Genomic DNA, 72,089 nt, shown 5'->3' with positions numbered 1-72,089 from the left:
AAACTTAGTTTAATATTTTGATCTCTATTCTCATTTCAGAAGGCTAGTTTTCACAGCAGCTGCATCCTGTACAATTGATTCAGCGTTAGCCCAGCTCAGATCCAACCTGCCAGAACACTTCAGCTGGGTGGTTTCCACCTCTGCTGCCACATCTCATGGAGGCCCTTCAGCTGTGAGTAAGGAAAGGTTTCCAACAGGAAYAGGTTAGCCTGCTTATGGATCCCTCTTCCCTGAGCCCAGTTACTGTCCCCTTGCATGGTCAGACATGTGTCCACTATAGCTGGCATCTACAGTACTCTATTGTGAGATAAAGACACTTCCAGTCACACAGACTGGGAACACCTCACTGTTCATCATTTAATAGGGAACACATGGAACATTTTTGTTCACATTTAGTGAGCCACAAGAGCCTGTATTTGTTTAGTAGTGTACAGTTCCCAAATGCCTCCATATGGAAGGCCTGGCCATCATGAGTCCTGACACCAGGCTCACAGGGTAAAGGCCTGCAAGAGTTCTCATGAAACCATCTGGATGGTTTTAGCTGGAGTGCAGCTACCAGGTCAAAGGTGTGGAAGAGATTATTCCCTTCCATCAGGAAATTTTCAGTTTTTCTCCCCCAAGAAGGAGTACAACAAGATGGTGGTGGAGTGCCAGGCATACAAGGAAAAGTTGAAGGAGTTAGGCTTGGTGAGCCTACAGAAAACAAGGATAAATAGAGATATTATTGCTGTCTACAGCAACTTAATGGGAATATGAGAAGAGAGAGGCAGGTTCTCCTTGGAAGCACAAGAGAGGCACAAGTTTTTATAAAACATGGAAAGAAAGCTACTGCTAAGTTTCACCAGTAATCTTTAAGGACCCATGACTACAATTCTGTGTATAATAGTAACAAGGTGTTCATGTAAACTAGATGGGATTAAAATCAGCCTGAGTGAACAATCAGATTCCCCTTTCATTAGCAGACTTCGTGAGAGACCAATATTGCTGTTTGTGCTGTGTGAACAGTATTATAATTCTTTGCACCACTTAAAAACATTTCACCGACCCTGAAAGCAGAGTCAACTTTTTAGAAGCAGTCACAATGAGGTGACATCATTAAAAAGTTTAATCTTCACTCAAGAATAAAAGCACACCTTTGGAGACATATGGTGTTGACATCTTACATCAATTTCCTGTTTATTAAAATCAATGAAAGAGAGGTAAAACCAATACATTTCTGGCCCAGCAGAGTCTGAGCCTGTTCCACTCTTCTGGCAGTGAGAGGGACATGCTTTGCTCCCAGTGTGTTCCCAGGAGTCCTGCAGTTCATCCAGGACAGAAAACTTTATTCCCGGTTTTGCTGCAGACTTTGCCTCCTTATTGAACAGAGCTCTAAGGTAACGTTCATGGAGAGCTTAGGCACCAGAGTGGCAGTCAGTGCTCACACTCCAATGTGCTGGGCACTGACATTTTCCCTGGGAAGAGAGTGTCTGGCATGGCCCCTACCTGGGCAGGGCTAAGCAGCTCAGCAGCTGGGCAGCCCTGGCTCTGCAATGCCAAAAACTCCTCACTGCTCAATCTGCCCAATCTGTTCAAAATACACCAAGCATGGTGTGAGATGTGACAGCCTAACAAAGCTTCAGTTCTCCTCTGTTGCATTCCTAAGGTTTCTGTGGGCTGGACTGACTGAGCTTGGGCAGTGCTGGTGCATGTCTGTCCAAAACACACCTTCCAGATAAACTCACAACAGCTCAGAATCACATGTTGCAATGTCCTTGGTGAATCTAAACCACTCTCTGCTGCCCAGTCCTCAATCTGCAAAACTGGGAATGTAGCACATCCCTATTTCACTCAGACATCACAGGGGTGAGTACATTCAAGGCTAAGCAGGAGAGGAGCATGCAAAATCCTCAAGAAAAACTGTCTGCCATTTATCAGMTATTTAATGATATAAAAAAGCCCCGTGAAACAAAAGACAATGCAAAAAGTGTTAAAAAGATGAAAAACATGATCTATGTGACACATTCTTGTTCCTACAATTTTTTCCTTTGAAACTTCATAGCTGGAAAGGCTTTGTGTCTCATTCCACAACCTTCTCTTGATRCTGTACTGTACCCCATGGTAGTGACTTTCTATAATGCTTTATAGATGGTAAAAAAAAAAATTAAAATCGCCAGATGACTTTTAACTATGATTCATGTTTTTGTTATTGCTCATTATTATCATTTGTCATATRAGACAATGCCTGGCTGTGCAATTTTCCTCTTTGAAAGAGAAATCTGGCTCAGCTCTGAAGGCTCCAAATTCTGTTTATTATACTAGCTGAAACATGTTTATTACGCTGTCATGTTTTTATATCCCTCCTGCTACCCTGTGCAAAACATACTTTTACGCTGAGCAAATTGTGAAAATTCTGCAAGGCTTTGCCCTCTCTCATCAAGCCATTGATCCACCGAGTTTAGCAGCCTCATGTGGTGGTAGCCTGTATCTGACCCGGASTGTCCTCCCTCTCTCAGTACCACGCCTAATCCGGAGAGGCCTTCCATGGGGAAGTGCCTTCATGAATTCCAGTCCTGAGATTTCCTGAGTTTTAAGCTCTATTCATTCCTAAAAAATGTGAATTGGAAAGAGTAATGTACTACCTGCCTGTATGATTGTTATTATAATGGTGTTTGATTGAGAGGAAAAGCCACAGGAGAGCTATATGTAATAGCTAAATAATCAGTGATAAAGCAACAGCAATGACAACCCTATTTTCGTATTGGAGCTGCAGTGAGTTTCTGCATACCTGTGACTAAGACTCTTCCAAGGCATTTTGGTCAAAGCCTTTCAGACCCCTGAGCTATGCTGACTCCACAACTTGATGGCAGGAAGTCTTTCAARTGACATTCTGAACACACAAAAAAACAAACCAACACAAGTCATCTTATGAGAACGGTGTTGCTACCTCCTTGATTGTGCACCTTTTCTGAAAGACTAACAAACTCTTCCTTTTGTCATCTAGAAATGTAATTTTTTCCTCCCGAATTCTACAGTTAGATCTAACAAGTTACATTACCTTCCCCTAAAAAACTTACGTCACAGGTTTGTCTGCGACTCGATGACCAGTGGGATATTGCTAGAAACACACTGAAGGTTCATGGTTGCGTGAAAGCCTCCCAAACAGTTTGCTTGGCTTTCAAATGATGTCAATATTTATTGTCACTGTCACAGACCAGAAAGTTTACACAGACACAGCCAGGACACTGCACTTGCAGTTTGTATAGGGTTACATCCAGCACTGTCTCTCTGGCTTTGAATTTAAGAGATATTGCATCAGAACTGGTGTCAGCGAAACAAACTTTTCATTCAGCCTACTGTTGGGAAAGGAAGGGAACCAGTGGCTGGCGTACCTGGGCTCCTGTTTCTTGCTCCACAGATCCCAGCTGGGTTTGAGCCTCATAGGAGTGATGCTAATTCTGTAGTCCCACGACTYGCTTAAGTCAACATCAGCAAATGCTGATGCTAAAAAGAGGCAGTGCCACCTTCCCACTAACCCAATCACTGTTTTCATTCCCACTGCTTCCCCAGTGTCTGCAAATAGTCATAAATACATATGGGAGGGAAAAAATAAAGGAGGTTTGTTTTACTGCAGAGTGTTGTCCTGTTCCCTCTCACTGTGTGGCTGCATGAACACCTGGCAGATGGGAGAGGGGGATGCAAGTGGCAATAAACAGGCCAAGGACTGGAARGTAAGCCAGGGCTGGTTATTACCATTTAAATTAATGAGTTTGAATTTCTAGAACTAGCAAGGAAATTACAGCACTTGTACAATGTCGCCTCATGGCTAAGCAGGAGTGGAAGGAGGGTGTGCAAAAGCACAAGGCAGGCRTCCCTGGTCCATTATATCTGGATTAGGAGATTAGATGAAACAAACTTTCTGACTCAGAGAAAATACCATCAGAAATGTTTAAGCTAGGCTAAGTAAAGTACCCTTTACTTACAAAATGCTTCACATTATTTATGAYGACATTCAAAACCAAGTACTGGTAATTTGTAATGAAATATAGCCCAGTCAAGATGCTCTTTTAAATCAAAACCATTGTCTAATCTTTTCCTGAAATGAAAATCATTTGCCTCATAAAAAGTTTTTATGTTTCAGAAAATTATATTGAGAATAATGTTTCTTAATAATRGCTCTTATAAGGACATTAGTTAAAACAATTAAATCAATTAGTTCAATAAAATTMTTTAACTGAACTGCAATATTTTGACACTGTGACTGATTGAGTTTACTGCCTTTGCAATTAATGAAAGATTGGCTCCTTTAGCAATTACACTCTGATTAGTCCACAGCAAGAACATTTCCCATTATTCATCCCCTACTGCTATCAAAAGGCCTTTACTTCTGGCTTTTAGTTCTCTCTTTAATCCTAAATTAACAGAGTTTATCAAAGTCCTTGCTCACTAGAACTCTCAGACAAAATTTGATTTTGTATTTTACCTGCGGTAAAACTTAATTGAAATAGAAAATCCAAGAAGTAATGAGACTCTAAGGCACAAGACCCTAAAATTTCTTGGTTTAATTAAAAAAAACTGTAGTGTGTCTGTTCAGGAAGAAGTAAGAGTTATTGTCAAAATCTGTGATGAAAAAATAATTATTTATTATATATTTATTAAAATGGCATAAAGAATCTTTTCATAGCCCAAGTAGTCAAGCTTCTGTCAAAGTGGGAAAATTGTGAATCAAATTTTCAATTCAAATACAGTGGTTAATAATCAGAGACAAGAAGCCAGACAATGGATAGTTTTGTCTTTCTGAGCTTGAAAGCAAATGTATTTACCATGTTGGTTAAAATTGTACTTAATGAGAAAAATTTGTTACTATATTAACTTTTTTTTTTAACAAAACCCTTCAAGTATTAAAGGTGTCTTGGCTTTCAGTGCAAAATTGATATTTCTTTTAATCAAATCCTATTAATAAAAGATTTTTCCTTGCTCAATCAGTTGAATGAAGATGGCAGGGAAGATTGTGAAGACAGTACAATGAGCAGGCACCATTCCTGCAAAAACTCATCCTTCTTTACTCCATTCTTGCCTGCTGAAAGTGATTAGAAATTAAACATACAGGTATTGATGAAACAGAGCTGTATTATATAATTATTTTGTCACCATCAGCTTAATTTTTTTMCCTCTAAAATGCTAAAAATTGTTTACCATGGCATAAGTTTTGTTACTTATTCTGTTTGACTCTGTTAAGTAGAGTTTGAAGTAAAATCTGGAAAACAACAATTCTCACAGGGAATTATTGCTCTGCTTTATGTGCTGCATATTCATACGGCACTATTGCTTATTATACTATTTTGCTCATGTGCACAAATACTGACTAGTAATTTCATAAATCTGAAAACCACACTTCCCAGGTGACGACCATGACCCTAGAAAAAGCCTAAAGAAAACAACCTTGTTACGAGACATACCTTGCAATAGATGTTTGCTTAACTGGAAATCCGCAAGAGCAGCTGCCCAGTGCAACAGTACATATTTGCTTCTGAATCCTTTCTCAAAGACACTATTTAAACATGTTGATGAACCGAGTTGGATTCTTCCCCACCTCCATTCCAGCAAAAGAAAGAGACTCAGAAGATAAAATTCATTTTGTTATTGCAAGTAGTGCTATGTGGTAAGTGAGAAATTTACTTTCTATAGTCCTATGTAATTATGAAGGTGGGAAATGCCCATTTCCCGTACAGATGCAATGTCTGCGTGTATGCTCAGTGATATTTCTATTTGAAAATGAATCTAATTCTATTTCTAGAAGTATTTGTGTATAGAGCTCCCTCTTGTCCATATTTGGCTGGATGTTAAAGATCTGCTACTCTAGCTTCACCACTTTGGTGAAAGGAAACAATCTCTTGTATTGAGACTGTGACTCCAATTCAAGTTGTACGATRTGTTTCAGATCCCGTTCTGATTTATGTTAAGCTGTAAACAACTGAGAACTATAACAAGGGTTTTATGATGTGTGCAGCYGGACTAGCTATCACCAAGTTTCATGCTGCATCCTGAACAGGAACAGTGATAACAGAGATTTTTCAGATGCCCCAGTTCTGTGCTAAGTTTGATGCTTTCACCTAGAGGGGAAAATCTGTGCCTCGTGAGCCAGTCCACACTTTATACTTTCTTCCTGTACTCTGTTTCAGTGTTTCGTCTGCCATTGTCTCAATTCAGAAATTTCTAAAGTGCTCCTTCTCTCTTAGAGCTGTTTCTGCAACCATTATAGCTCAAAAACCAAAGGAATTGGGCATGRCCATGGCTGAGGTGGCATCACTCATCTTTCCTCCACCACTGGCCAATGATGTAAATTGTTAGAAAGGACTTGACACAATACCCCTTATGCTCCTGTGAGCAGCATTTATGCATGTGACAAACTTCACTCTGGCATGGAGGAAGATCTGATCTAAGGGCACACTAAGTGACACAAAAATAAACTTTCTTCAAGTAGGAAAGACATTTTCCACAGTAAAATAGAAAAAAAAACCCAAAAAGGCACAACATGAGTCATGCTTTTAAGATGTGTGAAGTCCTATTTCAAACGAAACTAAAAACGTCCATCAGCCAATTACTCTTTTGTTTGCTCTGTGTTTTCACTTGCTCTGGAGTTTGTAGAAAATAAACCATAAGATAGAAACATGGGCTGAATCCTGAAATATTTATTCAAACTAAAGTTTTATTAATGACAAAGATCTGATAAGTCTGATAAGACTAAAAAATACTAAAAAATCACATTCCTGCAGCATCCAGCAATTTTGCTTCTCTCAGTTYCAAGAATCAGAACATTACCCACTAATCTGGTTTAAAAGAAGAAGGGTAAAATCATATTTCCTAACAAAATTTGTGGTTAGTCTGAGGAACAAACATTTATTCCTTAGGTGCCAGTCTTTGGTTTCACAGTGGAATTTTTTGCTGCTGGCTAACTTACCCCACCTTTTCTCATCCCCTGCAATGACTTTAACACTAATTTCTGAAAAATAACTTCTAAATTTTCTGTTCTAATTTCTAGATAAATTAAAGGGAAAAAAGGGAGAAATGACTGTATTGAGAATCACAGGTACTTTGTAAATTAAGCTAATTTGTAGATTGCTAGGAAAGCAAGATGATGTTATACCTTTTGTTTCAATATTTTGAAATTTTCTGTTTACTTTGAAGAAAACTTTGGCTTGAAGTAAAATGATGGTTCAATAGTGTATAGAGAAACTCCYGATGGTGGCTGTGAAATCCAAACTGAAGCATCAAAACCAGAGGGTAATCTTGACTATTACTAYTACTATTACTTGCAAGACTCACCAGTAGAACTGATGTGTGACACATTTTAAGTCCTAATATTCAGTTCTGATGAGAAGGAAAGTGTGGCAATAATTTTCTCCTTGTTTCACAATGATTTTACGAAAATCAGTTAATGTTTGTAGAATTTTTTGATTGGCTTATACACTGCCTGAGCATTCACCTTTTAATTGGATAGCTGACCTTAATTCAATACTCTTAAACATTCTTTATATGTTTCTTAATTACATAACTCTTATATTTTTTTATTCCTTCCTTTAAACTCTGAGCTCTTTAGCATGATAACACTTAGCATCTGTTATCTGACACCAAACTACTCCTTCCATATGAAAGTGAAACTCAAAATTATGAATTTTTCCTTTTTCTGTACGTTACACATATGAAAATCATCATTAAGTGGTTTTGATTTTTTTGCTTTCKGCTGCTAATAGTTCACAGTAGTAGATTAAAGTCTTTTCAAATTATGCAGCAAGGGTGTCGGTTGCACWACTTTCAAGGTCTGGAATCTATGGTTCACTGGTGCTCAGACTTTTGGTAAAGATGTAATGCACAAGATTGTGTTTCCAACTTTACCTGAAATTTTCTGTCATAAGAATAAAGGAGGTAACATCAAAAAGCCACCAATGATCGTCACTAAGAAGTTCTGGATTTACCACCAAGAAAAAGCAGTGAATATGTATTGATAACTTTARTAAAAAACTAGTGTGTCTTAAGGAAGTGATACGCACAATAAATGGTATCACGCTGGTACAAATTTTTAATCATTGACCAAGACTTTTTCCAATCTCTTCCATGTGTTTTATTCTATAAATTTATCATCTCAAGGTTATACTTTGAATGTATTCTAGAGATAATGCCCACAAGGAAGCCAGAGGTGTTGAGTGTTTCAACTTGTACATGCCAACTGCCTAAGGGATGGAGGCAAGCTGCTCTTAATACCCTGCTCTGGTGAACCATACTGTTTTCTCTTGTTTTATTTTTTTCCGGGGTTTATTTGAAAAACTCATTTGTGTCTTATCATACATGAGATGGGCAGASCTCCCAGGCTTTACCCTGCTGATATTACATGAGTATTCATCTTTGGAGTCTGAAAATTTTCCAAGAAAGATACTTAAAGGTTGAATTGATTCTACTCCTTGCAGTCCTACTCTGCTCCAGTTCTTTTATGCACAGTGAAGGACAGAAGTAGATAAAGAAATAACATGCTGACTTATTGTCTTAGAAAGATTGCTTTTTACATTCATTAATACAATTGAAGATAATTGGCACAGAAAATAATAATACAACACTGTAATAAATGAAAAAAGATTAATTACAAGTCTTTGTAGTGATAATTATTTTGGAAAATGGGTAGATTGGTGCTTTAGTCACGTTCTACCCATAGGCAGACATCACAAGGMAAGTAAAATACATTGTGTTCTACTATTCCTTTGTTTATGTTGTTTTAGACAGCATTTTCCAAATTTTTTTGTGCTGCTGCTTTTGACCCTAACACTGGAATGTCAGAGATTGGCTTGTATTTGGAACAAAGACCTCACAGCAGAAGATTGAAAGGACATTTCTCATCTTGTGCTGCAATATTTGATTTTGTAGAGCTTGCATTCTCCTATGCAGGAACTGAGCAATAAGCTGGCCAGTAGCATTCAAATAATGTAGCACTTAAATCTTGGATCTACTCTCCAAAACATCATTGACATTATTTCAGCAATATCTATGRCTCCATTTAACAAGAAGGGCCCTAATTCTGTGTAACAGACCCAGCTTCTATGGTTTATGCCAGGGCAACATCTGAAATATATCAAACCTCTTTCTGGCGATTGAGGTAAATTCTCAAAAAAATAGCCTTCCCTTCTCATTAACAGCTAATGATGTACATTTATGATCTGTTTGAGTTTCTCCATCCAACCATGTTCTTCCTGACTTATGAGGAAGATGTGTTTGCTCAGCCACACTGTTCATCCACTTCAGTAGTGACCATCCACTCTTACCGGCTGACATGAAGCACAGAAGAAAGCATTCCACTTAAAAGTGCAGCCCTTGCAAGGTCAACATGCAAGCACATGCAAGTCCCAGTATAATAACCAGACTTTAGGGGCAAGTTGGATAAYGTTACTCCTTTTTTTATGGTAAATTTTGACCTTGCCTCCCAGGTCCTTAAAACTCACAGTTTGAGTAAAGATATATGTATTTAGAAATATTTTTGTAGTTTTGCTTCAAAAATATTATTATCTGTTATAAGGGATTTTGTCAAATATAGACATTTCCCACTAAAGTTTTTTAAAAAATGCCCATGAAAGGAAAACATTTAATCAGTCAAACCTACAAATTTATGCAAGAACTCTCCTGGCATACACAGGGTAACTCATACAGAAAAGTGTTTTCAGAAATCTACTCACTCTTTTTTAAAGTAAATTATTAGGATAACAAATAAGTGCAAAAAAGATAAAAGTAGTAGATTACTTCCAACTAAGCACTTCTTTCTTATATGCTTTGTTGGAGAGTGATGCAAATAATTGCTGAAAAAGAATGCACTGGAGTCTACCATTTCTGATGCCATTTAGTTAAATGGAATTATTAAACACAAGAACTAAGGACGGGGTTATCCTTTATACAGAAGTGTCTTTATGTGACTCTGTCAGCACAGAAGGGCTGTAAAAAAAGYGCTGCAATTAGTGCCTGACTGAATGACCACTGGCACTGACTGGAACAGTGAAATTAAAATAAACCCCCAAATTTTCCTAAAGATTTTTCTAAATGAGAAATCCTATAACTGTAATCAAAAATACTAAGTACTAAGGAAGAGAAACAAAAGCATTGATTATTTGATTTTTATGACTCAACACTTCAGAAAGTTATTGATGCTGTGCTAAAAATACACTGGAAGAGTACAAAGGCTTCTGTGGATTTGGTTTAGGAATAGTTTTCTTTGTTTTCTGGCCAAGTCATTACGGGAAAACAAGTATTTTTTCATAGAAATGCTGACATAACTTTACTAATAGCACCTTTAACAGAGGTTGCTACAATGTGTATTTACTCAGGTACAGGATTAAATAAGAGATGTGAACTCACCATAGCAACCCCTGCATCACATTGCAGATATGCTGCTTCTAAGATACGGCAAATGTTTCTGAAGAAATACACATGAATATGAGGTAAACACCTATCGATTCCAAATTGTGTTTCAGAAATACTTTGCMGTACAGTGTAACAAAAAAGCAGCATAATATGGTGCTCTGTAAATTAATATATTACTGGGTGGTATTTTCATTGTGCTATGATTTTTGGCTCAAAATATAAGTTTAGATAACTCCCGAATTCATCATAGTAAAAATAGTGACAAACACGCCATTGAGCTCCTCCTAAGTGTCAGTATGAGTCCTGACATCCCTAGTAACCCAGGAAAGTCACCTGTTCTTTTTGGGCCACCTCCCRCTGTTCTGAGATCTTGCAATAACACTAAGGTATTCAGCAGCATTTTGTGAGTACAGTTAAAGCTGAAAGTAAGTTTTTTYCTAAACAATATATTTTCCCACTTTTAGGTATTTTACTCTTTATTAAGTATTAATATTACTCTTTATTTATGCCTTTTTATAAAGAGGCATATCTCTTCATTATGCCCCTGCACCCTGAACTTTTATCAGCTAATATATGTCACTTCTATGTATCTTTATTCAGGTTGGCTTTTCTTGTTTTGCATAAAAAACCTGTCACTGTATTTACAACGTTACTGCTTTTTTGSTTTTTTTGTTTTTTGTTTTTTTAAACTGAAGTGTTTTCACTTTCAACTTCAGATCACTTATGCAGTGCCTGAGTGAGTTCCTGATGATATCCAGTGGTTGCTGTACTTCCTGAAAGGAAGTTTTTGCTGCTGTGTCTTACTAATACTTTACCCAACAACTCAWGGCAGAATTTACTCCTGCAAAGAGAACTAAGTGGCCACATTGCTTTGGTTTTTTCCTTGATAATAAACCCTATTGTCTCTTCTCTTTTCATTTTACTTGTAGAGGGGGAACACACATTGTCTGACAAGACTGATAAAGAAGGAAACAAGCATTCTGTTTTGCCACCTAAAGTTGTCTACATGCAGTCTCCCATCACTGTTCACCAACTTGCTAGGGAGATTCGTGTCAAAGTCTTTTATCTGCTGGTTCTGTGCTGTAACAAGAGCACTTGGGAACTGTGCACAGCTTGGGGCTACAAAGTCCCTCCTCTCCCTATCCAGTCCRTTGGGACCAGCTGGAAGAGGAAGACATGGAGACAAGGCTGCTAGTTGTACTAAACTGCTAGTATGAGACGGGGCTTCTTTTCTTGCTCTTTCTTCCAAGTCTGCTTTAGCCTACTTGGACTGAGCAAGTATGCAATTCATCAGGGAACTCTAGGATTGAARGTCTCCGCTGTTTTCTGAAGGAAGGGAGAAATGACACTGTGTGTTTGACACACAGACTCACACGGATGCAAACTGACATTTGTGATTGTCTGGCGCTGTGTATGAGCCATAATGCATCTGGATACTCACTGCCTACAGAAAAAAATGAGGCTTTACACCTGCAGATTTCTTGCATAGAATATCATAAGAATCGTAATACTTGATGTCATTATATGATCACCCTAGAACTGGCTGCCTGCAATACCTTGAAGTGCTGTCGAGTCTARTCATCAATAGAAATTATTTTCTACACTTCACAGCAGAAAGCTCAGTACTTTGCAGAAACATGAGCAATACTTCATCTTAKAGCTCAGCAGCACCTCTCTCACAACATCAATTGTCAGGCCAACAGAGAGGTGCTTCCCTTAAGAAGGCTTTGTCACCCTCTTAACCCTGTCTGTTTTTATGAGAAAATAGATATTGAATCTTGGATAGCCCTATTGACCTATGTCCACAACTATGTTAAAATCACGTAATTTTATGTCATTTTTCCTAAATTAATTAAAAACATTAGTTTTAACCTAAGGGAAACTCTTGAGTTTCGCCTACCACTTTAATTTTCATTTTAACAATTTCAAGCTCTTCAGATTCAGCAGAATAAATGGCATGAAGAWGGCAGACACCTGAACAAAACAAAAAAGGAATGAAATTCCATTGTTCTTCAGACAACTAAGAAGAGAAAAGAAGATGCTACTGCAAAATATTCAGGTATCTCAAATATAGAAAATTTCTCTGAAATACTGAAATCCAGTRGAGCAAGAGAAATTATGAGAACCAACAGTTACTGTTCAGATGTATTTTAGATTGCTATCCTTCAATTCAGTATTCCAAATTACATGTTAGAAATATTATACATCAGGTATGAAGGAGTGAGATGTTCTGAACTCTATGAATACAAATTTACATGGTAAAATGTAGCTGAGATTTATGAAAATGCATGTGTTTTTACCAAAAGAAGAATGTGAAATCAAGCAATTATCGTAGTGCTTAGAAACAGTTCCAATGGCACATATCTAAATAAAGAAATATCAGGAAAATTAATGCACTTATTGAAATGCAAAAAAAAAAAATTGTATGTTCCATATTGAATATTAGGATGAATCCTAGTAAGCAACATAACTTACTTTTTCTAATATCTTCAAAATATATAAATGAGATTAAAACAACTCAGGACTTACCTGACAGAGAAGACATGAAAAGATTTTTTTGGAACAGGCTTAAACAAATTATTTTCTAGGGCTTCTGGTTTGTCAGAAGTGAGGTAGGGTGAGTTAGCTGGAACAAGACTGGTTACACTGTCCTCACATCTACTGTCAACAGACACAGATGAGGATTAAAATAGTACCATCATCAAATTGCTGAAATTTCTGTCTTCAGATGTACTTGTCTTTATGTTTAAATAATGCAATTTCTTCTTTGATACACAAAAGGTGTTCTTTCAATCAATCTGAAAACCAACAGACTTACATGAATTTACTAACCTACATGGCTGAATTTGGAGAACAAAAAAAAAAAAAATGCATGATATCAAGAAATACAACTTCAATAACTTCTACATGGCTGAAACTTATTTTCACCTTGCCAAGGGGGGGACGCCAACATACCAAAGCCTGAAACAGAATTCAACACTCCCTTTTTTCTCTCTCTCCAGACTTGTCCCACCTGCTRGCTTGGACAATCCCAAGCACAAATACAGACTGATCAGCGAATGGATTGAGAGCAGCCCTGCTGAGAAGGAGTTGGAGGTGCTGGTGGATGAGAAGTTCAACATGACCCAGCATGGAACAGGTTGCCCAGAGATGTTGTGGATGCCCCATCCCTGGAAGTCTTCAAGAGCAGGCTGGATGGGGCTTTGAGCAGCCTGGTGTAGTGGAAGATGTCTTTGCCCATGGCATGGAGTTTGGAACTTGATGATCTTCAATGTTCCGTCCAATCCAAGCCGTTATGTTTCCATTAATCTGTGATCACATGAATGCATTCAGTGTTGCTCAGCATGTTCATTCACTAAAGATCTAAACTTTCTTAATTAATTATATACTTTAAGGGTCTTCTTAACTGTTCTCTGTATGTGTCATATTGTTAGTGTTTAGAAAAAATAGCAATTTTGCTGCACCAGCTGATTAAAAAATGTGCATATACATTTTGAATATTTTTCAAACCCATGAAATTTCATTTTTAGAATGGCTGTGGGAACTTAAGACATTSGGATTATCAGTTCAAAAGATCTGTTAGTACAGACCAGATCAATATCATGTGCACTATTTCTACATTCATCATTCAGGACTACTGACKTTTTGCACATTTTGTAGCAGAAATAATCTGCAAGCTGAGAATAAAAATAAATGCTGCTTGACCACCCCTGCTACGGTTGAATTCTTTATGTTATACTTTTRTTTTACTTGTATTAAACAACATTGTTTCTTCTAAATGAAATTAATGAGTTTTATTTCTGTTGCTTTACTTGATTTGGTCACAGTTATTACTATCTTACTATACCAACAGTTTTCAACTCTTTTATGTTTACAAATTTCTAATGATTTTTTAATGTGTAAGTATTGTCTCCAGTGAATTTGATTCTACTGACAAAATGCTTGTTTTTCATAAGTACCTCTCACAGGCGCTCAGAAACTGCCAACTGCAGATAAGTTAAAAGGTTAAAATTCCTACTCTATTTTATAAAGTTTCTGCTAGAGTCACCAAATTCTTCCACTTAGCTAATMACCAAGTGACTTATTAACTTGGCATGTTCCCTTCATTGGTCCTGAGAATTCATGCTGTACCAGAATTAGTTGGTTCACCAAGGTCTTGTCTCTGTGGTACAGAAATGTAAAAACCCCAAATATATTTTGAATATTTTTGGTGGCAGGGGCAGAGGTTTAGTTAAAACCTCAAAGCATTTTATAAAGCCCMAAAACCTCATCATCATTCAGTATGTCTATATTTTATCAGAAGGAAATGTTTTTTTGTTCTACAAACGAACAAATTTATCCATTGAAGATGTTAAAAAAATCTGTTTAAAAATCTACTGAAGTAGTGCATCCCCTCATATGCAACTTATTTTGATTACAATACTATTTCMCCGTTGTTTTCCTATATTTTTTCACAGAGAGTTATTTATACTTGGGGTACAGTGGCTGAATGGCTGGTCCATGGTGTTCCTGTGTGCTGGGGACATGCCCTGGCCCCAGATAACCCTGGTTGTGATGGGATTCAAGAACTCACCTTTCCCCTTACTTGGGGTCTGAATGCTGCTTGGTGAAGCCTCTCCCCTGGATCTGTGCTCCCCAGGAGGGGTTCCTTGATCCTGGAGGGAGCTGAGGCCAAGTGCCCCAGGACTTGGGAGAGGTTCAGCCTTGGCTCCCACCAGGACTGGTGTCCTCCTCCCAGAGGACTGAGCAAGGGGCTGTGTTTGTCTGTTTGCATGGCTGATTGATACAAGATACATTCACCACAAGTTTACAAGCTCCAGAAATGAGGAATTTCTGGTTTTGGCCCTCTGATGACTGAACTACTACGACTGCTGCTGCTGYTRCTACTACTACTACYACYACTACTACTGCTACTACCACTACTGCTACTAYTACTGCTACTGCTACCTGCTGCTAAAAGTATTGTTTTGTAGTACTTAATGCTTTMTTTTTCTTAAAACAGAATTTCTTAATTTTTTTAATGGGGTAAAAGTTTGTATCAACTTTGTAAAAATGGAATGTCAGCATTACATGGCTCAGGGAACCACCACAAATCTTTTGCTATTGCCAGCTCAGCTTCCTGAACAGCATGACTTATTTCTTGCTGTATCTGTGGTTTTGCATAGTATTTTCAATAGTAATATTTGAGAAAGAATGTTTCTCTTTTGCAGTGAACATTTCTGATTGACATCATGTAGTAATTCYTCATCAATGGTGCTTGAAATAAGTGAACATTAAGGATTGATATAAAATTGTGTGGCTTACTGCTGAGAATGCACCTTACACCACCCAAAGAAATGGGGCAACCTTAAGTTTTGAACAGATTTAGGAAATAACTTCCTCCCAAACTTATTGTTACAAAGGATTCATTTTTGATACTGAACTCCATAGTCAAACCTGCCAATTCATGTTTCTTCCCTTATTTATTTTTCTTTAAAATTGGCTTGGTTTTTGTGTGGTTTTTTTGTCTGGTTGGTTCTTTGGTTTCTTTATATGTGGGGGGTCATAGGGTTTGTTTCCTTTTGTTTGGTTGGTTTTTTTCAGCTATTTGTTTTAAGGGAACAAAGAGATCAAATAATCCTCAGGTGTCTTGCTTACTGGAAAAAGTCTGTGTCTTTTCCTTGTCACTGCAGTAACATTTCCATAAAATATCTTTACAGATATATTTTACAGTAAAGTATCTTTACAGATATATTTTAAAGTAAAGTAATGGGTAACACAACACAAGCCCATCCATTCTCTTAATTGAATGAACTACAGCTTCTTGGCTGGAACAAACAATAATATTATTTATAACTCCAATTACATTCCACAAACTATGCTCTCATCTATAAATGGCATGGTAGGGCTCCATATTGGCTTTTTTATTTTTTTTTCTCCAATGACTTTCCTGTTGACCCCTCTTTTAATTTACAAATAAAACCTTGACTCTCTTCACTGCCAGCGCTGAAAATCCACCCTGGGATCTGAGATCAAGCTGTGTCCTTTCTGCTTTATGCCAAAACAGACTCCAGTTCACCTCCTCGGCGCGGAGGTGGCTCTGCAGGGCTGGCAGGAATGCAAAGCAACAACAATACTTTTGCCAGTAAAAAGATAAAGTGAACGAATTCTCTCAGAAGTAGGAAGATACCAATTTTCAAGTCAGCTTTATAGAAAACATCTGTTCTTTGAAACAAATGCTGATAGGAGGATTGGGGTGGGACAGCTCATTGCTTGTTGTTCCTGTGCAGCATTTTCCCCTTTGGTCATTCCAGTACAGCCTATAGATCAGCCCAGCTGAGGTGTTTGTGGCTGTGGCTGCACAGCTTTTTTCTGTGTCAGTAGTGCTGGACTCAGGTGTTTCTGTCCTCTTTGAGTTGTTTGTGCCCCTGTGCTTGTGTTGATGCTGAGACTGTTATGTGCCTTGAGTGGAGGGGACTYGTGTGGCAGTCCCAAACTCATCTCTTTGGAGCCAGATCCCAACACAGCCCTGCAAACAGCTGGGCTGTCATGGATATATGCTCACCCTTCTGCTTCTGTATTGCTGGGATATCAGATGGAACCTAGGAAGTCGGTTGCATAATTATTTTATCCGATCCTGGTCAAAGGTGGACATTCAGTCAATYTTTTTGCAATTAGCTATGAAACCTTCCAAAATTTTTTTAAGTCCATCTTCCATGTTATCTGTGGAAATATATATGTGGCAAATATATGTTCTCAGTGGGAGTCTGATGGATATAAAATCCTTTTGGACAGAGCACAAACTTTGGGATGTTCAGCTTCCATTGGGAAATGGGTGTCTCTGTGGAGGTCAGGAACCCACTCGCACTCAAACCCAGGGATCAAGCCCTCTGCTGCCATGGAGCCTGCAATGGGAGAAGGGCTCACTCCCTGCAAGGACAGGAGTTTACACTGGGCAGAGAAATGTGGGCAGAGAGGGCACAAGGCCTGACTGCAGGCAAAAAATGTGCCAGCAGGGACTGCTTTAGGGGTTTTCATAAGCTGCTATCATTCCTGCTGTCAGCCAGGAGTACTGGGACATGTTAGGTGAGAAATACTCTCCTAGGAAAATGATAACAGGTGTGGTCAGGCAAAGACTGGGTTGTATCCAAAAGCACACGTGAAACCTCCTTGCCCGTCTGCAGTGGGTCTTAGCACTCTTGGCAGAGCACAGGTTCAGCTGCTCAATCGTATAATTCAGTGTTTTATTTTTCATTTATTACAGAGTACAGAGAAGGTAATGATGCATAATAGGCTGCTGCCCCTGGAGCTCTTTCAGGCTGTGGACCACAAAATCCCAGATTCCCACTCCRGGAAATAATCAGCTATAGTACTGTTGGTTCTTAGGGACAAGTAAAGTTCATGGTGACCTGCTGACGTCTGGACTGTCAGCCGCCCAGTGCTATTTACCTCTCCCAGTGGCTGTCCCCTGCCACCCCATGCCACCAGCTGTGCTGAGAGCATTGAGCTCATCGTGCAGTGCTGCAGCAGCCCTTCTGGCGGTCTGACAAGCACTGAGAAGCAAAGCTGAAAAATTATCTGTACTTTTGTAACAGGACAGATTTAACCAGAGAAGAAACACTGAGCCATGGGGAGTGTGCACTGGCATTTATAGCTCCTTCTGCAGATATATGCTGTGTGAAATGCGATTATCTTCACTGTCTCCTTGGGTATGATGAAAGAGATATTTAGTGGAACTTTATTTTTCATCTTAAATGTAATTTGGCTCACTAGATATGCACTGACATGTAGACTAAGTGAAAAGGAAGATAATTATGAAAGCAAATTAAAACAACTTCCACACAAACCAGAGATTTATGCAGAATTTCATCCAGAAGAAATTGCTTTGTTCTTGGTTTGGTTGATATGATGCACTTGAAATTTATTTTTAATGTTATTTTTTTGGCTACTTCTGCAAATAGGTAGTTGAGACCTCATTCTAATAATCACAGCAATATGACTACTGACTTTTTTCTGCCCAAGGGTAAAAATCTACTACACATGGCAGAAAATGTATCTGTTAATACTGAGCCTCTGTAAATCTTTCCTAACAGCYACCACAGAAAAAGTAATTCTTTTTCAGGAGTTAATCCAAATTCATGAAACCAAAGGCATTCACAGTTAAGATATTGACTCTTTTTTTTTTCTCTTAGCTCAATACAATTTGTTTATGTATTACAGCATCTGCTGCAGRTTATGTAAGACCTGTTGCAAGAACTTGTGATATCTGATGAATAAAGGACAAAGTCTGAGTTTAGCTTTGAATTTTCAGGCTTTAGTGAGTTCTTCTGTAACCCTGTCTCAGGTCTTGCTGTTCCAAATGATCCAATGACAAATCATCTCTCTCTGATTAACCGAGAAACTCCTGTCATGGGGTGTCTTGAGGTTGTAACCCTGCATGCACAAATGTAATCAAATGACATTCCTTGGGAAAAAGTGCTAAAATTCACATATTAACAGAAAAATCTATTTTTGAACTAGATGAACTGCTAGATTGCGTTATCGGAAGCAAACTGCATTTTGTGGATTGTCAGTCACTTAAATTAGAAGAATGATCCTCTGAATCAAAATTGTATCCTTAGCTCAATTTTTAATATTCAGACCACATGGACATCCGTTTTGACATCAAACAAACTAGTTAGCAAMTAGAAAGCTTAATCTTTTTCATTTCATTCAGATGAGTATTCTYACTGGGGTTAATGAAGTTCTCATAAGAATAAAATGAACATAGTTATTTAATTCTTGCCTAGATAATGTTAAATCATTTGATTAAATCTCTTTTCTCCCCTCAAGGCTGCTGACAAGAAGAATTAACCAAGACTCACAAATATCCAGTTATGATCCAGTACAAACCACATACATTCCCAAGGAGAAAAATTAAAATAAGTTTCTTTAAACACAAGAATGCCTTTAATGTGAGATTGAAGACAGAGTAATACTGCTGGATTATCATAATTAAGTAGGCCAACTTTAAAAAAAAACCCCAAACCCAAATATGCAGACAAATTGCCTTCAGAAATTAATTGGTTTCTGCATAAAAATATTTTGTGTTTTACTTGCAAATGTACATTTTTCCTAAGGACAAATGTGTGTTTGCTCATTTAATTAAATAATGCATGCTATTACATACCTAAGAATATGCAGAACAATGGATTGAAGGGCAAATGGACACCCTGATTATGGCACTTCTTGTCCTCTTAGCTCTAGAACTGGCAACTGGAACGCTATGTCCATCACACTGGTGAAACGCACTTTGGGAATACAGGCAATATACACTCAATTACTGCTCTTTATTTTATGGAAATAAAATTGAGAGGAGATAAGTGTTTTTAATCAGTATGAATGAATATTGCTTACAGAAAACTGCATCAAACAAATGCTGATGTCTCCACACTGAAGAGCGTTTTTAGCAAGGATTGCACCTGAGAGCATAAATGTTTGACAAGCCCTACCAACAGYCACATGGTGAGGATTAGTGGTTAACAAAGACCAGGTAAAGTTCTATAGTACATAATAAAGTCAAAATTTTATACATATTAAAATCAATAAAAGCCTATTGATGCCTAAGTAAGAGACTGGCATGTAAGGACACAAAACGTTGACCTGTCCCATGGATATATCTGGGCTATTGCTCCAGGCAGTGCAATGGGAGGGGAGGAGCTGTTCCATGTGGTTTCTGCTTGAGCTGTGCAGACAGATCAGTAAACATGGGGTAGGGACAGCATCTTTTTTTTCTCYGAATCACCAAGAGCCATATCTAGAAAAATTAATTAAGGTTATGTAACAGTTGGTATTTTCCTCCTCTTGATTTCTTAATTGGGTAAATAGYTATTACACTTTGCTCATTTGATGAAATAGTATTTCCAAGTTTACTTTTGTGGTTATTCCTCTCTTTTAAAATAAAAAAATCAAAGTAAAATAATMAAAAAACAGGAGTTCAAATTAACTTTCAAATTAAATTATTTTGTAAAAGCATGGCTTCATTAAACTGAGTCTACATAGAAGTAATTTACCACTAAAGGAAGGCTTCCACTTTCTTTAGCTCAAACTTTCCAGGGCATTTCACCTCCAGAGCCAAAATGGAGATGTTTTGAAAGAGGAAAAAATCTTATGAGGTTACTGATATGTGGTAATACAGCAAAAATAGATAAGAAACTGTCACAGCATTCTAAGCCAATGTGTTCCAGCAGCTACATCATCATCCCTGCTCTTGGAAAAGCAACATGCCTTTTTTCCAGGAGTCTCTTAGTTCCCTCCTTTCCTTCCCCTGTCCTTCCCTTCAGTCCACTTGTGTTCCATGTAAAAATATATGTTCACCACAGGGCCAGTGAGAGAGTAGCAYGACTTGTCAGGAAAAGTAAGAGAGATGGATATCTAGAACAAAAATTTTAAAAGCGCTGTAAGAAAATGGTGGAACAGACTGTGGAAGACAGGTTGCTGGTAAGTATGGACTGATATTGGGATGAGACTAAAAGAGAGTATTTAATGTGTGCCTGTAGTAATGATCAATATTAATATCACTACATAATGGCTGTTAAAAGCGTAAAACTAAGAGAATAAAAATTGATAGAATTCATACAAACCATTATGATAATTTAAATCCTTATTATCAGTGTTTACTTATGTCTTAGGGTAGAATAATGAACTTTTAATTGCAGGCAAGAACTTTTATGTTGGAATAAATCAGAACTTGGGCACAGTGATAGCATTTATCCAACAATGCCCTTGATTTTGGCACCCATTCAGTATTCAGTATATTAAGTTTTAATGCAAAGCATCTGAAGCACACTGTTAATAAAGCTGTTAGATACAACTCATATAGAATGAAACGTTCCCCCTTCTCTCCCCTTTTTTTACCCTTTCAACCCACACAGGCCTTATTTTTACAGAACAGCTTCACTGTTTTGATCTCCAAACTAAGAGAAAAATGGAGCCAAGCTAAATAAAACACAGATGCAACAAGCACAGTTGATTTCTGAGGCTGGAAGGGTGAAACGCAGAATGACTTCTTGTTCCAGGAATGTTTTGTTAAGAATTGAGGAATACTGCTTTCTAAAGGAGCTGCAGATATAATATGTTCTTGAACAGTATAATATCAAAAGACTAATGACTGTGTTTTAAAAGCAGATCTTAATCTTAGTCTAGACTAGAGTAAGAAGTATCTGTGTTAATTTATTCTAATTTCTGTGTATTAAAAAAGTGTGACCTGTCCTGAGCTTGAGATTGACTGAGAAGTAAAATAAAATGTTATTAAACATGCTAATGGGATAGAAAAAAAMCCCACCCTTGTGTCAACACTCAGACTCCTGATTGTCTCAGGTAATCAGAGTCAAAGGTCCATTGCCAGCAAACTGCCCCTCACACACTACTTGAGGAATAGCTCAAGCACCTAATATGGTCTGGGCTGCAGCCTGAGGTGTTTCTTACCATTTGAAGGCAGATTTTTTTGGCCCTTGCAGTGTGCTGGCATGTTCATGGGAGATGTGCTAGCCAGTGAGCAGGATGCTGCTGGGGGGATCCAGGCATAGGGATCGAGGTTTATTGCAGCTATGTTTAAATCTCTACCATAATTACCAATTTTTGCTTGAGTTAAAAGATGGAAAACCATAAGATAAATAACAAGTTATTTACAAATATGGTGTTGCAAATCCAGGGGGAATTATAGTGACATTCCAAAAAATACCAATCTGAAGAGAATGAAGCAGTTCTTACTTTCTTTATGAACATGGGGAATAAATAAGAGACAACTTATGCAATGCTGTCTAAAAAAATTTCTGATGACCAATATTTTAAAATGTCCAGAACTCCAATCTCAGGCACCAAACCTCAGTCCCAACATCCTAAAATCTATTCAGATTTGGCAAATAAATTAAAAAGGCTCTGGCAAGAATTAAATACCAAAACCAGGCACAAGATGTCTACTTTTCTCATCTGCCTTGCCTACCCATCTTGCCATCTACAATGCCTTATTATATACATACATACATACGTACATATATATAGATACACAAATGTTACTCAAAACATTCAAATGCCAATGGAAGTATCATCATAGTTCATGTTTTAGCTTTTATTAAACTAGCTCAAATTTAAACAGAGTATTGCAAAATCTAAGCATGAACTAAATTTTGATTTGGATATACTAAATATTTCAAGTTAGAAGCATTTATCCATAAAATAAAATGGAGTCTACTCAGGATTTCATAGTTAAAAATTAAATTATATGTCTGGCTTTGCATGTAATTGGGCTAATGAATGACTGAACTCAGCATACTTGTTCTATTTCCTAGGAAAGGACTCAGTGTACCATATTTTACATGAAGTGTATTATCTKCTATATGTTTTATAAATATAAATTCTATGGAAAAGTTTGCAAGATGAAGAGTGAATTTTATTTTACACAACCTGTTTCACCAGTAAGCCTCTCTGAAACGAAGATGTTTAAATGAGCAAAACAATCTTGCTTGTTTTGCTCACATAACGTTCATACAATCTATTTATGGCTGATATATCTTAAGTTTATGTAGTCTTATATTCTTGATTTCTCTTTAAAGATTGTTTTATAACTAAAAGTGAAATCTGCACATCAACATACACACAGAAGTTCTCTAAACAGAATTCTAAGGATGTGAGCTCAAGCACTGAAAGGTTATATTAATGCAAGAATCAAGGCGACCAGAGAATTCTTCGATCATGTCCCTTTTATAAGTATCCATAATATTTAACAATCTTCCTCTCTTTTCTATTGCTGTTACCACTAGCAATTTTTCCAGAAGTTTATGTTTGGCTAGCTATAGGGGGTAGTTCTTCCAGCTCAAGGTGACCACTGCTAAAACCCTAGATTTTATTTCAAAACTTGAAGAGCTGTACCAGGTTGTATTTTTTCCTTAATATTGATCATTCATTAGCAATTGAAGCATGGAAGTTATGCATAGGCAGATAAAGTGTTTGCCTTAGCTTGTTATCTGTATTGAAAAACTCAAATCTGTATTGAAAAACTCAGCCCAAGTGAAACTGGACAAAGTAATAAGCAACTTATGTCACAGGTCAGTAATGTGAAGTGTTGGACAGTCTGATGTTAATGGGGTCTGGGGCTGATTAATTCTGCCTGAGCTGCAATCCATAGGGAATAAAAGAAAATAAAGAGCATGAATTTATTATTAGTTAGGTAGGCTTTTCCATTTTTTTCCCCGTTAGACACAAGTTTCAGTAGCCTGGAAGGTCCATGTTCTTTTTTGTCATGGACAGCTCTGGAAATCCAACACAAAGGAATAAACACTGGAGAAGAAAAGATTGGGTATAGACACCAGAGTGGCATTTTAGCTGTTTTCCCTTTTCTGAAGTGTCATATTGCTCTTAGGAGTTTATAACCCTTTCTGAGCCAACAGACAAATCAATTTAGATCCAGCATGGTCAGAATATGAGATGAACTCAAGTTAATTATATGCTGAGGTCCAGTTTGGCAAACCTTTTGAGTCAAGAAGTACCCCGAAAAGTGCAATTGCTATTTAAAAAATTGCAAAAGAAAAATATKAAAACTTTTTATTTTCAACAGTTATGTGGTTTCAAAATTGACCACAATGTTACAGCAATGTCAAGGAAGTTTTAAATAAACTCATAATGAAATGATAGAACACAAGTCAAACATCTTGTCTGTCTAAATTGCCACAGACAGCACCATGTGAATATGCAGAAAGCACCAGAAAGCTGAARTCTCCATCTACAGTGCAGGGAAAAGAGGGAACTATCTAGTGATAATTTAAAACTGCTCCCAGTTAGGATTTCTCCAAGTTGAGACTAGTACAACACTTCATTTCAATCAATCTGCCTTGGATGGCCAGAGAAAAAAAAAATGCAACCAGATTCAGAAGTTGAATTCAGACCTCATGAACTTGAATACCTGCCCTACCTTGTGGCTGCCATTAACTCATAGTTGTTGACCAGAGGGATCATAAAAGTTTTGTTGCAATTAATGACTGATAGTGAATTCTAAAATCCAGAGACATATCTGCTGAATTAATCAGCAACTGTTACCCTGCCCATGTTTATTCAGGCCTTATTTATTGTGAAATACGAGATGACACATATTACTTGTCATTGTGGAGACACTGATACCTTGAGTGAAAAGAAAATAAAAGACCTAAAACATAGTTAAATTGTAATTATTACTAATTATTGAAATAAAAGAAACCTTTTGGGTTTTGGAGCTGGAAAAGCTGATTCAGACACTGAGTTTGAAAAGAAAAATTAAATATTCAATTTATATTGAATTCAGATTTTAGTTTGCYGCTAAAAAGATCTGTGAAATCATGTGTTTATATGATTAGCACTTTTTTGGATCATGGGCATGGGACAGTACAAATAATATCAACTTGGAAAATACAATAAAGTAGCATTACAAATATACTTTAGAAGTGAAGGAAATTACAAGGTAGGATCAAAGGGACTAAGGATGTTGCAAGGAAGCTGCAATTTCCATYATACTAAAGCATTACATTATAAGCTACATAAGAAAAACGTTTRACCTCTAAAATTTGACTCTATGTGCAAAATTTTACTCAATGCATATTGATTTCTTTGTGGAGCTATTCAAATGCTTTTTTGTTTGCAATGCATTTGATGAAATTAGTTTATTACAGTTTATGAGTTCTCTATAACTTACTATGTTTGCTRTTTAAAAATTATTTTGTCATCATTGGTTTCTGATTTTATCAGTGATGGCTTCAAAAACCACATTTTGATAACATTTAAAATTGCAGAAAAGTAAATAAATTGAAATTCTTCAAAGAGATTTCAACTAGGTATAAGCAGATTTGTAATGCTGATTAAAGCTTTGAAACAAAGTTTCAGATAAAACAATTGATTTCCTTTAATTAAAAAGAAAATWATTTTTTATCCCTTAACATAAAAGGTCTCCAAAAATTTCTGCATATAGTTGTTGCTTTGAATAAATCAGAGAATTTCAGAATCATAGAATCACAGAGTTGTTTGAGTTGGAAAGGACCTTTAGAGGACCTTAAACTTCAGTTGCCTCATCTTGYTGCAGAAGGAAAAAAAAACCAGGGTGGGAAAATGCAAGCTTTTAGATACGGTAGCACAGACAGCATTGCAAGACAATGTTTGTAAGTGCCAGAAGAGTACAAATATGAAGGCCTTATGAAAATCAAACTGGAGAGGTAGCCCAGTTTTTCAGGGAATTAATAGCTGTAATATCTGTTGTAAATTGTTAGTGCTAGTTATAAACCCATTTATTTCAAAATTATATAAAAGAGAAATTAACTTATTTTGGTACCAGAATAATAGATGAATACTTTCAGTTTTCAAAGTGCCAGGTTTTGAGGGTTTGAAACTTTTTCTGCTGAGGAAAAAGCAGAAAACTATACATGTATACATGTATACATGTATACATACTATACATCCATATACATGGATGAGCATCAGGTTTTTTTTTTTTCTTTCATCCTTTAGACAACAATGCCTTGGTGTAAGGTGTGTAGGGATCAGGATGACCAACTGAGGAGGAAGAAGGAGCTTTAGCAAATGGAGACACGTATTGTCGCTGAGGGGTTATGCATTTTCTTGCATTGAARTACTTCAAATTGCTTAACATCTCAGTCCTGCCTTGTAATCAAGTTAGTGTTTAAAAGGCAAATATTATTTTAGTCATCTGTTAATTTAAACTCCATCATTCATCCTTAATTTCTGTTCAATTCAAAGTTAATCTAAGTTTCTTGATGTGTCAAGGAAGGAAACAGGGCTGACTTGTTTCTTAGAAKAATAGAGGAACTTAGAGAGTAAAATAGAAAAGCAAATGCCCAGAAATTCTTTCATTCAAATTCCACTTTCATGAATCAACTCTCTTTCTCTATGTATGTATGTGTGATATGTGTATTAGAGGAGAGAGCAAGTGAAAAAGCCCATTGTTACTTCGATTGCCATCTACTCATTCAATTTGGTAGCACATAGGAGTCACGAAGTAGAAAGTGTAAAATACGGTTTTAAAGATTCAGGTTCCATCTGTTTTTAAATTAAAACAGCTATTTTCAAATTTCTTTTTTTTTATATAAGTTGAAATGAGACTTATGTTTTTGGTGAAGCTGTGTCTCATTCTTTAGCTACTCAAATCTGGGATGGCTCAAACATATTAAACTTGCAGAATTTGCAGTGGAGAAGGTAATAATTCAGAAAATATGTTTAGCTCTCCTTTGTTTATTTAAAGGATAATTTTTACAAATTTCTATGTTATTAAGTCAATAACTCTTTGTTGTCAGAGCAATATATGAGTGGATGTCTGAATTGTCTTTTTCAGGCAGCTGTCCCCTTGCTCAGCTCATGCCATGTGTCCAGCAGGAGCCGTGTGGCCAAAGCTGACTGTCAAGCTTGACCGTGAATTGCACCCACACAGCTTTCATTTTGTTCAAAATATATGAAGAGTAAACTGGGGTCTGCCTCCAGAAGACCTTGTAAATATTGCTGAGGGTATTATCCTATCTCTGTGTTAAGCAACTGTTTGAACAAATAGTACAGTATTGTGTTGCCACTTACAGACAGTTTTGAAATACTATAGTCTCTCTACATTGGTGCTGAGAGGGAAGGAGATAGGCCTAATTACGCTGAAAGGTATCAGCTTTTGGCTTGAAGTCTATTTTGAAGCGTTTAAACTTAATGCCAATTTTTAGAAAAACTCAGCTATCCATGAATTTGCAGAGGGAATCAAGTGTAGAGGCTCTCTGTGTCATCATATTTGGCTTTTAGATACCATGGGCTGAACATTGACAGCTTCTCCTTTCCTTGGTCTCTCACTCAAATTCTTGAGTGGAGCCAAATTGCTGATTAGACTCATAGACTTCCCAAAAGCAGACTGCAAAGCAAGGATGCACAGGAGAACTTCCCTGCTGTGGGGTACAGAAAAACTGCCTTGACTCAAGCTTCCCTTTACATGACTTGGTTTTTTTTATTATTTTAACTAATGATGTTTTAATGCAGAATGAAGAAATTGTGCTGGAAATTAGAACAGGAATTCAAAGTCTGCTTGCATCATATGAAGGGCTGAACTACACAATCGTGTCCTTTTGGTCCCTTGTTTGCTATGCTAAATCACAGGTTCAGAGACAGGCATCAGCTCCTCACGTCTCTAATGCTTAGCTAAATATCACCTTGCCCCTGTGCAAGCAGTCCCAAATCACCCAGATACTGAAACATGCATCTATCTTACGCACACATTTAAGAGCATAATGTAACATAATTTTGCAAACAAACACTAGACCAAGAAAAGCTCTTTAGTCTTGGGATGTCAGGTAGAAAATTAGTTTTAGACGTGCCTGGTTTATTCCACAATGGCTTGCTTCCTTGATCTAGGAAGGCATTGGACATGAACCTCTGTGCCTTCTCATATGCAGTCTTATCCAGCTTGCTTTCACAGATACAGTTATACTTCCAGAGATGCAAAATAGACATTTGGTGAAATCAACCTGTTTGATGAAAGCCTTCTTGGTAACCCATGTTAAAAGTGCAGTGAGTTTGCTGCAAGTATTGTAAACTGGATATCCATTGTTCCTGCCATATTTTTATACCAAAACCATTCCAACACTTCCTAGTTGAAACCAATAATATTCAGCACTCAGTATTTTTCCTCCAAAAAGCAGTTGTTATTCTCCTGTAGTGGTGAGATAAAAGGTGTTAGTTTAAGCAGCTCACAGACAGCCAGAAAGAGGACAGGTTCCCATTCAGGAGCAGCTACTGCAGTGGGGAGACAGCTCCTTGCTGCAGAAGGCAGCTCTCCATCCACACTGCCCAGCACAGCTCTGGACTCTCTCTCGCTGGGAGGGCATGTCTTGGCTCTCTGTAGGCTTCCAATCACTCCAGCTGGTGATCCTATTCTTCCCTGCTATTCCTGCAAGATGCATCTTTTAAAGTCCAAGGTATTTTGAAACACTTCTGTAGCATCAGTGATATTATCAGAGATAATAAATTCCATTTTCTTTTTAGACATGTTATAAATAATCTTTTAAAAATACTGAAAACATCAGATTGCTAAGACAATTAGAAAACAAGCTATGGTTTTAGATAAAGGAAATACCATATGCCACAGAGAAGACTGCAGGAAACTTGAACCCTGATGTAAATTTTGAAGTTAAACAGAGTTGGTAGGTGGAGATTCAGTTTGTCCTTTTTAGGGTTCAGCTACAATAGAAGAATAACATTATACAAAATAGCAAGATCTCATCTGTTTTAAGATAGCCCCACATGCATCACTTCCTTCACCCAAAGGTGGGGGAAGAGATGGAAACTCCTAAGTGGAATAGAAGCTTTCGTAAAGAGTGGGCAGGTGCTTCTGGTGAACAAAATGAAGATGGAGAGTGACAGTCAGAGATGGTTGCAAAGCAGTGGAAAAGGTTTCAGGAGTTTCAAATCAGAAATAATATTCATTTAGCACAAAACCAGCTTCGCATTTGACCAAGACGCACTCTGCATTTTGGTAGAGAAATAGACATGTTTACATTGCTTAATTGAACAAAGCTTTTGGCACATGTTTGTCATGCAAACGGCAGGTCTTGAAATCTTAGGAATTTGGTACTTCTCCAACAAATATTTCCATATATTGAAGTTGTCTGTTTTAAAGGCAAAACCAATCCTGGTATTCCTTTGCCACTAACTCTAATACATGGCTGTGTTGGAGAGGCTATGCACATGCCATGTAGAGGAACTGCTAGTGCCTGGCAAAAGAAGATTGGCATAGAAAAGTGTGATCTGGCAAAGAGCAGATCCCTTGCTAATGAATCAGCACGAGAAGTTCAGTTTGAACAGAAACAAACTATAAAATGCCAGCTCAGCAGGAGCACTTCCTCGAGTACATCAAAGCTGTTCCTTTCTACATGGCACAGCTGCGTTCTTTCCAAGAATTTCTAGGCAAGTATCCTTGCTTTTCAAAGAGTTTTTAAAAGCATACAACCACCCTCTGCTTCGAATGTCCACAAATGAATAAAAAGGGATGTAAAAATTAGAAGCATAAAAATATTAAAATCATCAATCACGCAAAGCATGAGCATAGCTAGATACAGTAACCCCCTGCATATATGGAGATTATGTTTAAAATAAACATGTCGCCTTTTTTTCTGGGGAAGTAGATTTGTTGAACATTCTTATTTTCTTTATCTGGGTATTTAATGTATTTTTTTCATAATGTTTAATTTCCTCTATAACTAAGCACTAACGTTCTACTTATTGGTGTGATTTCAGCTGCATCAGTGACTGGGGAATAGTTTTTGTCTCTTTCAACAGACTGTGGTAGAACRCTCAGAAGTAACATCAGAAGTAACACAATAGCTGAGTTATCTTGCAGCATTTCTCAGGCTATGGACAAATTTTGCAAAAGAACAGGCAAACAGGGGGTCAATGGGCTACTAATTATAACAGAGTGGTTGTGGCTGTGTGACTGTCCCAAGGTAGGGAAGCTGCCGTGAGTCGAAATCTTGTTACGTATCAACAGCAAAACATGAAAACCATGGTACATTGCTTGCCTTGATGCCTCTACCTCATCCCAGTTGTTGGCATGCACAAATTTCTCATCCTACTTCTTACAARTGCATACTTCTGCAGATTATATAAAATATAATACATTGCAGAAGATCACTAACCCATACAATGCCTGAGTCTAATTCAGTGCACCTAAATTCTGCTAGAGTTAAGACACAGAGCCAAAACTGCTGAGGAACTTAGATGGAAACCTGGACTGGCTTGGCCAGAAATGCAGCTCAGTTCTGTCATCTTCTACTTCTGCACCAACCCAGGCAGCCTGTGAGCCCTTCCCACAAGTCTGATATTTCCATCACAACACACAATCCCTGCCTTTTTCATGATATGGTGTTTATGAATATATGGAGCAAAACAGAATAACAGGATGGAACTGTGGGAAAGAGAGTCCAGTGAGGTATTGAGAAGAGGACACACAAACAGAAGATTTTTTTTTAAAGGTATACCATAAAATATGCAGCAGTAGGGCAGAGGTACAACTTCACAGCCTGAATTAGAGGGATGAAAAAGCAGAGAATTCAGCAGGAAATGAAGTAGATAATAAGCACATAAAAATGCACAGAGTTAAAAGTGCATTGGAAATACTTAGACAAAGGGAAGGCAGTTTAACTTGGGAGCCAGGTATTCTGCTGTAGACCTAACTTACTACATGATTCTCACAAAAGTCCCACACCTCCTTTATTCTGCATGGAAAACTGAAAAATTTCATTGATGTTAGTAAAAGGGTTACCAAGACCGTAAGAAATTGTTAGGAGGTTACTCTTGACAGTTTTAATGGTGAGTGACAGCTGCAGATCAAAGTGCTGGTCTGAAGCTCAGGTCCTTTTCAGAAGAAGCTGGAGATTATGAGCTCTGACAAAGCTGCACAGAGCATTGCACGAGGCACAGGTTGTTGGGGAACTGCAAAATATATGGACTGGCCAGGAAAGGGGAACATCAGATTTTCAAACTGCATTTTCCAAGGTTCTTGGTTTTTTGCATTTTATGATTAATTTCTGATATCTTAAAAACAAATAAATATTCCCATATTTAGTGGGAGCAGAATTAAAGACACCCTTTAATTAAAAGGGCTGTGAATATCCTCCATGCTGTACTATTAAATGCAATTAAGGATGGAAAAATAGAAAGTGGGGCTCTGTCTACAATCAGAGCATGATTCAGGTTCTTTGCTCAGCTTTAGGGATACTCAGTGTCAGTAGGAGCCTCCTAAGTGCTCCTATGTCCTTTCTGGATGCCCACAATTCTCTTCACAGATGTGCCAATGATTTCCTACCAGACTAATTCAGCACCTACATCTTTTTTGAGAACATTTATGGTCTAGAAATGAAGATACCTTCCATGAAATAACTTCTGGAACTTATCTTGCTTTACAAAAGCAAGCTTAATTCAACTAAGTCCAAATATAGATAGAGAGTGTGGTTGGTTTTTTGATATAATGACTTTAGAGCAAGTGAGAAGTTAATGTTCAGATCCCTACTTTACCAGCTCTCTACTGAGCTGTGGTCAGTTCAAATCTCAATCCTGTGCTACCCAAAGGCTATTTGGAACTTTGGGTATAAATCAGAACAAAAGGAGTGGAAGGTACGGAGGATTTTGAAGCAAAGAATGCTTTTTCATGAGTCCAAGGAGAGGAATGAGAAGGTCTTGAGGGACCTGAATGCTGTATTCCAAGTGTTTGACTTGGTATTATTGCAAAATCACTGTTTAGAGCTCGAGCTGCAACATTCACACCCCCATTTGCTTAAAATAGAAGTAAATCTGATTTCAGTCCTTCAGTGCATTTATTCTCCTATACAAAGATGGGGACAGTAATAGCTGCCTTCTCACAGGCAGTATGGGCAACTAACTTCTTGAATGTATACAAGGCTCTCAGATACTATTCTGAATTTTTCCATCTAGTCGGTTAGGAGGAAAAGAGTTAATCTTTCTTTAAAAATGGTTTTGATTTAGTAGGCAGATAGTAAGGATAGCAAAATATTAAAGAACTGCTCATGGTTTTATAGCAATCTGCTATTAAAATGAAGTATATGTGATAATACTGTGACAAAGAGTGTGAAATTATAAAAGTCTACTAGATAGAATGGACAATTCTTTTTAGCACTTTATCTCTCTGAAAGGATGAATGAACTAAATTCTGCTTTTTTCAGAGGGCTGCTTAAAGAATCCTCTGTTAGAGTATGTTGTGCTGTTAATAATTAAAACTAGTCAAATATCCTGAAAATCCAAAAATGTCTGTGTTCCTATCCAAAAAGACTGATTGGCAAAATGCTTTCATTGTGTTTTTCTGATAAACTCCTCATGTAAAATGATAAGCAAGAAATTGAGGTACCCCTGCAAGCAGATGGAGATTACATCTTTTGTTGTATCTTTTTGATCCCTTTATGTGACTACACATGCCTGCATTCTCAGATACATTCACTCTGCCCACTGGCATACAGCTACATGACACATAAATATTTAATCTGCTTTACATACTGGAGTGGTCATAAGAGGTAATATTTAAGGACATAGAGGGTCTTGTGACAGATGGGGTCACAGATAAGGAATAAATGCACACAAAGGAGCTACTGAATGCTCAGAAGCTCCTTTTAAGAAAATGTATAAAAGCATTCCTTAGAGAACCACCTACCTCCAGTTCACCCAGCATTTCATGAATGGCCTTGTTTACAGAATTGCTTGAAAAAAATTTAACCAGTCTCACTTGTTTGCACACAAATTACAGCTCTACCTTCATAATATCTCTGCTTTTGGAAAGTTCCCTTTAGCACCCAGTATACTTCTATGTATCAATAATTCCTTTTTAAAAGTCCAAAACAAATTCAGGAAGCAAGCAGTGAACTGAAAAAGTTTACATTTATTAAATTAAGTGATTTTCTTGTTACATTCCACCCAGATGAATTTTTTGGCATATTTATGTTAATTTATGTTCATTCACTGGAAACTGTCACCAACATCTGATAGACTTTGAGGTCTCTTCATCTGAAGGTCCCGTGGGCACTGGTGGCCCAGAAACATCTGTCCTCTGCTACCTGGGAGGTCTCAGAGGAAGGGATATCAGGAGGAAGTGCTCTGCAGGGTTTAGCTTCTGGCTGCTGCTTGCTTTCATGTGGGTTTACCAGAGGGACCGAATGCTTGGGACACAAAGCCAACACTACTTAGATAATAAGCAGCTGTGCTCCTTTCTTAATGCCCCTCTCCATCCTCTGAAATCACAGATAATGCAGTTTATTTATTCCTCCAGTGCATGAATGAGGTACCTCTCTAATGAACAGGTCTGGCTAAAGCCTTGTACAGGTGGGCTAGAAAAGATACTGATGGATGGGGAAAAGAAATTGCTTTGGATGTCAAGATATTCTGCAAGACAGAACTTTCTACATACTGTGCATTTGTATCATTGTCCTCAATATCTTCCAGATTCCTAGACAACCTTCAGTTTCAAATCCTCTTTCAACTTGCTTGTTCATATTTAAAAAAGTTTCTGACATAAAGCTCACATCTGTGGTCAGGTTGTTGTGTTGTCTTTGGTTTGGAGCTAACCTTGCCYGCCACTGAGGCAAGTGACAGGTCACCCATCAGCTATTCAATGTTTGCTCTGGCTGGCAGGGAATCCAAAGAGCAGAGAATTTTAACTACTTGTTGAGCCAACAAGTTGTTCAATCCAGTTCTTATTCTGTCTTTGCTGGAGAGGTGATACAGAACATCTGAAGTGTTTTTGTTAATACTTTTTACATCAGAAGTCTAGATGTGGAACATTAATGGCAGACAGAGCATAAGATTTAACTTTATTTGTGGAGCTGCTGGAATTTCTTCATCTTCACAGTGTAACAGAGCTCATACTATCCCTCAGGGTAATCCATAAGAGCATCTGTTGTGCATAAAGAAAATGCTGAAATTAGTAGAAAATTCAGTCTTCTGTGCTTTGGTTTGGAAAAGAGCCARTCACCACTTAGGATGTGAGAAGATACCTTGGGGAGACCAGTTCACAGGTGAAGGCAGGAGAGGACTGTAATCCTCCACTGGAGTATCCTGCAAAGAAAAGATGATGCAACTAATTTTAAAGGTAAATTTCTTTGTTATTATGGAAGTGGAGATAAAAGCATTGTTAGTTCACAGGAGAATTAATTTGATTTTAATTTTTTTCTCTGAATTCATAAAAAGCCTGAGACCTTTCTCAAATATCACAGTTTCTCTGATTTTRTGTGAAAAATGGAACTTTAAGCCTGACAGAGCATCAGCTAGTGGCTGCATAGTTCTTTTCCCCTCTTCTGAGAACTGTCTTTCTTCCATTTTGTCTTGTTTTTTTCCTCTTTCTCCCTCAACAATTTTTCCACCACTTAATTCTGATTTGACATATCTGTGCTGACAGAGAAGTTAAGATTGATGACCTCTTATGTTCTTCTGGTCAGAGAAGATGAATCAAACTAAATTGTTTTACTAGTTAATAAAAACTGCCCTCTCTCTCTCTCTTTTTCTCTATTTTTTTTATTTTTTTTTAATGGAGCAAAGAAGTTCAGGGAGCAAAGAATGACAGGGAATGCGGTTGGATATTTATTTAAATGGTGGTGATTGCTGAAAAATAAAGGTAGCTAGGGGCACCTTGCCAGTTTGTTCAGACTGAGATTTGGCTCTTGGCTCAGGAGGAACTATCTGAGTTTTTTAAGTTCATAATGTAAACAGCAGTCAATTTGCTTTTGTAACCAGAACTAATATGATTTTAAATAGCCAAGCTATTTTTACTTTTATAATTGATCCTGGGTATATTTCTTGTCCTCTTCCATTCAATGTCATTTAAGGAACATATGATCCTTGGAGACCAAGCTATAGTTGTAGATAATAAATCCTTTAAGCCTGTCATTTTTTAGTTTTGATGGGAAATGCTTCAGAAAGCTACAAAAAAAAAAAACAAAACCCACAACAGAATAAACCCAAATATTTCTAAGCATTGGTATAAAAATTGCTACTATTTTTTTACTATTATTTTTCTTATTTTTGCAAGATTCCTGATAGGAGCAGCCTTATCATGGATGATTTATTGCAAACATCTGATTGCTGCAGGATTTGAGAGATCCCACCACAGATRTCAGAAGGAGCAATCCTGGGTTCTATCACAGGTATTGCATCTTGTATCTCTAGTGCCCATGGCCCAAACCCTGAAGAACTTCACAGTGCTTCATGCTGGCAGGAAATACCCATTCAGTCTCTAACACATTTTAAATGTTCTTCCTTCTTTTTGAAGAGGCAGAAGGGTTTCCAGGGATTGGGAAACAGTGTGTTAGTGGATGCTGCATGACCCCCAGAAGGAATCCGTCATGCGTTGACCTCAAAGGGGTAGTGACCAGGCAGGGAGGATTATTCCCACMTCTTCATGTAGTTCAGCATGCAGGTGTGTACTTGCACCACTAAATTATGCTTTATTTCCAGGAAAATCACCTGTGGTTTTGTTTCATAAATAGGGAGTCTTCTACATCAGGCCACAGAAGTTATGTTCTTACACCCATTTTACTCAATTGTCCCATTCTGTTTTAGCCCAAAATAAGGCTGAAYTGCAGCCCCCACTTGCCACCTGCACCAAGAGGCTTCTGATTCTCTGCCCTTGAGCTTCAGGCCTGCTTCTTGCTCCTTAGGTGTCTCTTGAACTTTGTGTTTGGCCTTTACCAAACTATCTCCTCTAAACCACTTAAAAAATTAATCATTTTTAGGGAAGTGTATGGAATTAGAGATCTTTTAGTGCACAGTTAAAGCAAAACCCTCTTCATAGGCACATGGTCCCTTGCTGGCTAGAATGCTTAAGTGTACTCATGTAGAAGTGATACATAAAATTAATTAAGGTCCTTCAAATGTAAATATATTTCTGTTCTCAAGCAGAAGTTCTGATGTCTTATTTTACAGTCTAATCTTATGCATTTTGAGGACAGTAAAGTGGGGTCTTTCTGAATGTCGTGCATGTTCTGTGATCCTGGGATTTCAAGTTCTGGATTAGTGCTGACATCTGCTGTTTGTTCTGGTTATATACTTGTAATACAGGATGGGGAATTGCTGTTTTTGTGCTTTTTGCTGACTCAGTTTCACGTTTTATTTCTTAAAGGTAACAYTGATAGAAATCAAAAAGTACCATAGAACATCCACGGGTCAATAACTATCCATATGGAATTTTGAGACATGACATAAGGGTTAGACAACAAAGATGAAACTGAATTTTTATCCTTTTAAATGACCAACAGTGCTTTTAACTGCGGAAAGGGCTTGAGAAAGGTAGCCTAAGGAAGGAAGTTGTCTATGTACAGGGTGGATATTTAGCCTGGAGTGTCCCTAGTGCAGGGAGCACTTTTCTGTTACAATTTCTGTTACCATTTCTCTGTTCCTCTTTCTGCAGGAGCCCCTTAAATGCTGCGGTCCTAATCCACAGCTGGTACAGCGGGCTGCTGCTGCTGCGGGGGGAAGGGGTTATGACAGCAGTGCAAGAACCCYGTGTGCTCATCCTGCTTTCCTGCTCTGAGATCCCACCCAGCAGTGCCAATCAAAGGAGTTTCTGCTGCCAACCTGACCACAAGCGTGGCTATCACACTAAGACATCAGATGCAAAATTGTCAGGTTAGTTTTAAAATCAGAAGGGGCTTTAAAATAACAGTTAAATAGTTTTTATCTGTGTTGTGGTATTTCGTTCCATTACAGTCTTCCTTTTCCTAACTTTTTTTTTTTTTTTTTTTTTTTTTTTTTTTTTTTTTTTTTTTTTTTTTTTTTTGTAAAATGCTTCATTGACTGCCCCACAAATACAGGATTTGAGTTTTTCAGAGATTTGMAATTAAACTGGGAGATTTGGCAAAGGAGTGCTTCTCAAAGGATAATGCTAACTAATGATAACATTGCTGAGGGTAAGRTCTCTGCAGTCTCYGGTGTTGATCCTATTAATGGTYTTAAAATAAAAGAGAATATATWTATATTAGATATAAGGAAGGAATTYTTTGCTATGAGCATGGTGAGACTGGAACTGGCTGCTCAGAGATCCTGTGGATGCCCCACCCCTGGAAGTGTTCAAGGCAAGGTCAGATGGGGTTTTCAGCAAACTGGTCTTGTGGAAGGTGTGGCATGGGGTAGGACTAGACGATATTTTAAGGTCCCTTCCAAGCCAAAACATTCCATAATTCTATGATTCTTCAATAACTTCCAGCGACTCTGGATGAAGTCAGTAGGATTCCCTCAGGAGAAAGGATATCAGCAGGGTACAACACTGAAAAAAAATTCAGGTCATAAATTCAAGATAAAGCCAAAATTTTAATCCCAGCAAATCCATTCTAATGCACTTTGTACTATAAGACCAGGATTTGTATTCAGTTTCTCAAGAGAGTGAGGCCATTAACTTGGTGTGATAAAAAGACAGTAATGTGCCTGACACTGAAAACATTTAACTTTTGTTTTGCATATAAATTAAATAACAGGGACAGTATCAAAATTATTGTTATTATTATTATGTAAAAATAGTAATAGGGAAATTTGGAAAAGTCACTGAAGTCCTATGAGATATGCTTTACATGAGAAATTACAATTAGAACTAAATAGATGGCAGGTGATGCTAATTACTTTGGACTGGAGGAGAACTGGGCCTTTAAATAACAATCCCAGTGAGTACAAACAGTGTCTCAGAAGTCACTGATGTTTTCATTAACCCAAAGCTGGGGCTGGCACAATGCCTCCTTTCCAGGCCTGTGCTGGGTCCTGGCCCAGGCTCCCCATGTCCCTGAGATCATTTCCATGAGCCCCTTGAGAGGTTTGTAACCAGTGTGATGTGGGGAATGGAGTCATCAGTTTTGCTTCAGCTGCTGAGGGTTTCTCTAGACATGTGGGACCACGGTGTACCCCAGCTCCTTGCCCTGCTCATCTCAGGGCTKGTGTGAGGGTGAGAGCAAGGGAAAGAAGCAGATCCTTCCTTGATTTCAGTCCCTGCTCCACCAGCAGCACTCCCTGGCTACAGGAGGTGGTTGCTTCTGGCTGTCAGTACACGAACATAATGTTCTCTCCTGAAGGGAGAATAACTACAGGAAAGTTCCTTCATGAAGGCATTTCCATTGCACTTTAATTATGTGCAGCTTCAGTGAGTTGCTTTGGTTTTAATGACATGGTGTAATTCACCTAATAGAACTGAGACAGCTACTGACAGCATGAGGGCATTAAAACCATACCTAAGTGGTCAGGGATATTTTGTTTCTCCTGTGCTTGAGAATCTTTGCTGTATTAAAAAATGATGATCTTATTTTCTTTTCCTGAATCCTTTTGGTTAAAYATCCCCTGTCATATCCTTAAATATTTTTCTCATTGAGTACTCAAAAAATTTGTATATTCTGCTGCTTAATCTTTGTGAGGTCAAATTCACCTTTGGCTGGATTTGATTCTCCCAAGGCTCTTGGATGTGAGTACATTATTTTGGCACAGCTGTGGAGAGCAATGCTCTCTAGCTGCTACCTTTGCCTTGACTCTGACCTGCAAAATGGGACTCAACATTTGTGGTCCATTAGAGAATTTGGTGAAGACCTGGAGACAATACAAAGTATTACAAGAACAGAGATAGATAATGACATAAACCTGCTCTGGGGCCTCTGCATTGTTCAAAAGAAGCCAGAGACAGGCAAAACAGAAAAAAAAAACCCAGAAGCAGAAGCTTCAGTAGTGAAATTATCCCATGCAATTCTATTGAAGTGTGAGGTGGCCACTAAACTGCAAACCAATAAATAAAATAATTTTCATCATGTCTTTTAAACATTAGTTGGATTTTTAATCCCATGAGTTTAACAGGATTTGATTGAAAAATATATTCCTAATATTGTTGGCTTGCAGTGCTTGTAACTAGTCTGGCCTGCATAAACCACAGAATCACAGAAYATTCTGCGTTGGAAGGGACCTTCAAGGGTCATCGAGTCCAACTCTTAAGTGAATGGCCCGTGCCCACGACTTTGGCATTATTACCACTCTGCTCTGACCAACTGAGCTAATCTGTCCATAAAGCTGGGCCTCAGAAGGGTCTGCTATAATCGTGTTCCCAACACTGAGGAGCACTCAARGACTATTTCCTTGTAGGAATGTTGCAAGATACTCAGTAGAGCAAGGATTATTTTTAGCTCTACTTCAGCATACCCTAGAATGTTGGGCAGATTGCCATTACCCTGGTTCAGACAGCTGGTTAATTCTTCTCTCTTTCTCTAGTTCTCCCACTTTTACTGACAAAGCCACACATGCCATCTCCTTGCCATTCCACAGATCTAGGAGATGATTCTAATTAATGCTAACGAGGAGTTATGGAGAGGAGCAATGTGCAGAGGCAGTACTGCAGTGAGGAAGGGAACAATGTGTTCCTTTAGGATAAGAAGTAATGGGTATGTGCTGCTGAAATCAAGATTTGTGTTTTGACATTTGACACAAAAAGCCCACTTTAGAAGGGCAAGGACAGAAAAGTGCTGGAACAGAAAGCCTTGAGAGATGCTGCCACTGTGTAGATATTGGTTTGCACAGTGACCTTGCTTTYAGGTAGATAAACTGCCATTACTTCTGTGCTAAGTCTAACACCTCTGTGTTTCTGAGATTGAGTCTGGAGGTCGGCTAAGTGGATGTCAACTAACACTTCCTCACCTGCCCTGTCTCTCAATGCAGCCACCCCAGAGATACAGCAGCAGGTTGTTCATGGCTCTTGGCTGCATCACATTCAGCACTTTGCTCCTCTGCAGCAAAGAGTCTTTGAAGGTGTTGCAACAGCATAAAAGCAGGAGGAACTGAACTATAAGTAGGAGGCAGGAAGAATCATCAGTTAGGAAGCCAGTCTGCAGCCTGTGTAGTCTTAGTTAAACTGTTGTGTTATTTTAAACATAATGCTTTACAAAAATCTCTCTTTTGCTCTCATATTTACTCTCATTTGTTGTTTCTGCAGTTCCTGTTACATTCTCTGGAGTGTCAGTGTACTCTTGCAGTAACCAGGAGTGAAAGGGGGCATCCATGGATCTACTACACCTCTGCTCCATCCCCCTGTAATAAGAAGCATTCTAACACTGTGGAGAGCTGCTGCCTCTCTTTTCTGTTTGCTCAGCTAAGTAGTGGCTTTTAGCACGTATATCAAACTGAGCAAACAAAAGCACACGGTAAGTGTGGTCTCCCTATGATATGGTTTCTTCCTGCATGTTCAGGTTTGAACATTAACTGTGCCCAGCCAGGAAGGAGTATGAATACACAGATAGGAAGGGCTTCCACTGAATTAATATGCAAGCTACTTAGCACCTAGTTATTGCATTTTTCAAAGCATCTGTTAAAATACTGGAGTGGTGGAAGTGATAGAATACACCCAGAATGGCAGAGGGGCTTCATGTGCATCATTCAGCAATAGTGTGTAACGGGTATAATATTTGTAACAGCTGCTAGGTGCTCTGAAGCTACACTACATTTATGGAATTTTCCATTGAGCTCTAAATATTCAGGTCACATACACAGTTAAATTTCCAGCAGTGGCAGTACAGATAAAAGCACTCCAACCGTATGCCATAATTGTGCTCTATTTAGAGAGTGCAGCAACTCAGACATTTTCACAGCAGTTGTCTTAGATACGGTATACATTCTGTTTTATAAATGCCAATTCATTAGCGCATGTAACACGTAGCATGCTGCCCTTTATTAAAAAAAAAAAAAAAAAAGCAAAAAACCCCTGTATTCCAGTGAGGAATTAAAATACAGGAAAAAGCTATTCCTTAAGAAGAAGGAAAAGGAAAATGGAGAGGAGTGCCAAATTCAGTTTTGTTTTTTTATACAAAGATCTGTAGAATATCAAAGTCCATTTTATAAGAGGTTTCAAATCAGTGGCAGTAATTTGAGTATCCATAAATTAATATTACAAAGACTTAACTGATAGGAAATTTCCACTTCAGGATATTGAATTCCACCACAGACAGTATATCACTGACAGAACATGRTTTTAAAACACAGCAGACAAGCATATGTGTTTTGTATATTTTTTTGTAGTGATGCTACACTAGGTATGATTCCAGGCTCCAAGAAAGACAGAAACATTRTTTTAATGGTTCATGCTGAATTATYTTTTACATTCAGCAAGTACTAAGCCAGCAAGTCTGACCAAAACCAGACAGTAAAAACAAAGAAAAAYCATTCTATCACTGCAATGAATTAAAATAAAGCACAAAGAAGAAAACACTGGGACTAGAATTCATATTTTAGCTCACTACTCTAAGGTGGAGAGAATGGCAGGTTCACCTGTGATACTACTGGTTTTGAGACAAGTATCACAGTTGTGTGAGATCAGGTATTCATGAAAAGTAGGTCAGCACAGTCAATTGGATTGAGTTCCCAGTCTTGCTAGACTTATGAATAAAATATTTTGTACCTTTTACTACAACTGTGCTCCATCTTGAACAGCAGATATATTAACCTATTTTAAGATTTATTATGATTGCAAAATATCTCCATGACCTAAATGAGGATCATTAAGCTATATTTGTAAGTCACCTTTTTGTGGCCTTCCCTTTTAATTCAGTACATGTTGGAGCAAGGTGATGGAATATATGCACCTTGCACCTTCTCCACCCTAGAAGCCCAAAGAAAATAGAGGCCTTTAGCTCTGTTTTTATCTCTTGCTCTGTGCTTTGCTCTAGAATAGTGGAGTGATGTGTCCCATTCAGAAGTTTTGGCACACATCTTCTAAGGAAAGCTCAAGGAAGGCTGTGCAGAGGTGACTTCTGGGATCAAGGGCAGAGCTAGAACATACCCACAACCCTTGGCTACTGAACATGTTTTCTGGAGACAAGAAAACTAGTTACATAACAATATTTACGGCTCTGACAGGTGCGGCAAAGGAGCTGCACAATGTTACTGCRCTTTTGCCCACGTGTTTTCTCTCTTCTGGAAGTTTACAGTGCCTTTGCTACAGCTGGGAGAAGGGAACATGGATTCATGTCATCCATTTCAGCTCGYGTTGGGGTGTGCAGGGACTTGTTTCCTCCAGTCTGCTCGGCTTTGTGTGCAGCCAGCTGGCCAGGGAAATGGGAGCTATTTTRCCTGGCTTTCCTCGATGGAGAGCAGGCTGTGTGATGCCTGCAAGCCTTGGCCTGGGTCATGCCAGGACATGGGGCTGGCAGAAAGGGCCAGGACTCTCCAAGGCTCCTGGAGGGAAAACACAGCTGCTGCGTGGGCTCCTTTCCACACCTCCACATGTCAGGTTGTTGATGCCACAGTTCATGTTTCTTCTCTGTCTTGCACGCACCTGGCTCATTTTTCTGGCAGGGGAATCAGGAAGAGTATTTTGCAGTGCCTAGAAAGGGGCAAAGACCAATTATCCAGCAGCTCCCAGAACTTCTGATKTTTCTTCTCTGCCCTCAACATTCAGATTTACTGGATTGCCAGCCAYATTAGAAGATGTTTCTTCCAGAGGACCTAATCCCCAAGATAACAGACTTATGAAGCAGTAACATTAACTTCTTGCCCTCTTTACAGAGTTTCAATTGTTAAGGGGAATCATCAGGTTTTTTTTTTTTACACTGTGGAAAACACAGAACATTCATGGATTAATGTCTAAGCCCTGTTGRAGGTCTCCTTCCAGCCACCTGCCTTCAGAAGGCCAACAAACAAGTACGAATTTCCAGGCTTGTTAAAACTGGCTCAGGTTGTTAGAAGAGACGAACAAAATCTTCACCTCAGGAAATATCACAGGAACAAAGGATGGTTTGGGTTGAAAGGGACCTTAAAAATCACCTAGTTCCAATACCCCTTCCATGGACAGGGACACTTTCCACAAGACCAGGCTGCTCAGAGCTCTACCCAGCCTGGCCTTGAACATCTCCAGGGATGGGACATCTGCAGCTTTTCTGAACAGCCTGTTCCATATCTGGATGGTAAATTCCATGACTAAATAGGTTTATACCTTTTCTCTCCTCAAGCCTTCGACCAAAAAGGTCTGTACAATGTCAGATATATTTCTGGATGTACTRGACTGGTAGGGCTTGTTCTTTGCTTTCAGGCACTGCTTTGGGCTTATTGTAGAAATGTTTAACCTGGGTGCCATAAGTGAGGGAAAAACTGCATACATAAAAAAAGATGCAATTGTGGAATAATAGTAAGGCATTTTTGGTAGGGTTCCTGCAATGCCTTATAATAGTGTGGCTAAAAAGAAACCCAAAACATGATTTTTTTTCCATTTGTCTTAACAAAATTGCAGACACRTTTGAATTTGTAAAGACTTTTTGATGTATGAATGGTAAATTTGAAATAGGCATTAGAAGCTGTAAACAGGGCTTGATCATCCATCAAACAGACAAACCTGATGGTCTGAGAAGACTGCTGATTTCATCAGGGTTGTGTTTATCTGCTTTTTCTAGCTACTTCTTTCTGTGTCCAGTCACTTCTGTTTTCAACAATTTGTGCAGTTTCTCCTGTACATGAAATAGGGAGAAACAATTTCTGCAAAATCAGTGAAAGAAGCCACAAGTCATCTCACACTGACCCCTTTGATTTAATTTTTCCATGTTCCTCTGCCTATGGTCTGCAACACAAAACAAAAACATTTAAAACTGAGCAGACCGAGTATGCTGTAGCAGCATGTGGGCCACCTGATCAGTTATCCCTCAGGCTCTGACACATAAGCTTCTGTGTTAATAAACTTTGGGACTGTGTGGATCAATTTCAGCATCCAAAGCTTACAGGAAAAGAAAAATCCTTAGATTTTTTTTTTTGTTTTGTTTTGTTTTGTTTTGTTTTTTAAATTTTGGCATGATTTTTTCCCTCAGAAGAAGATTATAGAAACAGTTCATCACAAAAGTACAGACAGAAATTCAAATACTGTCTCCCTTTAAGCAGCTGAAAAACTGTATGGAACTAACCCTCATGTCCTTCTAAGCCAAGYCTCTCTAATCTTTCAAATCCAGTCCAATCTTATTATCAACTCACTTGGCAGAATTAATATACTAAAATAGGCACTTGGCCAAGTTTTTTTAGAACACTCAGTTTCTATTATGCCAATCCGATTACAATTTTTTTTAATAAAATTTGATCATAATTAATTAATTAATAGAAGCAAAAAGACCAATTAAGATACAGTTGACTTCATTACAGCCTAAAGATATAATTAGTCTTGTAAACATGAGAAAAAATTATCAAACACCTATATTTATGCTGTGACAGATTCAAATCTACATGGGACACTGTAAATGAGCAACCAAAACTCAATCAAATCTATTGGAAATTTTCACACAGAAATACCAAAAGGAAGTGATACTAAGTGGAAATCTCTTAGTTCTGATTTGGATTAAAAACCATGCAAGCTCTTTGCCTGCTCAGCCTAGAATGCCAAATAAGTTATAACTTCCATAATTAGCCCAAASCCAAAAATAAATTGGTTATCAACTGCTAAAACACTGCTATTCTCAGTACAGCTCCTAACATTTCTTGGGCCACTGTRGGAGGGTTAACATTTATAAACTGTTGTGCTAGAAATGTCCTAGTGACCTGAGTTCAGAATGGAGATGAGAGTATGATTTGTACTTACCTGCKGTCCAGAAACCTGTTTATACCAAGAGTACTGTTACCATGCATGTGGATGTGAAGAACACTCTGATTATTTGTGTGAAGGTTACAGGATTTCTGTCGAATTTCCAAAATCTAGTAGGCTTAGTTCTGCCAGTTTGGACTTGGACATTACAAATTAAACAAAGACAGAATTCTCAAGTGCTTCTAATACCTTGTGAATGGAAAAATCCAGATATATTTACCTAAAAATGCATGAAAACTGAAACATACTACACATGAGCCAAGACTAAGGGGTTCATGTTGTTAAAGGATATAATAAATCACTGCACTGAAGAAAGAAGAAAAATTTATTGATAAAACCAGTCTTGAGATTTAATGTCAGTTATCACAAAAAAAAAAAAAAAAAAAAAAAGAAGAGAGAAATATTATTATTTCACTGGGCAGCTAGTCATCTATCTGCCCTTCTTGTTCTTTTCTAAAAATGTTAGTGTTACCAGACTTAACACAAGCTGCCAGTGATCTCACAAGGAAACTGTCTCATCTACAGACAAGTTATGCTTGGTCAGAAGAGATAAGTCAGACTTGTTTCTTTTCAGCTGAGGTATCCTCAGTTCCTACTTGCTCTCTGGCACTTCTTATGAAAGAAGCCAAATAGGTTTGTGGTTTCCATTGGATTAACCCCACAATACTCAAAATATAAACTTTTATTTTGTGCAGATGGATAGACTTGTAGGACAAGAATCATTGCTATGTCCTGTGCAATGGTAATGGTCTGGGATTGTGACCAAGAATTCTGAGGAAACACAGGCTAAGTGGACCTACATTCACTTATTTCCTTTGTAGTTCACAAACCCTGACATGGGACTCTATGATGTAGCAGTCACTTTGCTGAATAATGCAAATTATTCATTATCTTTCCTCCTATCAAAAGACACAAAGAATACAAAAATCCTGAAGATCTGTTGTTGYAATTTTATCAATCGGCTCAACTAATGATGTTAAAGTGGTGACAGAAGGRCAGCCAGGCGTGTGAAGGCCAGGGCTGTGCTCAGAGCTGAAAGTTTCTGAAACAGTGAAAAGAAGCACCACTGGCTCAAACAATCTCTGATTTGATTTTATCTCAGCCTACTTCCTCTCARCCAAAGCCCATCCCTTGTCTCTATGCCTTACTCCCGAAAGAGTGGTAATATCCATCTGTGTAAAGGACAAGCTCTGAGGTGCAAAGGTGCTGAATCACACAGGAAGATGCCCAGATCCKCAGTGCATTTGACTCCTTTGGCCTTTCCCTAAGAAAAATCAGCTTGTTTTCTTTAAGTACATTTGTGGTCTCATGCAAGAGCAGTTGCTGAAATGAAGTCATGATCACTTTCTTTTCATGTGAATGTTTAACAGAAAATAGCAATGGTAACCTACCATGGGTCCTTCTGATCAGTTCTTCTTGGGTAGCTTCTCATTCTAATTAGCACAATAATTTAATTAGCAAAACAGTTAATGGATTTTTTTTTTTTTTGTGCATGCATTTTGCACACTCACTGACCTCATCTGGATTGCTGGCAGTATGCACACTTTCCTTTTAGCAGATTTAACCGCTATGTGTCATCTTCCAGTGGGAAGAAAATGGTGTGTCATTATTCTCWATATTTAACAAAAACCATTTGAAATAACAATAAACCATACAACCGCCAAAACACTAAAGCGTAGGGCTCAGCACACGGGGAGAATTTCTGTCTGCAGTCTGGATTAAGATAGAGAACTCTTTAGACTGTGCTCAAATCAGTGTCTGAATTTAAAAAATGGCTGTTTTGTTCCATCAGTTTGTCTTACAAATTAGTATTTTGCTTATTTGAGGGTTATTATAGGTCTTCCAATACACTGCTACAACTCAGAAATGCATTGAGCAATACAATCTTGTGTGTGCAATGCAAAAAAACTGACAGAAATGGTCTTTTCTGAAACATGGTTTTCTTTCAGATTTACCTCCAGATCCTTATGTTTCATTTGAGGTCCACAGAACAAGCCAAAGCCTATGCCAGTGGCAGAAGGCCTAAGCACTAAGGCTAAAATGTCTCTCTCCAGCTTTTTTCAAGAGGATTGAGCATGGCTTTTCTGATGGAACCTTATCCACCCAGCCCTTGCTGCATGGGAAATGGAAATGTCAAATGTTAATGGAAATGCTTAAATCCAGCCTTTGTGCACATGGGGAGACATTTGAGTGCTTTCARGGACCCTGCCCAGATGGTAAATGTTGAGCATTGCCCTGCACAAATATCCCAGCCAGARCCCTGCTCAGCAGAGCCCTATGCCATGGGCTGTAAGGGTTTTCTGCTGCAGGTCACCCTGGGCATTGGGAGTCACCTGAATGGGATCGTGACCACCTGGGCTGAAACACGTGGGCCTGGGCTGTCCCTGCCCAGAACATTCCTATGATGCACATCAGTTGTTTGGAACACAAAGATAAGAGCTGCTGAAAGTTCACTGATAAGTCCATGGGTTGGGGAAATGGGATTTAGCGGAACTTCTGCGGGATGTTTATGGGACTCTGTTGCACATTAAAGCAACCAAATTATTTCCAGATCCAAGCCAGATATGGAAACAAGTCAGGGTTTTTTGTTTTTTTTTTTGCATGGTGCTGCATTTATTGGAACGATTTGGCAGCCTCAGCTTGGTGCTGGGTCTGTGGTGGGTGATGACCCTCGGGGGTGTTTGCAGTCTTTGGAGAAGGTTTCTCCTGTGCTCAGCCACTGACTGCCCACAGCTGCTGGTCAGTTGASTGCAAGCCCCTCTTTCACCCAGACACCTCTTGTAAAGACTGTTTTCCAGGTAGAAAGATACAAACATGCCAATGTGATGCATCAAAAATAAAAGAGAGCTACCCAGTAGAAATTGTACACTCRCTGCATTCTCTTCCAATTTTTGCAGTTGTAAACTATGGACAGTTAATTGCACGATGAAAAAGAGAGAAATACTACAAATCATACTGCAGCATAAGATTATGCTTCCCTTTTAAGGAGAAGCTTTATTTTCATTTCACTGTAGACAGTGAATTTCTACATTAATGTTATRGGTAGATGTTTTTTCACATATGGAAAGCATGGCTAAACTGTAGAATGCATTCCAATTAGAAGTTACAGAAAACATAAATAAAAATGACTGAATGACAAACTCAAGACTAAAAGGCTCACCAGTGCCTGTGGAATACAATGAAACAAATATAAACTCCAGCTAAGCATGCTCCCAAATTTGTAACTGCTAGAATGGGAGGTGTTATGAAGCAGTGTGTAATTGCTTTGCTTTTAATTAACTCTTAAGCTGACATCTCTGATACAAGACTAGATAAAGGCTCATTCTGAGTGTGTAGAATTTTAAGTATTTGACCTTTGTCACACATAATAACTTTACTCTTTCATTGAAGACATAATTGCCAGACATTCAGTATGGAATTTCAGGGGATGCCAARCAGGATTTGATGAAGATCTTAGCCCATGTCACACTTTCAAAGGGATTTTATTAAGATGTCTTTGAAAACTGACTTTAGTTAGTATCATTTGAAAGTTTTCTCACTGGTTATTTTTCTTGATTTGTCCAGAAAAAAAAGAGACCACTACCTTTCAAAAAGTGATGTTATAGTCCTTATGGTGCAATGAAGAGCTACAGAGACCGCATCACCTTGCTCTTGAGAATCATAGCTGAGATTTGAAAATATCTTGCATGGGTTAGTAGAAGACAATGGAAACCAGATTTCAATTTCTCTGCCTGTGATTTTTACAGGTTCAACTAAGCAAACAAATAAATACACAAAGAGGCAAATTACAGTTTTGATTCTCTTCCTCCCTTGAATGACAGAGCATCAAAGAGTAATCTGATTATATGGCATTGCTTGGGTTCTCTCATTTCTTTGTTTTCAGGAGAAATAGGACTGAGTAATAGCAATAGGTATGCAAAAAAGGAGGTAAGTGAGCAGATGTGCAGAGAAAATCACTGAGTAGAAATCGCCCCCTTGGGCTACTAAACATATTTTATATGAACTCCTCATAAAAGCTCTGCATCCCTTGGCTCTCTGATAGCAATTATGATCAACCTGCAACCAAGCAGCTTAAAAGTCTGCTCAGCAGCTGCATTTGCTCAGAGTTCCCAGAGGCAGCCATGAGTCAGTGGAAACAAATTTAGTCTGTGTGACTTTGCACAGCCTTCTGCTCACAATTACTATCAAGATGGATGGGAGGCACTTCTCTGATTTTTTTCCTCAGAGAGGGACCCCTCTGGAGACCTCACATGCACTGCTGCAGCTACAATCCAGCAGGTCAATAGCAGAACAGAAAAGTGTGGTTAATGAATGATCCAAGATTACTGCCAGTCAGTGCAGTGTCATGATAAAGGGATGCAGAACTACATGTAGAATTGCCTGAAAAATACTGTAAAGGCTCAGTTTCCATAGAATAGTTCTATTTTTACCCCTTTTCTCCACAAGCTGGACAAAATCACTGTGCTACAAATGTCTACACATCTCCGTGTTTAACTCCAGCTCCAATGAATGTAAAAGGTTTACACTAACCTTATCATAATAATGCCTTTAGATTACATTAGCACTACATCTAAAGAGCAGCCCCAGGAATGGTGCAGTACCCTGGCATAGCAATAATGCTATTTTGAACCAGGCTGAGGAGCAGCAGCAGGCTGGCAGACTGTGTTGTGRTTTCCTTCTGAGACAATGTGGGTCAAGATTGGCAAATCAGCAGGGCTGGTTTAGGGCAAGTGAGTTTCTGACCCTTTAGTCTCATTGTCTTGTCACACTGGTACAAAAGGAAATGAAGATATGTTTTTCTAAATTAACACARGAAAACTGGACTCACAATGTCCATGTCTTGTCACACTGTGCTCTTAAAACAAGAGYGATGAGATGTGTTAGCAGACAGTTAAGCCAGTTTCTAGTGGAAAACAAGTCTAGCATTAACTGCTAGACTGTCCTATGTTTTTTCAAATATTTTCCTATATTTTTGCAAATATTCAGGACAACAATTCAGCAATGRCATGTGTCAGTGATGAGTACAGGCTTCAAGATACCACAAACTGTCCCAGAGCAGCTAGCGACATTAGAGCTATATCACATGGGGCTATATCATAGTGCTGCTGGCTTGTAGAGTTTCTATGCTCCCTCTCCCTGACATCCCAAATGTGGATGCTGGCTTGTAACCCTGGGCCACAGTGCACCACATTTCTGATTGAATATTTGGAGGCCTTTTTGCATGGGGTTTCCACCAGGACAATTTCCACTGGTTAGCTGGATAAGCTGCCGAGCAGCAGTTCTGGGTCCAGATGCTAATATTGTCAGGAAAGTGCATTTCAGGTAAGAAAAATGGGGGGCTTTGGGAAGACGGTGTGGGGTAAAATTAATAGTCCTTGGTACAGACAGATAGTCCCTGAGGGTAGCAAGAATGCTGCTGAGCACAGCCTTTCTGTGCAGGCCTGTCCAGTATCCTAAATAAGAACAGTACGCAGCTGTTTCGCGATGCTGATGTTTAGTATCTAAAGCTCTCAGCTAATAAGTCAGCAGGACTGTCTCCTTGGAAAGCTATGGTTGCAGGGCTTGAAGGCACACTTGGAGCACCTCTTATTTTGCTGCTGCTGGCAAGCAGTTTAAATCCTGGATTATAAGATTCAGATCAGAATGGATATCTTGTGGGACTTCCACACCTCAAATCTGCCTAGGAGTGTCATTGCTACTGGCACCAAAATGGATGAAAAAAAATACGTTTGTGCTGCAGTCACATATGAATCAGACTGCAGAGGAGATTTCACTCAGAATCTGCTTGTGCTGGCAGATCTCAAAAGCATTTTGTTTCTTGGTCTTTTGGCGTCTGAGTCAGGAGAAATCAGACTTCTTGGACATTAAATTCTTTGAAGCACAGAGAATAGTATAGTGTTGACAGTGTAGCTGCTCACTAAGTACCCAGCAGTAACGTGGTTTAGTTGAGAGTTTCAGTTATCACACAGCAGCATCCCTCGCCAGCTGTCAAGGGAGAGGCTGCTCTCCCAACCCCCACAGCAGGTCTGAAGTCAGCATCCATCTGGTTCACCCCCCTGCTGGCTTCCCTGATTTACAGTCTCATCTGGGCAGTGGCCTGCTTTCCACARCAGGAACAGAGAGACCCCTTCTCCAGGGTAGCCTGGAAAATCCAGTCTGGAAATTCCGATGGATAAACTATAAACTGCTGACCTAATCTTACTGCATTGGATAATTACTGCTAGTGCATGTCTTCCTATGACACAGTGACATCTACAGTCCATGTGTAAAATGAGGATAGAATTTTACTAATGTCACACTTTAGGTCTGTTCTGCTTGAAAATAAACGCTGCCATTGCCGTTGATGTCCRAGTGCTGTACTGCAGGATGCAGCCAACGCAGTGTGCTGAAATTCTGGACCAGTAGGACATGAGCTTCAGCCTAAAAGCTCTATGACTTGATATTTTCATCCTGAGTCTGCCTTGTGACTGTGCTTCCCATAATGAATGCACCAGCAGGCCCTTCTTTTCTGTGTGAGTGCATTGGTGCTCAGCTCTTGCTAATGTCTCTAATGGGTCTCAGGCATTTGGCCATCACTTTCATCCCTTGCTCTTTTTTGTTTTGAAATGCTTACAGGCTGTTGACCGAGGCAACCTAATTAGATGTGCYTTCCTGAGGTGCTTACCATTCCAAGGAAACTTTTTATTTCCAGCACTCCTGAAACAAGTAACCTCTCTTTGCAAAACTTCCTGTATGAACTTTTCCTCCCCTCTTTCATCTGTCTAAACTTCTTGCCCTGTTTATTTTGCATTAACCCATCAGGCTGGGCTTTTTCCCAAGTTGCTCTGAACCGTCTGTCATGCTTTTTGCTATATAAATACAAAGTCAGATCAAAATGTAATCTGTGTAAACTTTAGCACATTGAGCTGCTGAAAATATAAATACAGAGAAATCTTGTGGTTTGAGTGAAACWCCTGGAGCTGAACCAACTCAGACCATGGTCTGAGACACGAACAGTGACTGTATGTCAAAACAGCTGGATATGGGAGATCCTTGCAGACCTCTGCTCTAGGTGCAGCTTACAACTTTCTTCTTACCTCATATCAAATTGAAGTTGGGAAAGTCAATATTTTCCTCACCATCCTCCAGAGCCTGGTTTCTCACAGGTATTAACATCAGGGAAATAGACACAGGGCTCAGGAATTTCCGCAGACTGCACTTGCTTTTTGAGATGCAGACAGTGTCTCCCAAGGGAAGGGCTGAATGAAAACAAGTTTATTTATTACTTTCTCAACTCACCCGTTAGCCCATGCTGATGCATCAGGGATGGATAACCCATGGACATTGATCATCTCTCCTGGAMTTTCTATCTAGTTGAAATCTTAAAATATTTTATTTTAGTGTACTTGGTCAGGCCTAATTCCACTAAGCAGGATTTAGGTGGCTTTGTCCAAAATGCATGGTGATGATGCTCAGTTGCTGCCTGACTTCTCAGGGGGAATAATTTCCAAGAGAATCATGAATTTTCTCTGGACAGTCTAGAATAGTAACTTTGTACATTTCCAAATTGTTTTCCTGAATGGCCTGAACAGCTTGACATTTAAGTCAAATCACAGTTCAATCAGGAGCCAGAAAATAGGCACYCTTCCATCTCTGTTTTTGATAGGCTCAGTCCTGCTGCAGCTCTCAAAATGTAGCAGAAGAAATCATTAAGAATGGGCTTAATGCTCCATTAAGTTGTATATTCCTTCTTTAAAAATGGTGATGGAGCTGCGTTTGCCATGCACACTAATTAGCCTGGATGTCCWTGGAAGATGGGGGAAGATACTGCAAGCATTCAAATTCTTGGGCTACCTGAGGCAGCTACCTTAGCTATGAAGCAAAGTATTAAGGATCTTAATTTTCTTTATTTGCTCAGAGTTGTCTTTGGATGTCAATTCACCCAAGACAGTATAAATTTCCCTTATCTTTTTCTCCACTGTGTGACATCTTTAAGAATCTCTGCAGCTCGTTTTGCAGCTTCAGGGTGAGGCACAACTTTTTGGAGRTGTCAACACCCTTTTCCAGATCTATTCTAGTGAAAGTTTTGCTGCTTTCTACAAGACATTATAACTTCTTTCTTAGTCCCTTCTTCCTCTCCTCCAGCTCTTGACTTCAGTGAAAATAAGAAATTCAGATTCATTCTAAACCAGTTGCAGTGTGCTGTTGCTGTGGCATTCCACTGAACCACACTTCTTAAGATCAGAAAGTTTCATGTTCTTTCACTGTTAAAATGATGAGTCCTTGTGTTGTGCTGCCTCAGGCATGTTAYATAAAGCTCATTTACTTTCACTGTATTTACATGTTCTGCTCTTTCTGCTTTCAGCTCTTGTTTGTTGGGATACAATCTTAGGAAGATTTCAGTATTMCTTTTGTTTCCAGCTTCCTTTCCATGTTCTGCATGGTGAAATGCTATCTGCAATCTCCTACAAAGCTGATATTTCATTCAAATCCTTGCATCACCTTCCAACATCTCTTTGTCTTGACTTGTAGAGTTTATTGAAGAACACCTGCTCTTTTCTGCTGCCTTCTGCCATTCCCACACAGCGTAGCAGGGCCCCTTTTCCCCACTCCCGCAGCCTCCTATGGCTGTGCAGGTTCAACCCGGGGGCTCTTCCTCACCTCCTGCACCCACWCCCTCCTCCCAGAGTGCTGCTGCTGGTGCAGGTGCAATGTGGTCTCCTCCACTTTTTCACTTCTCTTCTACCTATAAATGTTATTTGTAGCTGGACCAGGCCAAATTACCACACTAATGATTTTGGACAGTGCCAACATTTTCACTGTGCTCTTATCTTGCTTTAAGAAATTAATCACTGAGAAAAAATGTAGAATATGTTAAGAAGCTTTTAGAGACTTGATATTTGAGGAGTTTCATTACCTCTTAGAGCAAAGGAGGTAGAAAAAGTGATGGAGGAGGAGGGAGCACAGCTTCTTCTTACTTTAAAGGTTTCTGTTTTATTCTATCGCTTGAAACAACCATACACAGTTGATCACATCATAAACCAAGATGGTAAAATTTTTCTTATGATTGCTCAGAAAGGCATTGAAAATACCTTCAGCATGACTTATATACTTATATACTTACATACTTAAGCCATACTTAGTGTAAAAAAATTTRAGCAATAATACTTACAATTAGTTAGGGGTATTCAATAATAATTCTAATAAACACAAAATRTGATGGGCAGGGAAAAATGAAATTTAATCACAAATTAATCTCTGGTGTTTAATCTCAACTTATTATTGACTCAAACTCCTAAACAATTAAATTCAGAAATCATTATAAACTCTACAATAATATKAAATGCATTTTTCATCCCCAAATTCAATATGACATTATTCTAATGTATGTAAGATTAATGTTCTTGTGGAACAGCTAATCCGGCAGATGTGGAGAAGGTGAAGCAAGTCAGGCTGACAGGAGAGGTCAGGAATCTCTGGTTTTATCCAGATGAGATACTGTGCACTGATGATGTTCTGCACAACATTCCACAATAAAACAGCATTTTAAATGCTATCAGCATTGGTTTCCTCTGCATTTTGTTTATGACTGTTCCACACTGGGCAGTGAAACAGSGTTGGTTTATGTTTGCTTATGATAAGTCTTTGGTGTATCTTGGTTTTTGACTTTTTTTCTGCTGTCCAGTAAGTTCATGAACTAGTCTGTTTAAAGACTCTCAGTGGAATGCTGACAAACTTGATTGTTTTCTCTGGGGAGATGTTTTCTAACATACAGTTTAACTATCAAGTTTTGCTCTGTAAATAACAATTTACTCTTGAAAAAAGGACATCGACTTTGCATTCCAACAAGCCRGTATGAAGAAGAAATTAATTATTTCATTCTCTGAAAGAATGATTTAGGACTGCAAAATGGTTTTGATATGTGTTTCTTTTGTTCTCATTATCTCTTTAAAATACATATTTTTCTGAGACATAATTTCTCCACTGGRTTAGAGAATCTCAAAAGGTCTGATAGCAGAAAATTAATCTGAATTTGTAGGTTTTTTCTTTGCTCCTGTTTTAAAACAAAGTTTTAATTTCTTTTGTATTAGAGTGGTTCAAAAGTTCCCTGAAATTAGAAAATTAGGTGAAGTTCAGAAATAAAACTTTCTATAAACTTTATAAAATATTTTGGTTTTCTATTTTTCATAAATAATTCTTTATTTGAATAGAAATAATTGAACAAGTGCTGAGTTTATAATTTGCCTCATTTTAGGAATTTCAAAAATACAAGTGAATTTTTATCTATTTCTTAATTAAGGCTAAGTCTGCAGTTTATTTTTGCCTTAGCTGAATAACTGCTGCCTCTGATAATGCAGCATTGCCAACCTAATCTTCACTGTTGTGACAGTTTCCAGACGAAGGACATCCACATTTATAAATCATCTTATATTAAGAAACAAAATTAACCATCTCTCATGGTTACTGAAGGTAGGATGGGGCATATTGTCATATTACATTTCACACTTCACTTTTGCGCTGAGACAAATTTCTAATTTTGAAGAAAATATTTACAAGAAACAAGTAATCAAGGGCTTTCTAAGTCATGGCAATTGCAAGGAAGCATAAATTAGCAAGAGAGTAATTCAAGACATGTCATGAAAACATGACTGATCACTAGTTAATGATTACTTTAAAAAAAGGATTAATTATTAATTATGATATGTGAAGAATGTAAAGCAGCATGCTCATATTGGTAGGAAGTGAGGAGTGGAGCAGAAGTTACAAAACACAAATTTTCACAGTGACTTTCTGACATGGTCTGTGATTCCTTTCTGTCTTTGGCATCATGCTASTGCCTTGGATTTTCTTTGTCCTCTTCGGTGAACACAACTTGTGACAGCAGTGTTACTTTCCAACTTTAGCCTTCCCAACAATGCTAAGACAATCTGGCTCCTTTTTGGAGGTGTCATTAAAGTTTGACCTCTTCAAAACTAGACACTATCTATAAAATTTGTAATTGTTGCTAAAAAGTATTTAGATTTTATAAYTTTAGTTCAGATAATCTAATAATCTTAGTTTTCTCATTCATTAAAATTAGAAATACTAGGTTTCCTTTAGCATGGTAACAGGAAAGATTTCAGCAGATCAAAGGAATCAGCTGTTGAACCATATGCAGTCAATTGGTTGGTCATCTTTTAGTCCTACACACCCAGTAAAACTTAAAGGATTTACCTCTTGCATAAGAGATGTTGTGTATCATTTCTGAGAGYGTATAAGTATTTGTTCTAAGCTAAYATTTCACCCACTGATTTAAGTGTTTTCTTTCTCTCAGCTGACATGGATATGCACCAAACAAATTGAGCCAGAATATTCTGCCAAAGTATTATTTACCTTGAATCATGCTGCTGAAAATTTTGCTTCAGAGCATCAGTACAGACCTGTGAATATCATGGTGYGTAATACCGTGACTCTCCAGCCTTTTGTTTTTGTGAGAAAACAGAATTGTTCACCAGCCCGGGTTATTGCCCATGACTCCTACAGTTTTATAGGGCAAAAGTGCAACACTTTGAGGGCAAGCAGCTGTCACTTCTAACAATCTGTTTGGTACCAGCTGTGAAAAATATCCTGACTTTCATTTTCCCCTGATAAACTTAGAGAAAAAAAGGTAATGCAGAACTAAAATTGTAGGGCACTTTTAGAACCATAGACACAGATGGAACTTTAAAAATTCTTCTATCTGAACAAATAATCTAAATATCATGACAAATAGATTGGGTGTAGAAGTCTTTATCATCTTCAACATCCATACTGGCAATAAATTCTGTCTTGCTTTGTAACTCTGGACTTCATTTTGAGCTGGAGCTCTGAAACAATGTTTAAAGGGTAGATATGGCACAACTRGAAAACATCTGTGAAAACAGAAATGAATTGACAGTCTAGTTGGTGCATKATGAGACATAGCCTAATGACTTGGTTTCATAGTAGAATTTTTCATGCATGGCCAGTTTTAGAAACCTTAGCTGACATTTCATTCTAGAAGGCTCAGTCGAAAGAGGTGTGATTACTTAAGGCAATTCAGTGCAAATAAAGGTTTCAAGTTTAAGCTCTGAGTWGTGAAAATGGGGGGTGTGGGAGGATAAAATAAATCTGTTAGAGGAAACTGTATTTGGCTGGGTAAGGGTGGACAAAGCAAGAAAGATTTTTTTCTTTTAGAATTTGCAAGATCAGCATTGCTAAAGAAAATACAGTATAAGATCCCTTAGATCTTCATTATTTTTGACTTACTTGCAAACAGATATAGACAATTTAGCCATGAAATTTGCTTTTTCATTGAAATTTGAGGAACTACCCTTTCCATCTATTATTTTTGACTGTACTTCTTCCCCTCCCCTTCCAAACAGCTATTTTTTTGCACTGATGTGTCAAAGAGCCAAGCAGAAAAGAACCCAATTCTGAATATTGTAAAAAAGCATTACTCTCATAAGCTGAAAATTAGCATTTGGATTTTAATCCTCCTCATATGGTTGGTGAGAGTGAGGAGAGTAAATAACTTTTTAATGCAGGTATTCCTCAAATCTGAGYAATGAGCCAGTCTATATCTGCTTGTCTACTCTCATTTTACCCAACTGGAGTGTGAGACGACTCAGAAGCAACACTGATTTCAGAATACTCATTTTTACACCTGATTTGTGCAGTATTCTTTTCTTGCCGTACAAACTCTGTGCTGAATTTCAAGCCRAAAATATTTTAGCCTTTTGCAGTGCACAGATTTGATTTCCCCATGCGTAAAGCYACAGGCTTTGTGTAAAGAAAGCATGCAGTGACTTTCAGGAATATCCTGCGTATCTTTCAAGTAATATGAATCCTCCTTAATSTCATCTAGAGTACTTCAAAAGTTGTGACCCTGAAAATTTCTTCCAAAGTCTTGATCATTATAGGTGAGTTTTCAGAGTCTGGATTTTTTACTCAGCGCCCTAGAAGCCTGATCTGGAGAACATTGTCCATGGCACAGTGTTGTTACTGATGCTGAGAATGGACAKTATTGTGCTGTGTTCCTGGATTTTTGTTGAGCTTCTGATTTTGTTTCTCTACAGTCAGTAAAATTTGTCCCTTTCTGGTAGTCATGGGGGGCAGGGGAGGCCAATATTGGGGTTTAAATCTGTGGTGGTTCTTGTGACTATTACTGAAGAGCTTTGTCCAGATTTTCAGATGGAGCAATCATGTCTGAACAAAAGGAAACCTAGTCCAGATCAGCAGTTAATATGCATGTTACAAAAATCATAAGATCTGGACTGAGCAGAGAAATTCCATATGATCCAGGTATGATTCTTCTCTCTTTTGTCTGTTAAGATTGCTGTCAAAGACATTTCTCCTGTTCTTACAATAGAATCATAGAATTGTTTAGGATGGAAAAGGCTTTTAAGACCATTCAGTCAAACTGTTAATATAGCACTGCTGTGCCCACCAGTAACCCAGGTCCTGAAATGCCACATCTASKCATCTTTTAAATACCTCCAGGGATGGTGATTCTACCACTTCTCTGGGAAGCCTGTTCCAACACTTGACACTGTTTTGGTGAAGAAWTTTTTGATAACAGCCTATCTAAACCTCCCCTGGTGCAACTTGAGTCCATTTCCTCTGGTCTTATTATGTGGTAGAAGAGACAGACTCCCCGTTTGCTGCAGCCTCCGGTCAGATAGTTGTTCAGAGAGGTAAGGTTTCCCCGAGACACCTTTTTTGCCAGACTGTTTAACCCAGTTCCCTCAGCCTCTCCTTGAGCCTGAGATTTGTGCTCCCAAACCTTACCATTTTCCTTCTGTGAACTCCAGCACCTCAGTGCCCTTCCTATAGTGAAGGGCCCAAAACTGAGCAGAATATTTGAGGTTCTGCCTYACCAGTGACAAGTACAGGGGGAGAATATTGATGAGATAGACTGAAGAAGTAAGAATTTAAACAGCCACAGTGAAAATACTTTGATAAGCAAGATAAGCAATGAAAAAGCATTATTCATGTCCCAGGGGAAAGTCAGCAAAAAAAATTTAAATGCTGTAGCATTTAGTTCTAGTAAAGGAGGAAATGCTTAAGTTGCCAATCAGAAATAAARAAGGAGGAGAAATGAGACATACCGTTCTTGTTTCTCTTTTAATGAGCTTTTATGGTTTATRTTTTATTATATATTTTATAGTTTATTTTTGAATTCAACTTATTAGGAATCAGCATATGGTTGAAATATGGTATGATTCACCACATATTGAAGAYTATTTTCCTGTTTTCAACAGTGACCTTTTAAGTTTATCATTTAGGGACAAACTATTTGTACTGGGGATGTTTGGAGGTTTTGGGGGGATGGAGTGGTGGGGCTCATTGTCTGGATGGCATGCCCACAGTATCTTCTCTTCCTTCTGTTATCTTTTGCTTTTTGCATGKTGGTGTCAGTGGTATGGTATTGCAGCACTGTATGAAGCAGAAAGCTCTCCAAGGGTACCCATGGTAACAAAAAGGGGTGTTCTTTCTGCCTGGTTTGGATCAGCATTTTCTACAGGAAATCCTGTTTATCTGCTGTATTCTGCAAAGCTTTTAAAGAGATGATGGAAAAATAAGAGCAGAACTTTGTCCCAATATGATAGCCATATTACAGCTCTTCTCCCTCCCTGAAATTTTTTTCAGGTCAGATGTAAAGCTACAAGGAATGACAAAGAATGACAGGAAGATTTTTCATTCTGACCTATGAGACACTCATGGCCTTTTGGAAGATCTAACCAGGTGAACACTGTGTTGTTATCTGGGACTGTGATCTTGCACCAAAAATCCCACAGAGGAACCATAAAATTTCCAAAAWAATGATGGTGCTTCTTTAGAAATGATGGATCACACCACTGAAATGGAGTGGGAAGGAGCAGATTAATAAATTCTCATTCGTGTTTACTTARGGTTTTTCCTGATCAGATTTTGAGCCATATTTTCTGACAGAGATATGTCAACTTCCTTTTTCTATGGCACTACTGACCTCATCCTGAGTGATGTATAGCAGCTCTACTTCTTACTTCTCCATGATTGAAACGTAAAACTTCACACTGAAAATCTGTGCCTTGTAATAGCTGTGTGGAATGCTTTACCAAACTGTCAGCAGGAAATGTAGATATTAACTCTGTAATTACCAAAGTAGTGCGATGCATTGACTATAATATGTATTTTAAGTGTGATCAGATTTTTTTCCTATTTTCTAAGTGGGGTTTCCTGAATTCCTTAGAAGGCCTAAAATAAATAGAAAAAAAAATGGGAACTGGGACAATTTCTCTCTTCAAACTAATTTCAATGCATTAAACACTCTTCACTATGAAAGGGACTATTATACAGCCCAAAGTTCAAACAACTGAGTTCTTTCATTCAAATGATGCTCTGTATCATGCTGAAATCATTACAGGGCTTGGTCACTGCAAGTCACATCCTTAATAGGTGGCAAAAATAACCACATTAAACAGGGATATTTTGTCTAGACTCATTTATCTCTTTCCAGACTTCCTAACTTCTTAAAAATCTTATTAAACACTAGATTTAATGTACTTAGCCTAATTGCTCTCTCCAAAACATTAAAGAATGTCTGTTACAGATAAAAGAGAACACATYAACTTTTCTCATATTTTTCCCCACTTTTTCTACTATGATTTTTTCTAGCTTCTTAATTGAAAGAAATCTCTTATTTTGAATTCTATTGCAATTTTTAACAAAATAATCKGAAATATATAATTTCATTTCTGGTGATTCACAACTCTGTCATCTCATTTTCAAAACTTTCTCACCATTTATATTTTAATATGAAAGCTTGTCATGTATTTGCTTGATTGTCTATCATGGCTTGAAGAATCCCTTATTCTTAATYTTGTATCTGAATTAGCTTTGATAGCTGATCTTGAATAACTAAACAATATAATTTTTTTTTTTTTTCAGTTAGTTGCTTGCAGTTGGGCATAGGGCAGCCTGGATATTGCGGTGTGCTTTTTTGGTAAAACGTATTTGTGCTAGTCTGCCTGGCAAGGAGTGAAGAAGGTCTGTGGCTCTGCTCTGGCTTGTTATGCAGGTGAGAGYTTTTCCAAGGTTCACCAACAGGCAGTTTGGGAGCCTGGAAATCTCCTGCTGCAGGGCCAGGAGTGAGAAAACCCTTGGTGGCCAGGGGTGAGCACTCCAGTAAGATATAATTTAGCAGRGGTAAGCCTAGTAGCTGGCAAATGCCTAATTAAGCTCAATGCCTGGAAGCTGCAGACAGGGAAATTAATGTTGGGATTATAGTGTCATAAGATCACAGGATAATTCAGACTGGAAAGGTGCTCAGGAGGTCACCTGTCCAACCTCCTACTGAAAGCAGAATCAACTCTGATCTCAGACCAGGTTGCTCAGGGTTTTATCCAGTCGAGTCTAAAACACCTGCATGGATGGAAAGCACAGATTCCTYAGGGAATTTGCTTCAATTTTGATCTCGTAGGGAAAAAGTTGCTCCTGTATCCAGTAAGAACCTTTAATGACAGAGACACATTTATATTGTGGATGGCTATTTGGATAGATATGTCACAGGAATTGGGGAATTCCACWTCTATTGTTATCTTCATGACTGGATAATTTTCTGGGAAACTTGTTTTATATCAAAGATAAGATTATATTTTCTGAATGTACACCTGTTCCTTGTGGCTTTAATCTAACAAATACATACCTAGTTGGAGGATTTGAATGAGGTACTTTTGACAATTAAGGAATAGCTRTTTCTTTAAAATAGTGATTTTTAATCTCAATTAAAATTACTAAAATTATAGTAAAGGAATTTACAGGCACTGTAAACCTGGTTTAAGTATTTGTTGCCTTTTCTAATCTTTCTATGACTTTTGAGCTTCAATACTTCTGAGACATTTCTACGGCATTTAATTGTCAAGTGACTTGGAAAAGAACAAGAATATTCTCAGAAACATTTGAATAACTTAGTCTGTACTTTTACARAGCCATTAGAAAACCTGTTGATTTAAAACAATAAAACAAAGAAGCAACAGACTGTTGTCTTTTACTTGATAGCAAGACACAACACATATGCTTCAAAATGCTTCAAAAATGCTTCAAAATCTTTATTTGCTGAGTGATGCAATTCACTGATACACTGATTATCAGACTAATGGTTCATGCTGGGAATAGGGTCACAGAGGTGTTTTTGAGGCTTTTCTGTAATTTTTCTTTGCTGTTGCTGTCATAATAACATGCAGTAGGTGACTGCATAYTCAGAGAAAGGGCCTATTCCTGGGACACACTGTTGTAATGATGCATTTAGGCTATTTTGTACTGCTTGCTACCCTCAGGSTTCTGAGAGGTTCCCTCTTGAATGAGAAATGTAGCAAGATCAAATTCAAAGCAGATGCTTCTAGTCCATTCTGTACCAACGCCCAAACCRGGAATGCAATGACACATCATGGACTGAACTCAGTTTCACACCACACGTTCAGTGGTGGTCAATTAAAGCATGTATACTTTGGATTATCCAAACTATAAATGGTTTATTTCTGATTACCTTCTTTAACTTTGGACTATACAACTTAATCAGCAGATGTATACATGCCAACATTGTTTATCTGAAGTTATTTATCTAATTCAGCTGGCATATACTTTCAAGACCTAGGGTATATTTTGGTCTGATTCTCCAAAAGTGATGGTAGCATCCTGCTCACATTTTTGGGTGCTAGAGAGTTACACTCTCATAGTTTGCCTGAAGTGCAGATGCTGCCTAATTGGAAAGTACAAAGACATTTGACTTCAGTRAAAATTTAGAAAAAGAAGGAGTCTTGTGTAATGCCTGCACACTTATAAAAAGGCTTTGTCTGGAGAAAATAAACAAAACCAAGCAGCTTGAATCTGAATCCTATCCAAGGATTGTCTTTGTAAAAGAACTGAATGAGTTCTAGCATGGAGATAAAAATCCAGATAAAAGGGAAAAAATTGCTCATGGTACAATGGAGAGATAAGGTTCCATTTAGCACATGYTTGTGTGGGCACCTACAACTTGGCAGCTGTGCAGGTTGTGTTTCCAACACTGGGAGTCTACACAGCCCTTCTCCCCATGGCCACGTTTCTTGCTCTGCTGCTTCCAAGATCCCAGTGATTCCTTCCTGCTTCTGTTGTCTGTCAGGAGTTGTGCAATGCCTGCCATATGGTGTGTCATGTATGACCACACAGATAAAAATGTGGTGGGGAGCAAAACTGGACAAAAYGGGGAGAACTTAGGTGTTTCTGAGCAAGGGCTTTACAATGAATAAGTATGAGACATGAAAATTACTGTTTGAACTAATTTCTTAGTCAGTGATATCTAAGGACCTTTGAAGAGGAACCCTCCTAAGTTTTTGATATGATTTCTCAGTTTCCATTTTTCCTTCTATGAAAATCACCATAATTATGATTTTATTCTGTTTAAAAAAAATACTTTTCCTGACATGGCTTGAATAACTAGGACCTATGGAAAAAACTTTTAGATCTTTTTGACCAGAAGTACAACATATCATTGGAGATGAAGTTTATATCCCTGTGATTCGTAACTGGAATAATGACATTTATTTTATGATGTTGATGTAAATTTCTAGAGTGATAAACTGACTACAAAGATTTTTTTAATATGTGAAAAGCTTTAGGTGGAGTGTAGTATTTTGGGACACATTCCATGCTATTTCAAAGTTTAAAAGAAACAAAAATAGAGGGAAAAAAACGAAATAGGCATTTGTGTTGCAATTCCATGTACTCCAGGAAATGTTAGGGGTTAGAACATGATATTTTCTTACTTCAGGAAAAGATGAAGAGAAAGACAAAAGACCTTGTATGAACTTTATGGGAAGATTTATTGTTATCAGCCAGATCTATCTGCAATGATTTCCTGCTGTTCTGTGAAGCCCAAATTTATCCCATGGATACCCTTTTCTAGCWGTGCTGTTATTTATGCGTGGTCTTATATATATAAACCATGAAGCCCAATGCCCTTTTCAGTCACAATAAAAGTTCTGTAGAGATGGAAAATGAGGGATATCACAGCAACATTTCTCCAGCCTTGAAATTGTTGATCTAACAGCGTACATCCTGTGGTATTTCATAGAAACTCTGCAAACTTGGCCTTCTGAAGGCTTTCCGTGCTATTGCTTTGGGTGAAGATCTATCATTTTCATATAAAGATATAAACTAAATATAAACTTCTCTATCAAACTCTTTAATAACATTAAATTGGTAGTTAGAGGCACCACAGTTTAATTTGTTTCTGCTTTGGAAATTCCAGATTTTAACCTGAGTGCTGTGGATTCAAGTTGTTTCTTCATATGAGAAAGCATTTGTGACAAATTATCTATCTTATCTAATCTTTTGTTGATTTGAGGTCTTTCAGCTTTGAAAAGTGATCTGATTAAATACAGTGGTGAKAATGATATAACATCCATCAAAACCCTTCTAAAATCGTTCAGATTTCTGCAAATGAAAGAAGAGGGTCACCTCATGAAGACCATTTTTCCAGTAATGGAAGATTTAGGTGACAAGTTACTGCTTATTCTGGTTCTGCTCACAGCTGTGGATGACAGCTCACTCTGTTGCTTTTTTTGCCCGAGACAGCAGCTGAGATAAGTGCTACACAGATCAGGGGCTCTGGCTTGGCAGACAAAAGACTGCTAAATTGAATATAGACTGCTCCTGTTTCAAGGACCTTTTCCCACMGAGATGAGAAACCACCTTCAGCCTCAGGAAGGTTGATCTGACCTCCTCACCCTCTATCCAGTCTGGAAAAGACCAAGCTGGGGCCTCAGAGGAGACTGTTATTTACACATTCTGACTTGGTGTCTGTAGAGGTGTACCTTCTTCTATTGCCTCTGGAAGGGGTTTCCTCTGGAATTAAAATTAAACTCAGAGAACACATACCCAGACTGGAGGAGAAAACAGACTGAGGAAAGGGATGATATAGGAAGTGCTCCAGGTGGAAGCTGTCATGACATGACCCAGGTACACCAGAGCATGGGAATCCCCTACAGTTTTCTATTTCTCTACCATCTAGTCATAATAGCACAGAACAGCCTTTTTTTTTTTTTTTTTTNTTTTTTTTATCTCAGAAAGTAAAGCAGTAGGAGGTCCTTTCCTTCTCAAGGTGTGTGACTACATCTCAGAAAGTAAAGCAGTAGGAGGTCCTTTCCTTCTCAAGGTGTGTGACTACACAGCAGGAAGGAGAACTGCCATACTCCAGCCTTGAAGTGCTGAGCTCATCAGAAGTTTGAAGCAGAAGACTATGAGTTTGTGACTTGTTAAYAAGGAAAATATTTGGAAAAGCTGCTGAATAACCTGAGATTTTTGTATTGGGTTGTAAGTCTTCCAACCTTCCAGGACTAGGGGTGTTCCTGAAGTTTCTGGAACTCAGGATATTCAGCATAGGATTCATGTTAGTCAACTCTGAATGTCTATGATGAAGATGACTGTGAGCTACTCATTCAGACTCCTTCTATAGTCATTAAAATGAAATAAATACTTCCAGGATGCTGTTCATCCAGTATTCAATGTAGCAGAGTTCAATTTAACAGAGTGTTCAATATAGCAGAGCTGATTCATCCACCAGAAGTGTCCTGTTTTCCCCAGTAAACATGAATTTAGAAACCTGACTTCAAGGTTTGATGTTAAGTGGTGTAATTTCCACTCATAAGTTACCATGCTCTCTTCAGCCTACCATGCCATGGGAGATGGAGATACTGCTCCCTTGATTACCWTATTTCTGTCACTTTCAAAGATATTAAGCACAGAATTGAGAAAATAGCAACTATTTATAATTAATTTTGAAGACATCCAGGAAGCCTTCAAGTTACAGGTTAAAAAATAGATAAAGAATATTATTAAAAGAGGGAAATACAACTAAAGTATCCATTCAGCTGAAGAAAAATTAGATGTAATGCAAAAAAGTAAACCAGCAGAGAAACAAAAATTAATAGAGAATGGATACTATCATTACTGGAATTCATTCATTGAAAGTGGTGTTTTTATTAATGAACTAAGTGGCTGTGTGACAAAAATCCTTCGGTTGTTAATTGAGAAATTAAGTAGGTACTGACCAGGGGCATCACTTGGCACAGTCCCTGTATCCTAGTTTCCAGAGGAGYCTCCAATTTGGTGTGCAACTTCCCATCTTTCCATCCCCGGTGAGCATTTGAACCTCTATATTCAGCTCTGGGTGCCTGGAATAGGGTACCTGGGCTTGGAGCAGGAACATTTCACACACCTAAATTGGGAGACTTCCAAATGTGTGCGTTTATAAAACAAAGAAGAAACAGTGAGAGAATTATGTTGGTTTGAACATTATGGAGAATCCCCCTTTTTATTTTGACATAGCTATCACAGTGTTATGCTGGCACATGGAAGTTCTGCTGAGAACCCAACCCAGAGGTCTACAGCTGACTAACCCAAGAACATTTTGGTCTGAACACAAAAACAAGATGGAGGAAAAGAAGACATGSCCATTTATCTGGTAGGGAACTGAGGCCAAGGAAAATCAGAGAACATCCCCAAAGCTTGGTGACCCGAATCACCAAGGATTGCTTCTCCTCTCAGCAGYTTACAGGACTATTTCAGTTGATGTTCCTTTCTCTTACTCAGATATCTACATCAGGATTATAATTTTAATAATTCTGAAGGAAATCCAGACAAAATTGGGCAAAGGTTTATCTCTTCTAATTGTATTTCTAATAAAAATAACTTTTCTGTGCTTTGACCACTCAGTTTGTTCTGAGAGAATACTCTGTTTTCATAAGTGCACCCATGAAATTTTAACTGGTACCTGGACCGAGCTAAGTTTCAGTGCTATTTTACTGCATCGAAGACTGCAGTTATATGGAATGAGCTTAATCAGATTAAATGAGCAAAGGAAGAATCTGTAGTGCCAGACCACCTCTCATGAACTTTTGTGTATTTGYGCAGCTAATCTCTTAATTGGATTTTTATGAGGAATGTTTGCATATTTATCCAGCTTAGCTGTTTTCTGCTATAGTCGTGGCTCCTGTTTTCTCTGAATGTCTAGAGTTCTATTGWACATTTTATGCAGTTCTGTATTTGGAAAACAGAGAGGCAAACAAACACTATGGAAAATAACAATATACAGAACATATCGTGTGACAAACTGCTACATTAGTACCCAGGTCGTTACTATCAGACAAAGCCGCTTCCGTGAATAGCTGCATTTTTCATTCTTCATTCATTGCACAAGGAAAGAATGACTGAAAATGCTACTATCAGGGCTGGATTCCCTCCAGCCAGAGAGGTCATTGTTTGTAAAACCTTACAGGCACAGCGCAGGGTGGCACTTGACCAAAGCAAGGCCCTTGCTGGAAATACAAGAGGATGTGGAAATTTCCATTGACCAAGACAGATTCACAATCCTACAGAGGCATACTTTGGTAGGGGACCATAAAAATAACACTGTGTTGGGTTGAGTARCATTCAACTAAAGGTTAATGTAATTATCAGGAAAAACCCTCTGCTAATTACAGACTGTCCTGTCTTTTAAAGCTGTTATAATCACATTGCTTTCAGAACCGCAGCTGAAGCTCGGTTAATGCAGTCTGCTATTTGTGTGTATGTGACAACTCGAGTCAGCTCCAGTGYTCTTTCAAAAATGCATTAAACAGTGATTTTACTGCCTCAGAGGTGATGAACAGGAGYCTGCCAGGGCCTAAGGTGCCTCTGTTACTGAAAAGAAAGGGACAGGAGCAAAACAGAGGGCTGAGAACAGGTACAAAGTGGAGACTGCAAAGATTACTACAACTGTTTCTGCTGGCTGGAGCAGAGGTGGACTGTGTTGTTGTTTTGCTAACCCAGCCATTGTCCCATGTGCCATTTCCTATGTGCCCCCAGTCCTCACAGCCTTCACCTTCCAGAGCTCAAGCTTTGGTAAAATAGGCAGTGGGAGCTGCCCACAGCAGCCTTCGGCACGTGGTGAATTCAACTCTTAAGGCACTTATTCTACACTATAGAGGACCTAGTTCACGATGAAAACATTTATTGTACAGTGCGAGATTTAGTCTCAATGAATTAAGACTTAAACACATGGGCTAAGCACAAAAAATACTTTACAAGCAAGTCCCGTGCCTTTTAAGCAGTTTTCTTACACACTCCAATTACTGCTATAGATCAAAAACCAAAATTATGTACCAAAAAACTTGTGTACATATCTATTGYATTTCCCTGGATCCTCCAGATGTGAACAAAAATAAAATAGAAATAAGTACTTCCAAAATGAATAATAATAACATAATCAACAATGATAATAAAGTATATTTTAATTTTGCTGYTATGAAAAGAGATATAGAGCAACTTCTGAACAATGGGGGTAGGATTCTTGCCTGAGACAAACAAAGCCTGCTCAAACCCTGTTCTGCAAACGGAGGTCTTGATTCAATGTCTGTTTGATGACAGCTAAAATTAAGAAAATCCTGTCCCTAAAAACAGCATTGTACAGAAGCCCAGACAGATGCTGAGACACATGGGCACTGGGGTTAGTGCAGGAGCTTGTAATTGGAATAAAAATTGGGGATTAACTGCTTTTCTGTCAAGTGGCATCAGGCAGGAGCCCAAAAGGGATTTGTTCGTAGCTACRGCCGAGAGAGCTCAGGAAGTGTTTGGGTCTGCTGGTCATGGAAAAAGCAGGCTGGAAGCTATGACAAAAGGAGATCTTTCTGGGTTTTGACTCTCTGGTGCACAGGAAGGCAAAATTGTCCATAGTTTGCAGATCCTCATTGGTGTACAAGGAAATAATTGATTCCATAATAACTGATTTATATAAAACAAATGCAAGGACTACATATGTTCCGAGCGAGTCAAGAGACTTGCATCTCCCCCAGCACAMACTTCTGTTTGGTCCTTGAATCATTTTGTGGTCGGCTTGAGTGAGCAAATTCTCTCTTGYCATTTTTCCATACATTTCAGTAGGATTACAGAGCATTTTTCATTTCCAGTGCTTATTCTGTAATATAAGAGATTTTCTGAGCTGGAAAACCAACAGTTAGCAACTACATACTTAGGTGACTTCATTTTAGCACTGAGAAAATAACTCTGCACTGGGGAGCTCTTGGAGACTTTTTGGTGCCCTTCCCCTCTCTTTAATGTACTTTTCTAAATTTGCTTTGCCCCTGCAGGTCTCTGTAGGGTAGCAACCAGAGCAGCAGCAGCAATCTCAATGGCAGAAACCTGCAAAACCTGTCATGCTTGTTCCCATCTCTGTTCCTGATCCCAAAGGCCTATGGGGCAGCTCCCCCTCCTGCTCCGTGGTCAGAGGTAAAGAGAAGACATCTTCCCACATTTGTTGTAAAAAATCCTTTGAAGGGATCAAAAGGCCAATTTATATGATTCTCCAGCAGCTTTGATCACAAGTGCTCACTGAKGCATGGTGGAGAGGAAATGAAATATTAAATAATGGTTTATTCCTTGCAGTTGCTCCTGGATCTGTTAGATTTGAAATAAATATTTGTACTTTCATAATGTTATCTAAATAATGAAATTTTACTGTTTAAGTGCTGTTCTGGCTGCTAGAAGACCTTTGTGCATATACTGATGCCTCTACAAAATGTAAACACTGGAAAGAGTCTGATTGCACTCCTGAAGCACTTCCACACTCCCACAGGTCTCAATCTGGTGATACAGCCCCTCTCCCAGGGCCTTGTGACAGCTTTGTCCCAGACTTATTTCCAGATGAAGCCACTACAGTGTTGTCTGACACTCAGCTCTGCTTAGTCCCAGCTTTGGGAGATAAAAAGGGAAAGCAAAAGCCCTGTGAACTCTTTGCCCTAGAAATCTTTAATGATTCCAGCAAGATCCACGTTGTCTGGACTTAAAACATCACAAATAAAATGGAAGTTGAGGTACTCTTTGTTCTATATCATCACACCTCTGTTGATTTGCATACAGATAGCAGTGATTTCCTCAATAATCCCAATCAGAGACGGCTGTGGTAGGCATTGTGGTGCGTATCACACTGCCAGTTTGCCATCTAGTGGTACAGCATGAAGGTAAGTTTACATCCTATTTCTTCATTTCAGTAGGAAGATGGCCMCAGAACACAAACACAAGATGATTTTAGCAATCCAATAGCTAAAAGAAGACATTCCATACCAATGACTGGTATGGACTTAATTCCTAGATTCTGCACTGTTGTCCCCCAAGAGCAGAGGCTGGATCAAGGTCTGGACAGCTTTTTGACTCCATAGGAGAACAGCTGATCCAGACTGCTGGAARCAACATTGCAAAGGGAAAATGCCACTTCCCTGAAAATCCTGTGAATGCTGCTGAGGCAAAGCTCATCACTTCCTCACTAGGCTGCTCTGGGATGGGAACCTCATCCCAGCCAAGGGCTTCAGTTGGTCACTCTTAGGACGGTTAAAATATCCAGGGAGGAAATCTGGGTTGTGGCATTACCAACAGCCACAGGAGTTAAGGAAATGATGAAAAGACATATTGGGGCATAGGTGACACTCGTACGACACATCTACATTTTTTTTCACTCAATTGTAAGAGTATAGATAAGAATGTTTTTCCYTTTTATAATAACTCCCTTGTCCTTTATTTCTTTATATCTGATAGGTGCACAGACTATTGCTATATTCATAATCACTTGGATACTATTTACTGCCTGTTGGGAAGAGACAAATTGCAAATCTCCATTGCGGTTGCATGGAGACCAGAGTGCCAGTGCAGACAGTCACTGTCTGAAATCTTTGTCATCTGTTAATTTAACCTCCTCAGAGTTTCAATAACTATTCTGGTAGCGTGTTCAGCCACATAGGCCCCTAAGGACTTCAAGCAATTCTGATAAGCCACTCATTTGTGATTTAAATAAAGAAGGAACTGATGACAAGACAGTAAAAAAGAACCTCACTTTGGGAAAATATGGCTTTGAGAAAAGTCTCAGATTTGAAACTCCACRGGGAAAGGAAAGCTGGGGAGAAACACTTATTGAATCTCTTTGTACSCAGAAGAGCAAACAACCATTTCCATCAGCTGCAGAACTTAATTTTCTCACTCTGAAGCAGTGGCTGGAACAGAAAACTTCCCAAATAGTAGAACTGAGCCTGTGAATGCAAAGAGTTGCTAAATACCTGTGAACTGTTTTATATATTACGGTTTCTATCAYATATTTGCCAAGGAGCAGGATGGGAAAGACACAAGCTGGAAGAGCCATTTTGGAAAAGAGGCATTGTAACTTGATGGGGGAAATTTCAGTTCAGTAGCAAACTCAGTTCATATGGGCAGTTCATTTACTCTGCATGTTTTGGTGTGAAACTATTTGCCTCACTAGTTTTAGTGTGCTTTTGAAAGSGGCAATAATCTTTCAGAAATATTTCTGACAGTAATTTTATAAAATAATTATATAGGTAGATACAGTTTTAGCTGACTATAGTACAATTAGTTGCAGAGCTGATAGCACTGGCTCACTGACCTTGCATTAACAGAAGAGGAGCTCTGATATGCACCCTTTRGTAGTTTTCAAGTACAAATAATTTCTTGTGTACTGCAAAGTTCCTGTGGGAAAAAAAGCCAGAAAAAAGTACATTGCATAAAATACTGCCTAGGGAATTAAAAAAAAAAAAATCTTACAAAAGACTGTGCTAATAAGACAGTTAGCTGTGTTAAAATCTAAGATAGATCCTTTGCTAAGATCCAGACAAAGCRCAGCTGGATGAGCTGGTGACAGCAAGAAGTGGTAGCAAATGCAGCTCTTGTTACTGCATAAACATCTTGTCCAATAATCAATATATTGGCCTTCTCATACAGCAAATATGCTTGCAATATTTGAGGAAATCACCGAGTCCCTTATTATAATGAGAATGGATCAACAGTATTTTTATTTTTGTTTCCTTCAGAGATGTGCAATCTTTTATGGCTCAGTCTTGGAGCTGGGATGTGGGAATCTGTCCTTCCAGCTCTTCTCTGAAAGCTTCATTTGGCAAGATATTTACCTGTGCTTATATACAGCAATGGGCTGATACAATGTGACTGGCTACCCCCTTATCAAACTCAGAAAGTGTGTGAGTAGTCCTTTGTGGACTGACTTCATGTTGCTGTCTTGGATTTGTTTCAATTTCAAGCCAGCGGAGAGGAAGAATCCGAGGTTTCCTTAGAAATACAACTAATCATATTTAATTTTCACATTGAACTGTTAATAATGACTTACTTTACTGTTTGTAAAATAGTTCTGATATTTAAAAATCRTAAGACAGGCAGATGGAAATCAAAAGGCAGCAAGAGGAAGTCTGGCCTTTGTAAATTCTGTTTCTGTTGTATTCCACCTGATAAAAAATAGTTGTATGGAAATTACAATAAAAAGAAAGTATTTTCTTTGAGATATATAATTTAAGTTTGTACATTATTAGATTACTATTTAGGGGGAAGTTTATTAAATTTTAAAGATATATCCAGTATGTGACTAAACTGACCTATTAATACGGACACTTCAAAATCAGTTATATTGAAAAAGCTACCAACCAAGTATATTTCATCATTTTGAATTACAATTTTTTGTTTGTTTTCTTCTCTTTTTCTTTTTCTTTTTCTTTTTCTAGTTAATAATGCCAGTAATGGTAATATATTAAATAAACAAGGCATATTTATTTTAACTAAAAAATAATTGCAAACCAGGAAACCTCAAGAG

General features: G+C 38.3%; 2 long non-coding RNA genes across 3 annotated transcripts; both read left to right on the top strand.

The window, feature by feature from the left end:
- Positions 1-3,596: 3,596 nt before the first annotated feature.
- Positions 3,597-14,082, top strand: LOC130580958 (uncharacterized). Its single transcript, XR_008966173.1, has 4 exons — positions 3,597-3,710; positions 5,382-5,641; positions 12,308-12,436; positions 13,380-14,082. It is a non-coding gene; the product is annotated as an uncharacterized LOC130580958 (long non-coding RNA).
- A 19,497-nt stretch (positions 14,083-33,579) lies between these two features.
- Positions 33,580-61,985, top strand: LOC130580959 (uncharacterized). 2 transcript variants are annotated; one of them, XR_008966174.1, is made up of 5 exons: positions 33,580-33,988; positions 34,925-35,039; positions 36,302-36,519; positions 39,842-40,049; positions 59,084-61,985. It is a non-coding gene; the product is annotated as an uncharacterized LOC130580959 (long non-coding RNA). The 2 variants fall into 2 exon arrangements; XR_008966175.1 differs by lacking the exon at positions 59,084-61,985 and adding an exon at positions 55,749-56,266.
- The last annotated feature ends 10,104 nt before the right edge of the window (positions 61,986-72,089 follow it).

Source organism: Malurus melanocephalus, unplaced genomic scaffold (genome assembly GCF_030028575.1).
Source record: "Malurus melanocephalus ecotype Western Australia unplaced genomic scaffold, MMel_1.1 scaffold_375, whole genome shotgun sequence".
Lineage (NCBI taxonomy): Eukaryota > Metazoa > Chordata > Aves > Passeriformes > Maluridae > Malurus > Malurus melanocephalus.
Note: the sequence above shows the minus strand (reverse complement) of the source record. Positions and strands in the feature narration are given on the sequence as shown.